Source organism: Gouania willdenowi, chromosome 16 (assembly GCF_900634775.1).
Source record: "Gouania willdenowi chromosome 16, fGouWil2.1, whole genome shotgun sequence".
NCBI lineage: Eukaryota > Metazoa > Chordata > Actinopteri > Blenniiformes > Gobiesocidae > Gouania > Gouania willdenowi.
The window spans coordinates 25,061,658-25,132,750 of record NC_041059.1 but is presented as its reverse complement, the minus strand read 5'-3'; the positions used below and the strand labels follow the sequence as shown (position 1 = coordinate 25,132,750).

The window sequence follows — 71,093 nt, the reverse complement described above, 5'->3', positions numbered from 1 at the left end:
AAAAAGAAGAAGGGAGGCCAGGAAGTCGAACATTTGACAGTGAAGTAAGTCCCCATTGCTGTTTTTAAAGTGCGATTGAAAGTTTAAACAAAGGGAATAATATTCACAATTAAAACACTACAGAAATAAATTTCAAACTTAATCTTTTAACAGAGCCAAATCCGCCTGACTCCGCGGGGTTTATTTGTCTAAGACATATTTTTCCAACGCGGGAAAAAAACATTATTTATTAAGGAGACAATAAGATGCTGCAAATATTATTATTTTGTGCCTAAACATCGTTGGCGGCATTAGATTTTTTTTTTGTTTTGTTTTTTTTCTCAAAAATGTTAGTCGCCAGTTTTATTCGTGTACTGTAAAAAAAAAAAATGTCTGAAGGAATGCAGAGGCAAGAAAAATATTGGATTTTTTTTATGTCAAAATTCAAAATATTTTTAAAGGAAACGAGGAATTAAGTAATGGCACATAAATGTGTCACTGACTCCTTCGCAGACCAACCCATTGCGGTGTACATAATGATAAATAAAGAACAGCTTGTGAAAATTCAAATAACTGTTCTGGTATTTTATTACAACATGGGAAAAGTTAACCTTATATCGAAATTTGGCTCAATATGTCACGAGAACTACTGTAAAAATGTGCTTTATGTTCTGCTGAATTGAAAACCTATTTTTAGTCTTTTTCTGGACTGGTGTTGTTGCTGGAGTCCTGGTCCTGGTCCTGGTCCTGGTCCTGGTCGCTCTGGTCGTCGGTGAAACACACGTCTACGTCGCTTTCATTGTCGCGCTTGTGCTCGGTGTCCTCGAACATTCCGTCCGGTTTGTCGTCCAGCTTCTTCACGCTCTGCCCGGGGTGTCGGGACTTCACGTGCCGCTCCAGATCCCTCCGCCGCACGAGCACCTTCCCGCAGAACTCGCACCTGTAGGGCGTGTTTCCCTCCGCGTGCAGCCGGATGTGCTTGTTCAGGTTGCTGGGGTCCCCGAAGGGCCGGAAACACACTTTGCACTTGAGCGGTTTATAACCTGTGTGAGTTCTCATGTGGATTTTTAGTCCGTATTTCCTGGAGTACAGTTTACCGCAGTACAGACACAAGTGGCCCTTTTTGGGTTTCCCAGGGCCGGGGTTGCTGGTGCTGCCGGTGGGCATGGACTCCAGTCTAGTCCGGTTCTTCTCAGCCGCTATCTCAGACAGCTGCTGTGTGTGCATGGCGATCTCACGGTCAATGTTTGTGATGGAGCCCAGGTCTTGGCTGAGCGAGGGCGCGCCAAAGTACGACATGGATTCTGGGTATTTAAGGAGGTTACTGAAGTGGAATTTAAGCGGATAATAGGGCGAGCTGTATAAGAGCTCCCCGTTATAGACCGTGAAAGGCATCAGTGGGATGTTACAGTCCCCACCGTAGGTCTTGACCCCCTCAAAGTGAGGGAGAGCGAACCTCTCAAAGTGGAGTCCAGGGGGCATCTGGGGGTACCGGGACGGGGATAGACCTGGGTGCATTCTGTTCTCCACGTGCTTGAACGCAGAGGTGGTTTCCTCCATGTGGGGCAGCAGAGGGAAACCTCTGATGTTGTTGGTGCACTGCACCATCGGTGGAGACGCGGAGTCCATGATTGCAGGTGCGCACTTCGGAGGGTGTCCGCCTCCTCCCCCGTTAACGCCCTCTCCCACGTTACGCATGGGTTTCATGTTTCCAATGAGTTTACTGAACCCCAGACCGCTCAGCTCCGCGTGGACCCCCTCTCTAGAGTCTGGCCCCGGGACCTTTGAAAGTCCTGTTGGTTTGAAAGCTGAGCGCACCCCCGGATGGAAACCCATGCTGCTCAGCACTGAGGATGTTGCGCCCAGGCCGAGAAGGTGGGCCTGGTTTCTGGCTGAGGTGACGCTCATGTCCAGGGCCCGGTCCTGGTCCTCTGAGCTGCTCTTCTTTGAAAGAACCGCTTTAGTTAAAAAGGCCGAGGATGAGGACACAACCCGCCTGCTGGACTCTGACACAGAATGGTGACCTATCCTCGGAGACGTGGAGGTGTTGGCGATGTCTCCAGACTTTGGGGATCTGCTGAAGGTCTCGGTGTTCCTGGCCTGCTCGCTGCCCACAAAGCCCCGCCCGTTACTGAGGGCACAGTGAAAGTGGACGTGGGCCTTTAGTGTGTTTGGGTATTTGAATATTCTCCAGCAGTACCAGCAGATGTAGCGCTCCTCACCTGAAGAGAAAGAAAAAAAATATGACAATTAATATTAGAAATATAAATAATGTTCTCATATTGGCCAAATTACAGCAGCGCGACTTGTGAAAACGCGCGGTATTGATGCGTAAAATGCAATATGGTGCGTAATGAATTATATGTATATTTAAATATATCAAATATGTATAAAAATTCAAGCGTTAGGCCTTTAAATAAATGTATTGGAAAAACAGGATCCTGTCTGAATCCAGTGCCAACTGGTAATAGATACAGTTAGCCACAATGACCCCCCCATGTCGCGCACTGGGAGGATAACAGAGATGTAATGATTTTGTAATCCTCATGCGGGTCATTGTTTATGATCCGCATCAAAAGAGCAAACGCCCTTCCCAATCTGGCGCTCCTCTCCTCGTCGGCGGCGCATTGAATGCGGCCCTTTCCTCTCCTCCCTGCGCTCTTTCCCGTGGAAGTGACAGCAGCTGTTGCTTGAAATCGCAAGTCTCCAGAAACAATGACGGCGGCCCATCTGTTGGTGCCTGATAATGGGGAGGGAGCGTATGTCCAGGAGCACGCACGGTGTGTTGGGTCGGTGAATCAGGGCAATATACACCCCACATAAAAGTTAGCATTCATTAGGCCACAATACCTTAACGCACCCACCTAATTCACCGTGAAGCACTTGTTTTTGAATTTATTTGCTTTTGAATACATGAATATCAACGAAGCAATGACATTTGTTAACCTTAAGCCTGTGACTGAATCACCAGCCCCTTCTTCTTCCACCGCCACAAAAACGCATCATTTTCTCCTTTTTTAATTGCTTTTTGTGTTCATTAACGCAAACACTTTAATAGTGTGCCCCAATTAGTGATTTAATCCAGACGCAAATTGACATTAAATTCTGCCTTCAGTTTGAAAAAAAAAAAAAAAAAAAGGCATATGTTGGAAAAAAAGAAAATAAATCAAAACGGATGTTAATCTTTTTAACACATTTATGTCCTGCTAATCTGGTGTTTGATCAAGATTAGACTTTAATCCCCAAGCGCAAACACCTTATCATCACTAGCCCCAACAAAGGATTAACGACTGAACTAAGGTTGAATAAAGAGCTCTGCAGGGAAGTCACTGCGAAATGTGGCCAATGTTATAAATCAGGATTAGTCCTGTTAAGCCTATTTGTAAAATGATCAGTGGTAATTAATAATGAAAATTAATTAATAAATAGAGTAACCTAAATATGGGGTAAACGTGGGTGCGATCTGAAACAACATATGTCCAAATTAAAAAAGAAAAAAAAAAATCCAACGTGAAACTGTAGGAAATAATAAGACTTTTAAAATATAGTTGATTAGATGCTATAGCAATATAGATTGATGAAACTCATTAATGATATTGGAATTCATTTACAGATGTCAATGAGGCCATATAATGCTCTGCTGGTTGTATCGTGAAAAATATTATTATTTATTTTTATTAATAATAATAATTATAATAATAATAATATTTTTTACGATGCAACAAGCATTATTATGAGAGTCTATTATTTTTAAATAATAATAATAATCTATATTTTTCCAAATGTATCTTAACTCTCCTTTACCTTTCTCGTCGTGGGTGGGGGTGGCCGTGGTGGGGATGTCGTACCACTGGGCCAAAGAGTTGGAGTACCACACACTGAGCTCCTCTCCGGCTGGAATTTCTCTCAGCACTCGGTAGAAAATCTACATATCGAAGCAAAAATTAAGGAAATTTGTTATTTTACAAGTTCATATGAACAATGGACATTAAAAAATAATTCTGATTTTTTTTAAAAAAATAGTGCCACATGTGTGGGATATTCACCTGTCCGCCAGGTAACTCTGACGAGGCCTCTAGGTTCTGCTCCTGGCTGTTCCTGGCTGCTCGGATGAGTCCGATCCAGTCCGGCACAGGACAGCCCGACTCGTCCACAAATTCACCCCGATTCAGGCGAATCTGCACAGGGAAAGAATGTTAGAAAGTTTGTTTTTCTTTTTCTTTTTCTTTTGTGCGAGTTTTTTTTTTTTTTTTTTTTTTTTTCGTTTCCAAACCTCATTAATAATTTTGAATTTTAAATGTATTTTGTGTATAACATTGACTGTTTTTACCTGGAGCTGATATGGACATATGACCAAAAACGCGCACAATGCGTCTTTATCCGCTCTGCTGGTGATTGACTAAAGAGAGTGACACTGCGGCCTAATTGAGTTGATATGGGAAACGAATTTGAAGAGTGTCAGAGCGTTTCTAAACTGTTCAAGGACATTAAAGATCTAAGCGTGACATTTGACACAGAGATTGCACCTGATGATCGCGGACGGCCCCGGGGCCACGCATTTAGACGCATCAATCACACGCGCTGACAGCCTCAACAATAACAGGATGCAGTTATAGATGCGCCCCATGCTCTGCACATTTACATTCCTGTGCGTGCAAAAGCGACTGTGCATGGAGAAATTGGGTTTTTAAATTTATTTCCGAAATTTTTTTTATTTTTGCACACCAAATCTATTTTTTTTTTTTTTTCTAATTTTATTATAAAAAAAAAAATTACTGTCGTAAAGATTAAATAGGACAATTAAACGATACAAGGTCTCATTCTGTTGAGCATCTTCTATTTTTTATGATTTGAAGTTGTTTGTTGAAATAAAATCATTATAAATCTTATGTATTTGCCTCAGGCTGAATCTGAGGCATCCATGGCATCTTTCTATGGCCGGGTTAGATTAGAATTAAACGGCTCATGTTGGTAACAGGCCCGCCAGGCAGCGCTGTGCATGTGTGCGGCTGCTGAGGGCATCATGCATGCAGTCCCACAGCGGAGCTAAAGCCGCCCATTAGGCCGGTTAAGGAGAAGCGCAGACTGACAAGTTGGCCCCTAACGGAGCTCAGTTATTCCCAACATGACAGAGCAGAGCAATTACTGTCTTAAGGCCTGATATACTTTGACAGTGCATATTTAAAAATCAAAATATGCAATATTGGTTTTCATCGGTATATTGATCTTTTAAAATTCACTTGGAAAATCTGACCCAAAAAAATAACCTTTGACTGTAAAGAGAAGTTTTAAAAGTGATATTAAACAAACGACTTTTAAATTCGATTTTAAAAAAATCGAGCAAAATAAATAAAGTTTTAAACTATTGCAAACTTTTATTCTTTTTTTAATTATTTCACATCACGCATATTGTCTGCAGCTCCTTTGATATACATTCTCTTACCTTTTTCTTTGGTCCAACTTCCTTACGATCCGACACGTACTTCCCCAGTTTGAAGATGCCCGGCACCGGTCCTATCCGCAGTCCGGCCGGGATGCTGCAGTCTGCAAACACGCTGACTGCGGTGGACGCCCGGGTGGGTTGCATTGCGTGGGGTGAGATCAGAACCATGAAGACTGATGTGGAACTGAGTGGGTGAGTGCATGCGCAGGGGGGAGAGGAGGAGGAGGATGATGAGGAGAAGAAGAGGATGAGGACAGGCCGATATCCGCCCTCAAAGTGACGCGGTGGTGTTTCGCTCTCTGGCTTTTAGATGGAGCGGGGTGATGTCGCCCCCCCCGCCCCCCACACTCCCAACCCAGCCTCTGAGGATGCGAGTGTGAGCTCATATTGGGGGGGGGGGGGGGGTGCGCAGAGGTGATGCTGCGCTTTAAGGTAGTTTAGGGGTGGGTTGGGGTGGGGGTCCTGGGTGAGTTTACAGCAGCAGTGTGTGTGTGTGGGTGAGTGTGAGAGAGTTGGGCTCCCCCAGCAGCTGTGTGGAGAGGGTAAACGGGCCTGCCTGGTCACATGGAGACTTTCCCTCAGCCCGACACATAAAGAATTGCTCCAAAAACGGTCAGGAGACACAAAGGGCCAGGCGACCTTCCCATCCCCGAAATCCAATTTGCCAAGGGCAGAGAAAAGAGGGTTCGGAATCAAAGGTCCAGAGCGACCATTAATCCTCAGCATGTGGCTTTGTCCTGCAGACAGTTCCGATATTTGAACTGACAAATCCACTGTATAATTCATCCATAAATCCTCACCCTTTGCCATTCTTCCTTTTCACCACTGTTTTTTTTTTTTTTTTTTGGAAATCAGCGGCTACTTTAAATCTATTTGGCTGGCATTCTTTGGCTTTTCCATACTTCAAAGAGGCCTTTTCTCCCACCCTTTCTTTGTGTCTTTGGATGAACAAAAGGAGCAGGAAAGTTTAGAGGACTTGTTAACTTCTATTGACTCTCGGCGTGTGCCGGGTTGCGATCGGGCAGGTACTGAACACACACACACACACACACACACACACACACACACACACACACACACACACACACACGCACACACACACACACACACACACACACACAATTTATTGTCTTTAAAACATTTTTTTTTCTTTTCTTTTAAAAGGTAATTTTCTAGGAATATCTTATGTAAAAACTGAAATATAATATTTGCAACTAACTCGTCTTTTTTGGAGCAGTATATTAGGCTATATGATTACATTACTCTTCATATGGGAAGATTAAATGTTATATATATATATATATATATATAAAGACTATTATCTGAATAATAATAATACCTGAATAAAAACCCATTTGCCCAGAAGCTCGGTGGTTTTCAGTGTTGGAAAATAGAGGTAATGCAAATCTGCATATTAAGATTAAAATCAAAATACTAAATAAATAATGAAATAAAATATATATTGTTATTTTGAAATAAATAGGCTATACGGATGGATGCGAGTAACAGTTGATGACTATAATACATAATCTAACCAAAAAACCTCTATCTCAGCAATTCTCAACTGGTGGGTCGGGACCCAAAAGTGGGTCGCATATCTGTACTGGGTGGGTCGTGGACAGCCGGTCAAAATAAATAAATACTTAATGTCTCTCATGTTGGACTCCTCTTTTATTTTAAAAGAAACATTTCTTTTGACATGCTGTAAAATGCATGTTACACATGGAAAATATATAGATTTATGTTTTTAAAATATTATATGCGTATTTTCAACAGCTATTTAAAAAAAGAAAAGTGGGTTGCAATTTATTGACCGTGGTAAAATGTGGGTCCCAGGGTGAGACCACGAGTTGTGAACCCCTGTTCTATGCTATGCAGCTATATGTTCATGCATTTATATGTTGCTGTCAATCAGGGTTCACTGAACATTTACTATCTATAAAACTGCAGCAGGTTGTTGGATGTGTTTAAACTCAGGCTTTTGATTCCGTCATGATGAGTCCGACCAGAGAAGGGGAACAAAAACCAGTGGGCGATCAGTCCAGACTATGAACATGTTGACCTCTGACCTGTCCACCACATAGCCCCTTCACTCCTCAAAGGAGGTGGGGTGACAATTATCACTGAAGAAATGTGTGGACTATAATTAAAATTAAGAAAATAATAAATAACTTTTAGTCATCAAATTCTCTCTCTCTCTCTCTCTCTCTCTCTCTCTCTCTCTCTCTCTCTCTCTCTCTCTCTCTCAATTCAGTTCAATTCAATTCAAAAACTGCTTTATTGGGCGGGAAACAAGTTTACGTTGCCACGGCAAGTGTGACATAGAACAATGTACACTGAAATTATTAAAAAAAAAAAAAAAAAAATAGCTGCAATTGTGATGTGCAAAACAATAAAATAGAATTAAATTATAGATGTAGAACAACATTTACATAATGTTATAAGTGTTTATAAGTTTAAAAGGGGAATAGGTTATGTACAGAGTTTTACACACACACACACATGCATCGGGTTATGATACATATACCTGTACACAAAACACTTACATCTACATGTACATGACTTCTGACCTGAGCACCACAAATCCCTTTCACTCCTAGGGGTGGGGCAACACTTATCACTGAAGAAATGTTCAAGGACTATAATCACAATTAAGAAAATAATAAATAAACATTTAGTCCCCATTCTCTCTCTCTCTCTCTCTCTCTCTCTCTCTCTCTCTCTCTCTCTCTCTCTCTCTCTCTCGTTCTGAACGACACGCGAACAATCTCATCAATGGGCGCAATGTTTGCGCCCGGCTGTGCTGAGAGGTTATTTATTAACGCCTGGCCATTTGCGACTGGTTCCCATCCACCCCTGCCTTGCTTTTAAGTCCATGGGTGAAATGAATAATTCTGCACGGAGGGGAGGAATGGATGAGCTTTCCTTTCTCTGCGCTCTGCGGAGAGGTGGCTGGGGTGAATCCGCTTCACTGTGCGCTCTGAAGCCCACAGGAGCGGTCAAAAGACTCCGTGTCATGAGTGAAGCCAGTGTTGGAAGCAAATGGGATGGAAAATTAAATGAAATTAAATGGTTTGGCCGCCGACATTGTCCCCTCTCTTCTTTTTTGATGAAAAGGACAGAAGGAAAGAAATGGAGAAGAAGACACATTAATTACATGGTCGGATCTTTATTCCCAGACAATATTGGAGAGTCAATCAACAGAATTTTCTTAAAGGACTGCACGGCTCTTTAATGAACTTAAATAACGACTATGGAGAAGAATCGGACCTTAAGAAGGGAGGGAGACGTTTTTATGGGCGGCTCTGCCTGACTTTCGCCAGCCTTTTTTGGATATTAAATGTCCTTTCGGTGGGGCTCAGTGATTTAACTGGTTGGCCATTAACGAGCCATGAATATATATAACAACCTGTCTGCAAAGCAACGCGGTAAACACAGAGAGCAATACCCCACCAGGGATCTCCATTCATGCTCCTTGAATAAACTTCAGGGGTGCCAAGGGTTCACCACCACCTCTCCTGGACTGGTTTCAATGGCCTACCATTTAAGACCTCTCTGAGCTCGGAAGAAAACACATTTTTTATGTCGACCCATAAACTTTGTTCGTTGGCCTATTCAAGGAAAACCCCAATCATTGTCCCACTTAGCAGTATGGCCTAATTCTCACCGATTCCCACGTTTTGGAATTGACTTTGTGTTTGTCTACATTCATTTATTTCGCCACATGCATGCCCACACCTCTTATAACTCTCACATCCATTTGGTCACACTTGTTCGAATAAAACAAATGAATGAAATCTCATTTCTCTGGTTTTCAGACAAGCTGAAACAATGAAGACTTGTTCTTATTCCACCCTCACAGTACAATCAAGAGAAACACCACAGAATCACATTAAATTGTTTAAATGTGTTCCTGCTTTTCTCAACAAATAGTCCAACACACTTTAGTGCAGGTTCCAGACTGATTAGGGTGCTGGTCCAAATATAACTTGACTGTGAAACTTGTTATCAGGCCTTCACCTGCAGCTGCATGATGATTCATTCAGGTGAAGTGGAGCATGGCATCCAAAACATGTTGGGAATGGCTCATGGGATCAGGCTGAACACCTGATTTAGGATTTAGATGTTTTCTAGTTAAGCATAGCTTTTTACACTTATAGATGGTCTGATTCGAGGGCCACGTTATGTCAACATTCATGTCAGCATTTAGAAAAGAACAAAGGGTTTGAGTTTTTGATGTGTCATTACCTCAGCCAAGAAAGTCATATTGTCACGAAAGTTTATTTGTTTTTGTTTTTTTTTGTCTGCGAGCAGAATTAAGTCAAAATAACCTCCTCTCCTCATTGGCAAAATTTCAAAAATTGAATATTTAAATTTTTTAATTGACCGATCTTTATGACATTTTACGCAGTTGGTTGGTTTCTCAATTACCCCACCGAGTTGAATCCGGATCGAATATGGATTGTTCATTTCATCGCAATTTTTGAAAATAGATGCCAATTTCTTATAAGTCTTTAAACTGTAATGATCATGATACCATATTCAGGATCACTAGATAAATATCTGCAAAAGTATATAACATTTTTTTTTTTTTTTTTTTTTGATCTTCTTCATTTTTGTTATCCTTTTGCAATTGTAAGGATTTTTATTTTCATCTTTTTTTTTTTTTTCAATCATTTGCCTGGGTCTTTTTTTTTTCTTTTTTTTTTTGTCGTTTTGGGTTTTTGGAGTCATTTTGGTGTGTTCTTGTTCACCAGTTGTGTATTTTTTGGTCGTTTTGCGTGTTTTTTGACGCATGTGTGTTGTGTTGTGTTGTGTTGTGTTGTGTTGTGTTGTGTTGTGTTGTGTTGTGTTGTGTTGTGTTCTGTTCACATGGGGGCTGCACATGTGGCCCCCGGTCGCCAGTTGCGCATGCTGTAGCATTTGAAAAATACTTTGTATTTTGGTGATAAAGCTCTATTTTAGACAAATACCTCTTCGTATCTAAGTCGGTTTCATTTCTCAAAAATGATCTCTAAACCAAATAACGCGTTTCTAAGTTTGTTTGTATAAGAACTGGAGGAATTAGGTCTGTTATTTCCTAATTATTCTGTGACGTTGGGAAAGTTGCATCTGGACCGAGGCTGACCAGCTGCCTTGATGCGGGTGGGACATTAGAGGCGTTTGAATAGTAATTAAGCTTGTATGGGACTCCCACCAGATGACATGATTGGGATTTTAAACCAGACTGATATTCAAAATCACATTAGAGAGCGGCCGAATAAACGGCACCTGATTCAACGCTGTTCATGCGTGATTTCATTCAAAACTTTCCCCCTCCTTTTAGTGCGTTTGGGATATTCAAAGTCCCCACAAAGTTGTTTTTTTTTTCCTCCCTTAGGGTTTTTCAAGGCACATTTCCTTGACTTAAACTCACTTTGTCTCGCATGAGAAGACGCCAATAAAAGCCTGCGAAGTAGAGTGAATTGATATGTTTCGGTGTACCTTATAAATTCATACCTTTTCTCAAGAGAGCGCCTCAGAAAGAAAGTGTCACTCAGGCTGATTCTCTCTGCTGTCCACCGCGTTTAGCAGCGCATCTATGTGAGCAGTTCATTCCGAGGCAAATGTATGCAGTGTGAATGGAGCAGCGTGTCAGCCGGCCCTAATTGGGATTTAGCCACCCAAAGCATATGCACAAAGTGAAAGAGCATCACAGGTTTCAATGAAAGTCGCAACTTTTACCCTTTGGGTGAATATATGGCGCTCTTTTATCCGGTTGGGACTTGAAACAGATATTTTCTTATAAAATGAAGGTTGTTGACCCGACAACAGGAAAGAGTGTATGACAAGTAGAAAGGCAAAGATCACGTTTATGGACGTTTATGAATCAGAATCAGATATCCTTTTTTAAAAAAAATTATTATTATTATTATTATTATTATTATTATTATTATTATTATTATTATTATTATTATTATTTATTTATTTCACAGATGCTCCGGAAATGTTTCAAATAAAAAAAAGAAAAACTAAAACATAAAAGAAAGAAATTAAATTTAAAAAAAACAAAAACAAAAACTGTTCATTAAATAGGGATTGGATACAAGTATGCACCTCCAGGAAAAAATTATATGTAAAAATATAAATACAATACAGATAAATACAAATAGTGAGCCATCTACCAACTACACTGTAAAATAAAACCATTTAAGGTAAAAATAAATAAATAAATAAATAAATAAATAAATAATATTTTTTTATTTGTTGAGCATGCTTGAAATTTTCATCATGGATGCATAACTTCTGCTATCAGCAGAGTTTTCTCCAAAATGGTTTTATTAATCTATCTATCTATCTATCTATCTATCTATCTATCTATCTATCTATCTATCTATCTATCTATCTATCTATCTATCTATCTGTATTTTACCACATTCCCGACGGAATGTGGTAAAATATAATATAACAAAACCATTTTTAATTCCCATTCAGTCCCAATTGAAATCCAATAACAGGGGAGAAAGGCAGTCCACCGCCCACATGTGTAGGCTTTATGCATTACACGTCCCTCCGGGTTGAGTGGCCGTTGATAATTTGCTGTTACATAGTGTTTTGATGAGAGTCCTTCGGCTCCTCATTATTTTTGCATATTGACAGTATTGGGCTCAAATGAAATGTCTCCTTAGAGCTTGTGTGACATGCCCTCCTGGAAATGATGTTTAAGGAAAAAATTATGATCGTATTAATACGAAAATCCATTTCTTATAATCACGAAGGTTAATAATTACCTGTTATTGTACATAAAAAAAAGCTTCCCATTGGCTGCAGGTCCAGCTCTTTAGAAGCAGGTTTCTTTGTTTTCTCAGTTTTTATTTTTATTTTTAATGTAATATTGATTTATTCATTCATTTTATGTATTCGCTTTTGAGAAGACTTTATTGAAATGAGTTGGAGAATTTTTAACAAGTCTTAGATCCTCTTTAAATTATCGTAAAATTACTTATTTACAGTTGTTTGCACATATAATACTTGTTTTGTGTAAAAAAAAATATATATATGCTGATTTCAATAATGGAAATTTGAAAGTTATGCTCATCTGAAAAATGAAACTCTGTTCACCCCAAATACTCTTGAAAACATACAACATACTGAAAACATTCTCTTATTTCTATTCATATTCAATTGGTTCCGTTCTATTCTTTGTTGTCCTATCAGCCTTGGTATTAGTCTTTTACATTTCTCAAATATCTGCCTTTGAGCAGACACTTAGCATGTTTGGCATCTGCTGGCCAGATTCAATCTCTCCCGATCAGCAGCAGCATCAAAAGGTGTGAATGTCGATGGAATGAGGACAGAAATCGGATATGGACCATCACTCAAATGATAGACTAAATCCGACTGGCAGATCTCCAAGCATTCCAGAACGTGTCATTGAGTCCTCCTCTACCCTCAGGTAACTCCCCTTCCTTGTTTGGCCCTTCCCTTGCTCCAATACCATTTCTCTATCTCGACGAATCAAACGCACAAGCATGCATATCAGCACAGTACTTTCAGGAGAAAGGAAATTCAACTGGAATAGCATGAAAAAAGACATCAAAACAATTTAGCTGAATGCTGATAGCTTTATTTGGAGTAGTAGAAAAAAGGGGGAGTGTGAGGCACACAAAGGCTGTGGGAGAACAGACAACATGTTTAGTGTTCCAGAAGCATATTCAGACCCTATGAGCTGAAGATGTCACTTTGTTGCAAAGGGTCATTTGTGGTCTTCTTGTCCAGGGCAAGGGGCAAAGGTCAACACTCAGACATGGGGTTTGGTCAGTGCAAAGCAGAGAAGGAGGGAAGTGTTTAAGGGGGAGAGGAGGTCAAATTTGCGTAGGTCACTCTTCTTCAGAGTCATCCGCTGCACCGCTGATGATGTAAGTCTGCTCCTGGTGGTCCATTTCCAGCACATTATTCTCATTTTTAACTGTTCTGAACAAAAGACAAGAAAATCAAAGGCATAAGTGATAAAAAGAAGGATGCATTGTTTATTCTAAATTAATCCACTTTTTAGGAGGCAATGACACCAATTTAGCTGATTATTCTGAATTCTTACAAAAACCACTTCTTGATATTTAGAGCATTCTGGCATCTTGACAGCTTCCATACAATGTTGATTTGAGGTATACAACATACTGTATATTAAAGTTGTGTTTGAGGATATATTGTTAAAAAGATTGAAATAATACCTGATGGTACCTTTACCTAATGAGCACCGTCCTTCTCTCTGTCAGCTCCACGGCTTGCTCTGAATAAGTCCCACTGCTATCGTAGCCTTCTGATCCTTCGAGTCCAAGGCCACTCATTGTGTTGTTATCTCCACCCATCTCACGAGGTCCCCCAACACCTGACAGTACAGCGCCGTTACCAACTCCACCCCTAATCGCATCCAATCCATTTTGTCCAGTACCGACTGAATCTCCTCCAAACCCTCCACCAATTTTACCCTCATTCAAACCACCACTTCCTCTGCTAAGCTCAGGGCCATTGGCAGCGATGACATTTGACCTTGTGGTGCCATTGCCAGCACCACCTTCACTGGCTACACCTCTGCTTCCAGCTCCAAATACCATTGTTCCCACACCACCAGGAACTAAAGATCCTGCACCAACAATGACACCACCAATACTGGTGTCAGTATCTGCCATCTTCCCAACACCAATACTGGTGTCAGTACCTGCCATCTTCCCAACACCAATACTGGTGTCAGTACCTGCCATCTTCCCAACACCAATACTGGTGTCAGTACCTGTCATTTTCCCAACACCAATACTGGTGTCAGTACCTGCCATCTTCCCACCACCAATACTGGTGTCAGTACCTGCCTTCCTCCCAACATCTGCGCCCAAACCTCCAACATCTGTACCCTCACTTCCAGCTCTTGTGCTCAAACCCCTAGCACCAGTTCCCAAGTTTCCAGCACCAATTCCATGTATTTCCTTACCGCCCACTCGTCCCCCACCACTGGAAACACCACTAGCAACGTCTCCGATATCTCCACCTATGCCTCCTGTTTTATTTCCATTCCCAGCAGACTTTGCTGACCTGCCAGTCAATCCTGCTTTGTCACTGGGACCATCAGTGGCCATTCTTCCACCTGTTCCTCCTGTGCCTCCAGCAGCCACACCCCCACCTTGTCCTCCCCTACTCCTCTTATCCTCAGCCGCTCCACTAATGTTTCCTCCACCCATTCCACCACCCACACTGCTCAGGCCTCCTCCGCTTCCTCCCATGCCTCCACCGCTTCCACCCATGCCTCCACCACTGAAGCTCATTCCACTACCAATAGCACTGGTGCTACACCCCGTGAAGGACAAAGTTTGCATCATGCCAGTGAGACGTAGGTCCTCGCCTTCAATCAATTTTCTGCAAGCAAACAAGGAATAAAATTATCACTATTATCACAAAATATTGCCAGTATAATTCCATATGGTGATATTGCCATAGTTTTTTTTTTTTCACCTGTAAGTCGTGATCTCAATCTCAAGAGCCATCTTGACATTCAGGAGCTCCTGGTACTCACGCAGGTGTAGTGCAATTTTCTGCTTGGTGGATTTCAGCTCTAGCTGCAAGGCTTCAATTCGAGCCTATCAGATAAACAGTCCCGTGAAGTGATGTTGCTAATGTGGTGGGTTTAAATGTAAGCATGTGTTCATGCTGGTGTAATCAAGCACACGCAAGCCCACATTTACCTGCAGGTCTTCCAGTTCCTTTTTGTGCTTTTCTTGCATTTCGCGGATTTGAGCTTCAAGAGCTTCATTTCTGGTCCTCAGAGAGTCCAAGTCACGTTCTTTGCTTTGAATCTAAGAATAATTCAAAACAAAAATGTAAACCTAGTTTTAAACATAAACCTAATGTTACTATTTTTATTCCACTCACGTCCTTTTTGGCTCCAGCCATTTCTTCTCTGAAGCTTCGAACCCTGTCAACGTGCCCTGATGTCTTTTTGGTAATATCTTCAAACTTGTTTTTATACCAGGAATCCATTTCCTAAAAATGAAGAATACAAACACATACACACACTAAATTTGACATCTTCCTACCCTCAAACAGCATTGTATGAGCTTGTGATTTTATTTCACCTGGAGGTTTTTGGCAGCGATGTCATCATACTGTTGTTGAATTTGTTTCAGTGCAGCAGCCAAGTCTGGCAGAGCAAATGCACTCTGAACAGTGACGTGAGCGGCATAGATCTGTTTCATGAGCTCATCAATTTCCTGGACATAAAGTAATATTGATGGATCACGACACAAAAATGCATATGCCTCAAATGTAATTGATACAAATGAATATTTCCCACCTGCTGATGGATTCGCTTTAGGAACTCAATTTCTGCTTCCAGCTGCTCCAGCCTCTTCTCCAGAGCGATACGGGACGAGGTGGCTTTGTCAACATCCTACAAAAAGGCCACACAAATCAATATCAAATTAATTCTACTGGTAATTGTAAAGGGATAGATTTTAAAAGGGATTGTGGCACTTACTGGACGGAAGGCTTCAATTTCCAATTCAGCTTTCTTCCTCTGTTCCAATGCTTCTTCATATTTAATTTTTATTGCTTCGAGTTGAGCAGCCTGAGAATCCTTAGCTACCAAAGAAATGTCCTGAAAACAAAACAAAAAAAAAAGCCAGAAGAAGAATGTTTTTCATGACGTCTTGTACCATTGCTCAGAAGGAGCTACTAGAGATCAGTGAACATCTGAGATGTGGAAACAAAGCAGAACAGAGAAAGGGTTGCAACTTGGAAAACATGCTTCTCACCCGCTGAATCTTCATCTGCTCTGCAACCTTTTTCAGCTGCCTCAGCTCTTCCTCATACAAGAGGCGCAGCCCTGTTGGCTTCGCAAAGCGGTTCTGGTAGCCCTGAATTTCTGCTTCCAGTAACTTGTTCTGCTGTTCAAGCGATCGCACCTGAGAACAAAAAACACACACACATAAAAAAACATCAGCAACACCATGATCCTAATGTTGAATACAGCAGAACAATAGAAAGACACACGGCTGTACCTTGTCAATGTAAACAGCCAGTCTGTCATTGAGGACGACCATCTCCTGTCTCTCACTGGAACGGGTGTTAAGGAATTCCTGGTTCTCAGCTGAGGCTACATCCAGGTCCATGGGAACTTCTCCCCTTGGCCCAACACACACCATGGCTCCAGCACTTACCCTGAAAACACACAATATCTATTTTTTGTTTGAAAGTTCTATAGAAACAAACAAAGCAAGTCGTTTTCTTTCTTTCAGGAGTCTTACCCTGCTCCAACCACGCGGGACCTGCGTGCAGCCGACGCAGTTCTTCGACCCACCGAGGCCATACGTATGCTTCCATCTCTGCAGGAGAAACCCGTGGAGGCTCGACGGGAATCTCTCCTGGTGGGGGACGGACTGGACACCCTGACCTGGTAGGTAGAGGTGCTGCTGTCCTCAAAGTGACGACGGTAAGATGAGATCCTTTCAGGGCTGCGGCTCATGGCAGCTGTGTCAGTGAAGCTCTTTGGTGCTCAGAAAAAAAATCCACTGACAGGGATTAGTTTAGGGTTTAGTGCACTTCACTGCTGCTCCACTATCTTCGTCTGCACTCTCTGAGCACTGGGGTTTTATATCTCCTATTGCTAGTCATGCTTCTGCTCTGTGCAAAACAGCTCAGTTCCTGAGTCACCTTCTGTGGAATCTCGAACCTCTACATCAAGTCAGGCTTGACCTGCAGCCAGGATATCTATCATCAGGCTGTTAGGAGCAGAACCAAGCCTGGAATCTGAGAGGAAGCATTGCTTTATGTAGTGTTTGCCCTGAGATGTGTACAGTATGTCCCCCATTAATGCTTCAAACAGGTTTGGTTTGAAATTTATTACATCAACAGGAAAACAGAAATAAAGGAAGGGACCACAGCTAGTTAATCCATCCAGTAGGTACATTTCTGATGTGATCTAATGTGATGGGAGGAAAGTTTTTAACTAGTCCGAGCAGAAGCTGGGAAGTGAATGCAGAGGTGAGATTTGACATAAATTAGTATCTAATAGTCTTCTTTTTTGTTTCAACAAAAATAAATGTAGACGAGGCAGGAAAAATTACATTGACTGTAGTTATTCAAAGACGGGACAACGCTCAGCTTTACTGCAAACTGTAAATAGCAGCAACTACCAGCAAAATAACCATATCTGCAGTTTTATGGAAGAGATTTGTAAGCAGAACAGTTGATTTTTTTTTTCTAATGTTATAGCACAATGCAAAAATAATAATAGTGTCATTTTGAAACGCTGTTACCAGATTGAGTGATGTAGTAAAACATCTATTTCTTCCCATTGACCTCACAGTTTGCAGCAGGGTGGGAATTTGAGTAGGAGCTGGAATCTTTCAAGTGCATGCAACCAAACTGCAGCACTAATCACAGTGATACATCCCGTACGTCATCTCATCGAACTTAACAAGGCAAGTCAAAAGTATGAAATGATTAAAAAAATAGTACTTTTTGCAAGTGCAAACATAAGTGGTGTTGGACATGGACAAACAGACAAAAGTTGACATTGTTTAGCTCAGGACTGGCAAGCATGCTGTTTATTTGGACTACTCGCTTGAGTTTACAGACTAAGCAAAATATTTTTAGCTTGGGATTACTTCTAATGTAGCTTTATAATTTACATCCCTGTTTAATGATGATAAAATATATTTATCAGAAAGTTAAAGAAAAACGATTATTCTATAGGCATTTGTTTCTAAAGTGGAGAAAGCAGCTGTTCTGGTTTCTGGATCACCATCAATGAGGCTTGTTCCACAGGTTGAGAGTCTCTGAAGCAACACCTTGGAACCAGTGGTTCCCAACCTTTTTTCAGTTGAAACCGCATTTTGATATTACAAATTTCTGGCGACCTGAGACAATCTTTTCAATAAGTTTTCTAACATGTTTGTTATACTGTGTTACAAATACAAAGTAGCCTGCAAGATTAGTGCAAAAAGTGACAACATTCATCAGTTCAAACAGTTTTATACTGCTTTTTAACTAGATAGTGGGGTAGTGTTTTATATTGGAAAAGAAAAACTATTTTAAAACAATTTAAAATATATCTTGCATCAGTAATTCTTTATGTTAATAGACATTACTGGCAAAACCATTTGAATTCCAGATGACCCCATTGTTGAAAAACCCTTTGACATTAGGTCCCCTGATTTTTATGTATTTTGATAAGTGTAAAACGAGTGGCTAAACTATTTATGTGAGGATTTAAGAGGGTCTGTCCCCTTAGTCTTTCATCCATCACTGAGAGAAGTATAGTGTGTGTGTTTAGGGAGGCTTCTGCAATCAACAGTTTAATCTATAAACAAAATAACACTGTCAGTGTTCATTTATTCATGGGCATTTATTTGATTTTATTTTATTTATTTATTTATTTATTTATTTATTTATTTATTTATTTATTTATTTATTTATTCAGTTCATTTCCGACATGGTTGCAATCACAGAAATTCATTTTGACATCCAGAGCAAAATCACATCATTGTTTTTTTTTTTTTGTTTTTATTTTGTCCTTTTGCATGCCGGAAAGGGCGACGGAAAAAAGCATTATGCTTATCCAGATCCGTCCCCTGATTTGAACACAGATAATTTTACATCAAACCTCGTTTCTTCCCTAGTCAAACATTCTCATCTTCTTCATAATTTCATCAAAGTTTTTTTTTTTGTCCTTTTTTATGTGATGTGTTCTCGTCTGCAGTCATTGTTCCTGTTGTTACTCCTCCTCACTGTCCTTTTTTTTCCGTATCTCCTCGAGCTTTCTTTTCCAGTCGTTGTTTACGTTCCTCCAACTCTTCAAACAAAAAGTTCTTCTTCTTTCGGAGTACCTTCATATCCTCTGAAAGTCGCCTCAGCATACGATGCATCAGGAAGGCACATGCACATACACATACCCCCATCATTAGCAGGCCAAAGATCATGACCCCTAGCAGATAGATGTCCTCCACATCTTCCACTGTCAGCAGGGAGAGACAGAGTATCTGGCTTCTCCCTCGTGCATCCATGACATATCCACTTGGGTATGTGTCCTTTGGACACGCTGGTTCGTGCTGTAGTAATTGCCTCGTCGTGAAGATTTTGTCGATGGCGCTCAATGACCAGTTGATGAGTTCCATGTCGTCGCTGTATAGTTCGATGAAGAGTTGACTTGAGACCTGTATGCGTGTAGAAATATCCTCCGTGTTTTCTCCTTAAATCCTTTCAGATTTACGGATTGTTGTGTCTCTGCGTCAAGGCTATTCCAGAGGTTCATGGCTCTATACACAGTACTATGTTTGGCAACGTTCGATTTGACCCTGTCTGGTCTGAACACATTATTATGTCTGAAGTCGTAGGAATTTTGATTGTATGTGAAACGTTTTTGTATTTGATGTGGTAGTTTTTTAGATGAAGCCCTAAATGCGTGTATTTGTGTGTTGTAGTGTATTATTTCTTGCATTGAGTATGCACATTGACCACTTACTCATACGTGCACAAACTCACTCAGAAGTGAGCGTTAATTCACAGACGATGCAGTCAGCAGACAGTTTTTAACATCTGCAAGGAGTTTTATTTTGAAAAAAAAAAAAAAAACAAGACTTCAACTGAACTCAGTGGCTCATTTTATTATAGTGATTATGTTTGGATCATTGCTTGTTAGTCCTGAGTAGTAAAAGTTAATGGCTATGGGACTAAAGTCCATAGACCTGGTTCATCATTTGTTCCTAAGGAAAACAAGCCTAGTCGTTATCATAAATGATGAAGTTAGGAATGTTCCTTGGAGAGTTGGTGGCAAATTCATGCTGAGACACAGTGGACATTAGAGACAGCCCATCAATGCAATAGATCATCTCAGTCCCACGAGGTGTTGTCACCTTAGAGTTTTATTTATGGCTCCAGACATGCAAACTTTAAAATGTTAGTTTTATGATATAGTTTCTATTTTGAAAACCACAACAGCAACACACACGTGCATGCAACAACACAAAACAGCAACACAATCTTTAAATATTTATTGATAAATGCTGGCAGAAACTGAAAACTCTGTTAGGTTGTTAAATATTTACAGATTACGCAGTCAGAACTATTCACATAGACTGTGATACATCAAGAAAACAGACAATTTGGTTATTTTTGCATAGTTAGTATAGTATAGTATCATATCAGCACAGGAGTGTAGTATTCCCTTACTTTTCATTTTTATAAAAGCGTTGAAAGGTTCAGTGATTCTTTGAACAAACTTCATGTGACATCGGAGCAGTTCTTGAGCAGATGTGGGTTTGTAGCGTTCTCTGACTTCACCAGAAAAACATCTTGCAGCATTAATTACTCAAAAAGTAATTGATTTTTTTTTTTTTTTTTTACAGACTCACGCTTTTAAGTCTGATCTTGGCTCATAGAAATAATCTTAAATATTATTCTTCATCGTTTCAGGATCAGTCACCGCTGTTCATGTTTGACCCAGTCCTTCCAGCCTCCAGGGTAATGCTGAACCCTGAAAATAAAGTGAAACAACAAGAAAACAGCCAATGACACTCAGTACACTGCTGTATCACTGCAGTACAACAATCCCATGTAAACTTAATTTAAAATAATGTGAAATCTGCGCTTTATTCTACACCCAATTAGCTTTAAAACGGCTAATAAAAAAAAGCCATACAATATATTTACAGAATGAAAATAGTTAAATTATTGAAATGTAATTTCCTCTTAATTCAGTTTTCAAGGGTGTGAAAATAAAGTTATTTATGAAAAAAAGGCTTTGTTTCTCATCATTTTTGAGACTCTCTTTGAAAGCCACAGGTCACAAGTTATGATATTGAATTTCCTTGATAAAATGTCATGAATAATTTCTAAACCTTATCATACAAGTTCAATCAACTATTTTGGGGATAGACTCTAAAAGCTAAAATTACTGGTGTCATCTGCAGAGCAAACACATTTGTTTTCTCAGATTCTTTATTTAAAACTGTGGTACATGCAGCAAATATGTTTAAACTCTGACAAAGAGTCCACTGCTTTATTTGTGTAATTTCCCATAATACCTAAAATGCAGGTAAAAAAAAAAACTATGTTGACAGTCACTACACATAAATGAATGATCAAATATTTGTAGTAATAGAGTGTACTGCTCTAACAATCTTTACACAGGCTACTGATAAGGTTAAACATTAACAAGGCAATGAAAGAAAGAAGATAATCTGCTCAGCAAAAGTTACAAACTCCCAGTACTCCGTGTATAAAAGACAAAAGAATAATTAACCAAAGAAACTAAAAAGTATACACACTCTTTGTATCCCAGAGAACTGGCTGTGTCCAGGGCTGCCTTGCTCCTGATTCCTGCCAGACAGGTGAACACTACATTGTCCGTGTGTTGAGGCATTTCACCTCCATACTTTTCTTTGAAGTCTTCTGGAGTCAACTGGAGGGCCGTGTTCACTTGAGCCACTGTTGAATCAAATAGATCAGCAGGTGTAGTTAGAAACACTTGTCTTTGGTGTTGAACCTTTGTGAACGTGCATGCTACTGTGTAACTAAAGGTTCTGATAGAGATCTATCAGTCACAGTAAAAAAAAAAAAAAAGGTTGTTGGTGCAAGCCCCGAGTTTGCATGTTCTCCCGACGCATACATAGATTTTTCCCTAGTTTTGCTTCAATAATCTTACCACCAGAGGTGAATTGATTACAAGTCCTCACGTCACTGAGTTGCTTTAAGGGGTACGAGTACTTTTTTAAGTATGTTTCTTCTAAGGCAGTAATTTTACTTCTACTTAAGTACGTTTTAAAAGAAGTCATTTGTTAGATTTCTACACCCAACCGTTACTGAGTAAATTATTATTTTTTTGTTTTAAAATGATCAACAGACATTGTTAAACTACAAAAAAAGTAAAAGTAAAAAAAAAAAAGTTGATGTAAACCACTTTTGTTTACCAAAATTTGATAAACAAAATGTGTGCCCTGACAACATTTATGAGCGCAGGGGGTGACAGTTCCAACTCTGCTGTTTCGTAGACAGCATGAATAAGAGAAGTGCTCCTGGTTGCCTGTATTTACGTGCACAGAGCTCTTCTTCATGCTGGCGATGAAACAGCAGAGTTGGAACTGTCGCCCCCTGCGCTCACAGATTTTCTTTGGCTCACTGATTTTGTTTATCAAATTTCGGTAAACAAAAGAGGTTTACGTCGACTTTTTTTTTTTTTTTTTTTTACTTTGACTGATTTTTAGAGCAACCCAAAGCAGCACATATTGTAATTTTGACTGGAAAAAGCTGCTAAATGATCCTGAATGCGTCACCTCCTATAGAACTCCATGGACTAAAAGGGGTGATTGGTGTCATCAATGACATCATTTCAACATGGTGGCACACAGGCTCTCAAACAGTAAAGTAATCCCAGTTTTAAAAGTTAATAAAACGAATATGTTGCAAAAAATAATGCATTTTGTTAGGCGTAGATCTTCTAATAAGGACATTGTACATGTCCTTATGTACATGTAAAAACAGTGGAGGATCCCTTTAACGCATTAATGGTTAAGGTGGAGGTAGGGCTCCACTATTATGACCAAAATGATCATCACAAATATTTTGATCAATATTTTAATCATGATTATAATCACAATTATTGATCATGTTAGGGAAAAATCTGTATTAATTTTGCACTACATATATATAAAAAAAAAACTATATTAACAGTTTACAGTGCAAAATGAAGCTTTGGATCATGGATGTGTCCTGTATTTATAGGACTTCCTATGTCAGACAGTTGTATTCAGGCTTAACTGAGATCCGCACTCACGTGGAACGTTGATGGATCCGGGGATGAAGCCGTACTCCCGGAGCTCCCAGGGCTCCCGGACATCAATGACCACAGCCCGGTGTCCAGCCAGGATCTGCTTCAGCTGCTCATAACTCACATCAGAGCTGTGGGACTCCGAGCTGAACCCGCAGAACAGCAGCTCTTTACCTGAAAGCACAAACACACAACATGCAGAGATAGTAAGCAGCACGCCGAACACTCGCACCAGTACAGCCCAACGCACGACTGACTTGTGCAGCCAGGGGGAGCGAAAACGGAGCTGCGGAGAACCGGGCTTTGTCCTCCGGGTAGGACAGTGCTGCTGCACCGGAGCCTCGGGAAGACTAAGGCAAACCTGCAGCACCTTCTCAGAGCCATGTTCGGTCCGGTTTAGCCACAAATGATCCTCTACGCTGGCGCTGTGCACTACAAGCCTCTAAACAACACAGCTACACAACTTCTGTAAGTCACATTCACCGAGACGCAAACAAAGCTTCTGCGCCTGCGCACAAGTGAGCATACGGATCGTCGTTTGGACAAATTAGCCAGTACTTGTCAAACACTCATTTGGAAACGCCTAATGCCAGTGTGCATAAGATGTAGAGAAATGTGTTGATTGTTCTTTGTCAATTTATTAAAAATCAACAAAGCTAAATCAATACATCTTATCACATGTCTCGTTTTTAAAGCTTTTTTAATCACATGTCCCGTTTTTAAAGCTTCCAACATGCCCAACTGGACACCATGAAGCCTGCACAGTTATGAATGCGGCACAGGTAAAGTTGCCAGTTTGGACTACTTGAATCCACCAGCACTGCTTTGCTTCATCAACTATAACTGTAAGATTCGAGATTCAATAATTCAAAGCGTTTATTATCACATGTACAGTAAGAAACACGTTTCCCTGTACAATGAAAAACTCACTTTGCTGTCCACACTAAATGCAAAAAGAAATGAAGATGAAGTATTAATATAAATAAATAAATAAAACTAAATACATTTGCATAAGTAGAAAAATCTTTATTCCACCAAACACTTAAAATCTGCAAACGTATCCAGTGCATTTATGGGGCGAAAAATTCTGATACACTCAAATTTTCATCTACGTTCATAAGTAATAATAATAATAATAATAATAATAATAACTAGAAAAAGACTCCGGGAGTGCAGATCTCCGCCAAGCAGCTCAAGCTCAGCCAATACACTCCGGTCACGGTTACATGGTAAACTCAGGATTACCATGACTACCTGTCAACATTAAGCTGTTGACTCTGAGAGAATGACATTATCACAAGTTCCACAGTGTGGATGGGAAAACGAATGGGGGATATATATATATATATTTCTTTTGGTAGCCAGAACATCACTAAAATTTAATCATCCGTTCCTAGTCCCATTTTTCAATTTTCCTTAAAATTTCATCCAAATCTGTTCATAACTAACCAACTAACCAATGCAAATAGAAACCAAAATTTCAATCTCATTCACAAAACCTATAAACAATATTGTTGGTCTCCTTTCTTTTTTGTTGCAGTTCCTAGCAACATACTTTTTAAAAAAAACGAGAACCTAAAGTTTGGACGATATATTGCGCAACAAGATAGCGCAACATTGAATGTGACAGGATGAATCGTAGAGGGTACAAATGGTAAATCAAGGGTGGGGTCACTTTTAAAACAAAAACTCCACACAATCTACACACCGGATTGTTATGGTTTGTTTTTGTTTTTATAGACCTATTCCTTTCAAAAAATACTGTATCGTATCATAATTGCAAGCCCCTATTTTAATCGTATCAGATCGTGAATCCAGTGTATCATCCCCCCAACAGTGCCCCTCCTTAGAGAGCAAGCTGAATGCCCCTTAAATATAGTTGTCAAGGTATTTAGAATAATAAAACACATGTGTTGAATAATGATTGACAAAAAAATAAATTATTCACAATAATACAATTTCTTTAGACAAGATGATTTAAGTTGTTTGTCCATATCCATTCAACAGCCAGCAGGATAAATGTAGCCTCAGTGTATTTGTGCTCTGATTGTAAGTTTTTACTGCTTAAAAACTGTTTATCCTGGTCAAATACTCTGTTAGTGGTTTTCAATGCGGTAATTCATTTTCTGTATCTGGCAACCCAGAGGACAGAGCCCACCCGAGCTGCCGTATTGCGTCACATGTTGATTACACTAGCTGGTTGGATGCTAACACTGATAGCCTCTCAAATTTCTAAAAAGTCAGCGAGCCAAACCTAAAGTTATAGAAGTAATTAACATGTCAGCAATGTTTTGATACGAATTCCTATTCATGGATAAAAAAAACTTACGTTTACGTTCAGTTTGTATAGTTAGTGTGGCTGGCCTGTTTGATAGAGTTTAATCTCACTGTTGGCTTCAGATCAGCTAACACAGTCAACACAGGGGCTAACTTTAAAAGGTGAGTATGTCATTAACTTTTCCTAACAATCATTATCTTAGAAGGAACATAGTCTCTCATGGTTACCTTATTTGACGTTTTCACTATTATATTCAGCGTTTACAGAGTTAGTTCAGTTCTATCACATGTTTTAGTTGTTTATACTGTCACACACTGTCATTTTGGAACGATTTGACCTAATTACGACAGGTGTTTACTGGGGCATCGTTTCCACAAGTTTCTGCAATGTCACATAATTTATGGTTTGGCCAGAGTTGCAATATTATATATTATATATATTTTTTTTGGCCAAGATTTTGTCTACAAAAACAGAAAGTCATAGTCATCTTTATTGTAAATTTTTCGACATGTGCACTCATCAGTAGAAAGTAAACAGTAAAAAGTAGAACTATTGTTACACAAACATGTATTTTAGTGTATTGACCTTGGATATCGATTTGATATCAGCCAAAAAAAAAAACAAAAAAAAACAAATATCGGATTTTATCGGATCTAAAATCTCTGATAAGTTTTTGTCCCTGCCTTCAATTGTTCCCACCATATATTGACAGTAAAAAATAACTTTAGTGAACTTGAATTGTTTGCACTTTAAAAGTATAAAATAACATCACTTGATCAAGCCCTTTCTAACATTCCACACCACAAAATAAGTAATAAAAGTATGTATGATTCATGCTGATCGGTATTGGCCAATACTCGAGGCAACAATATCGGTATCATATCAGAAGTGAAAAAGTTGTACTGGGACATCTCTAGTGTGGAGTAGTGTGTGGAATGTATTAGAAACATAAATTAAAGAATGTTAAGCATATGCTAGATTTTAAAGAAAAAAATATCACTGTGGTATAAACAAATATTGTATCTGACATTTTGGATAGACACATTTTATTTGCAAATGGGTTTAATTATGTTATTGTTTGTTTCAATCCAACAAAGCTGAGTTGAAGATACATTTTTTTAAGGGTAGATGAAATGAGCGATAAACTATTGATGAGGGGAGATGAGTACCACTCAACAAAGAATCAGAATCAGAAAAAACTTTATTTATCCCAGAGGGGTCGTCTCAAAGACTCCCAATGGGGTTCAGGTCTGGACTCTGTGGTGGTCGGTCTTTCAGCTAAAGCGATGTATCATGCTCCATAAACCATTCTTTCATAACGAGAGCCTAAAAATCCTGATATTTTTTATCTTTGGGAAGAATAAAAATCGTACAAGTGTTCCTCTGAGAGGTCATTGAATGTGCAGTCACAGCTCTTTTTTAGCTCCGTGCGCCCCCATGGAACGCATATGCACACAGCGTGTCCATTGCGCATGTGCGCCCCCCCCCCCCCCCCATGGAAGATGATGCCCGATGCACAGAGCGTGTTTTGCGTGTAGGGAAACCGCAACCCGATAGAACACCTTTGGGATGAATTGGAGTGAAGACCTTCTCGTCCCACATCAGTGTCTGACCTCACAAATGCCCTTCTGGAAGAATGTTAACATTAAAAAAAACATACTCGTAAAATCCTTTAAAATCTTGTGGAAACCATTCATAGCAGAGTTAACACTATTATTGCAGGAAATGAAAGTGGAATGACATCATATTAAACACTATGGTTAGAAATGGGATGAAACTCAAGTTCATATGCGTGCAAAGGCAAGTGAGCTATCACTTTTGGCACTATGGTACCTAGGTTCCCAAAGTGGGGTATGCAAATTGTCATGGGGGTACATGAATAAAAAATAAAAATTGTAAACTAGAATATAAATAGACTAGCAGTCAGAAGCCTCCATGCATTGCCACAAAATACATATAAGCCGATGTAAGACTATCCAGATTCTTCTTCTTTTTTTATTTTTATTTTATATTGTTCCTCAACAGGATAGCTAAAATTCAGAGACACATTTCACTGTAGGGCTACATTTTATGTCACATTACATCAGTGGTTCCCAACTTTTTTGGGGTCGGGACCCCATTTTTAATAATGTTTGTTGTTGCCAGTGACAAGATGTGCCAGCTCAGATATTTTTATACTGCATTTTATTTGAACGAGATTTATATTTGAGAAAGTGAAATTAGAGAATACAGTTGTTTAAGATTGTTTTGTGTGTGCCATTATATTTTGAAAAAGACTAATGATTAAAACATTATTTAAATTATTAGACATTTCAGGGGACCCCATTTGAATTCCAGGTGACCCCACATGGAGTCACGACCCCAAAGGTTGAAACACACTGCATTGCATTATTAGTGTGCAGCGGTAGGGGGTACATGGCTACAGGGTAAATGTCTGAAGGGGTAATGTTTAATTATGTACAAGATCTATTTTTTAATCGAGTACCCATGAAAGGCACAACTAATGCTTGTGCCTGGTCTTCTCAGAGCTCCAGATGCGGCTAAAAGACCCCTTCTCTTTGAAAGCCGCCGATATGACAAAGCGGAGTAATAAGCCCAGGAAACCTCGAGATGAGGACTCATCGGATGAAGTCAGTGGTAAGTCACAACAGCATTAGGACGACACTAGTACTTAACATGTATTGCTGCATTTGGTTTGCAGCCAGTAGTTATCTTAATTACTTATGTAGGGCCTTCTATTCTCTGTTATCATGGAAAACAAACCTCCACCTAAAATAATGTACGGTATTTGTTAATTTTTATTTCAACGAAATCAACCGGAAATAATCTGATATTGAATTACACTTCACATGCATGTTTTGGGACAATATCAGGCATTAACACACTCTTTTTTTTTATTGTAAACTGTTGGTTGAATATTAGATATCAAATCATATCTATAATTCAACCAATGGTTGAGAGATTGTATGGTATCATTTTGAAGTTATTAGTTTTTGTTTGCCTTCAGGTCTAACCTGTCAGCATGTGAGTAAAGCAGTGGACCTGAACTCTGTGAAGAAGTCCATCCTCTCGAGCGTGTGGTTGGTGTGCTCAGATTGTTTAAGAGAAAGGACGATGGTCAATGGGGAGCCTGAAGCTTCTCAGGATGTCCTGGTGTGCCTCAAATGTGGTTTTCAGGTACGTTTATTCTTCCATTGATTTGTTTTATTTTATTTTAATTTTATTATTCTTGATTGTTTTAGTATACAATGTAATTATACGTAGTGGGTTTTTTGGAGGGTGGGTGAGATATGATAGTGTTAGAATGCATAGACAAAATGAGAGTGCGAACAGGACATATGGTCATAGGTTATTGCCTTTGATTACCTCTAATATACTGACATTGATTGACCTCTCTGTTGACGTTTTTTACAAGGAGCACATGAGCTCCTAAAGTAAAATAATTGGGGGCACAAAAAGTATTTATTCATAGACACAAACAAGAAGGCAGTGCATCGTGCATTCGTGATTTACATTTTGAGTTCTCATTTCTTTCCTCTGTGAGTTAAACTGAAAGGATAGCAATTGTCCTGCTGCTTTTGTATGTTAGTAGTTTTTAAACTTTACTAGTTGAAACATATTGGTTGCATACAGGGCTTTAAATGGACATTTATAGGTCACCAGTCCTGTCAGGGTTTTGTTTTAAAAAAACAAACTGTATATCGCAGATGAAAATGATGAATAATTCAGGTTAGTAAATAATCATTAAGTAGTTAAAATGTCTTTTTATTAGTGTTTTTTTTTTTTTTTTGACAGATTGGCTAAATATAAAGAAATTGGATTTGATGAAAGATAACTTGTGTCCAAATAAACATTCTGTAAAAAATAATATAAAAATAGAAAGGTACATAGATGACTAGAAATCACATTCCCTAAAATAATACATGATACATAAACACGTTTCCACTTCTAAAACCAATAAATAACTACTAATTTCAAAGCTAATAACAAATCTATACTAAAAGTTATTTTTAAGTGAAAAATGTGATTATTTTACATACTGGATATATTTCTTCTATGAACAAAAAACTGTAAAAGAAAAAAAACATACTGTGTATATATGAGAGAAAATATCAGTAAACTTATTGATCAAAATCAGTTGAGGGGTTCCCTATCATTGGTCCTGGATCAATACCAGGCTGTAGATAATTTTGTATTAGACCATTTAATTTACTCTTTGAACTGCATGCTGTAGTGACTACAAGAGAGTGGTTGTTTCTACGCTCTAGATCAATATGCTACACAATTCTCCGTCAGTGGAGCGCAGAACTATTTTATGGTTCCGTTGCTGTTGCAAAATTCACTGTTGCTTAAAGTCTCTGTTCACAGGTGCATAGCAAAGTGGGACACGCACGCACACACACACATTCACAGACCTTGTCCTGTCGCTCTGCTCGAGCCGAGCTAAAAATAAGTACATTTTCTTTAGCCGTGCCATTTCTGACAAGTTGGGGTAATGATATTAGGTATTTATCTTTACACACACATTGTGTGACTGAACTATTTGTCGTTCATACGTCGGCTTTCTTTGGGGAAAATGTGAGTAAAGTGCTCGAACTGTAGGGGCCTATGTTACAAATTTAGATAATCATATCCTGGATTAATCTCCGGTAGCGCGCTCCAACTAACCAAACATTTCCTGTCAGAGAGAAGCTGTCCTACAAATCTAGATCACAACATGCTGAGGTAAGCTGTTGATTTCAATCTGGTTAACCAGCGCGCTCTAGTGATGGAGTTGGATATCACAGCGTCAAACCAATCACACGGAGGAACTGTAGAACGTCACATATGAGGAATAATTCTTTGAAAATAGGAAGAATTAAAATACATAATTCAGACCAAAAACAACACTGTTGCTGCAGAAAGTAATTAATGCAGGAATTGATGAGTGTTAATAATATTTAAATTAGTGAGATTATAAACGGAGAATCAGTTTCACTTTCACTTCTCTTTTCTGACCAGAAAGACAATTCTGGGTTAAAATTGCTGATGCAAAATGCTACACAGGGACATGTATTAACAAACTGCTGATCAATATGTGCACTCAGAAATCCATCTCACTGAGCTGTACATGTTGTTCTGAGAAGTAAAAGCAGCGACTCCTAAAACTAGTGTTTCGTTTGAAATATTAGTTTTCTATATCGCCAAAATAGAAAACTCGATACATCTTGAATCTCGATATATCACCCAGCCCTAATTCCTAAATTATAAAACAGCCTAAATAAAAACATAAATGTGAATATGAAGCACGTGTTTATTTAATATACTAGGAGTTTATATACAAGTCAACACGTTGCATACTTCCTGTTAATTTCACATTGCTTGTCTTTAAGTTAGACACTTTCATTACATATTTTCTTTTAATTTCTCATGCTCACTCATGTGGTTCTCTGGTATCCACTAATGACTTATTAGACACATCTTTGCATCATCACAAAATACATGAATTAATTGATTAATTTATCGGTGTGAAAGCACCCGATGCACAGCTGACTTATTTTATTGATTTTACTTTATCAGTCATCAGATATAAATCTCTATGGATTCTAAAGGATATCATGGCTAAATGACAAGATTGCATCAATGTCTAAATATCCTCCCTCTCTTTCGTCAGCTGTCAGATCAGATCCACACAGTGACGTGTTCACACATCACCTTTTATTGGACAGCTTGCTTTCTCAAAGATCTGATTGGTCAGGAGGCGGGACTCTAGCACTCCTTAAGATCCTCGGCAGAGAAAGACCTGCTCGCGAGCAGGCTATTCGTTCAGCATAAGTTTCCTTGGTGATTTAGCTCTGTAAAACGTTAGCAAGCTTCGTAGTCCAGCACACACTCATTTATTCCGGGAAGTTAGTGCGATAAGAAGTAATCTAGATTCGTAACATACCCACTAGAAGCATGCCTTTTAGCAAAATATAAATAGGCTTAGCTGGGTTTGTTTAGCTATAGCTATAGAGAGCTGTTGTCCTCCATGTTTTGGAAATCTCTCTGCTTCAACCTATCCAGAGAGATATTTAAAACAAGCAGGACGATGGCTATTCAGGACCAGGGTTAAGGAACCAGATTCTGTGGAATGTTGATGTGCTGGTTTTTTTGAGATTCATATAATGTATCAGCGTAATTTATTATAACCAAGCAATTTTTAATATGTGTATGAATTTTCTTTAATTTTTTGGTTGTATCACTATTATTTGCACCATCCCACATCATTAGCCTAACAGAGCTCCAAAACACATTTACTTGGGGTTTTGTTCAAAACAAACAAACCACATGATGATGTTTAATATGTGAACTGGGTTTGTGACGCAATATGTCTTTTTTGTTTCCTTTACTTAGAAATACAATGACCATGCTTTGTGCTTTTAGTTCTACAACAACAACCATTTGAAAACAAGTTTTAGTTCCAATATTTTATTATCTATTTCTCTCAGGGCTGTGACCTGTCAGGGACCCAGCACGCTGTGAAGCATCACCAGGCTTTTCACTCAGAGTCACACTGCATCACCATCAGTTTGAGCACATGGAAGGCCTGGTTAGTCGTTACCTTCAGAAACAACTCACTATTGTGTCCTGTTTGCTGATTTTTTTGTGTTGGTGGTTTGATGAGTTCCTCAGTTTACTGTACTTGCAAACTTACAGGGTAATTATAGATCTTTCGCCATTTTTTGCTCTTTCTGATGCAGGTGTTTTGAGTGTAACGAGGAGCTTTCCACTCACTGCAACAAGAAGGCTTTGGCTCAGACTCTGGATTTTTTACAAAAGCATTCTCTCAAGGCAACCTCAGGTAAGGTGCTATATTCAAATGTCTTACCTGTTACCTACATAAAATAATAATAATGATGATAATAATATTCTATGGGATAGCTCTATGGGTAGTGGCTAGAATCTAATAAATGTCATTTGTCAACAACTTTTATTTTAAAGCACATACAAACAAACAAAAAGATTAGAAAAAGTCAAATTAAGAATTAAGTCAAGTCTGTTTGATGTATGAAGAGTTAAATATTTTACACCCTTTCTTATTCTTTACTTCTTTCATATCTCATAGACATATCTGCCTCATATCCCATAGACATATCTGCCTCATATCCGTTGACGGTTCACATTGATCTAGTTTTTCATCTATTTTTAACGACTCAGCTTGATTTCTTTGAACTTGGAAAGCCTGGACACTAATGCATTACATGTACAGTACATGTATTTATTAGCATTACAGGATTATAGCATTCTAAGTTCACTTGTTTAGATGAGTAAACTTTTTATACTTGTCCTGATTCCAATGCCTGATTGCAGTACAGCTGCTCCCCCTGGTGGCTGTGATAACTCTAACCTCTCAATGGTCTGTGTACCCAGCCAACATATGATTTAGAAAAACTCCATGAAAAGATGTGAAGCTTCTCTTTGTGACAGGATGCCATTTCTTATGGATTGAACTGCCTTTGCCACATTATAGTACAATGTATTGGTGGAAAAAGAAGAAGAAAAAGAAGAACCCATATTCGCTTTTATTAAAAATTGGGGAAGTCTTATTTGGAGTGTTTGAGGCAGGTCGCCTCAGGTTATCCTGACACTGACAGCTTGACTTCCTACTTCCAGAGAAGTCCTTTCACCTCCCTCTGACCACCTGAACCCATCCTTATCCACTCAGTCAACCAAAATAATATCAACCCCTACACCCCTCCTCCCATATAAACACACCCACTTCTGTTCCTGGCTCTGACATCTCCACGGCTTTTGTTCCATGGCTTTACATGCTGGGAGATGCCTGATGGTCTGCAGCCAATTATAGTGGTGGCCATTGGTGAGTTTTGGTCTCACTGGCCGTCTAAGCTCAGTCCCTTGCCCGGTGGCCAAAGGCCAGCCTGCACAGTCCCAGTGAATGGATGCTGCAGGAAGCCTCCACCCCCTCACCTAAGCCATGCTTGCATGTCGCATGACTGCTCTCATTAGAGAAATTAAGCGCTCGAGTGATGCTTCGCGGCTGGGTTCCCTAAAGAACAAGAGCAGCTGTGTCAGATTTGGCCAAAGCTGTGTCGTTCTTTGTTTCTGTATCGCGATCTGTTTCCGGTCCATGCTGCCTCAGTGGAGTCCCTGTATGTCTTACCACCTCTGGGCCTGTGTGCTGCACTTGTGGGAGCGACGGTTCTCAACAAGTCACAGCAAAAGGATCCCAACAGCTGCACCTAAAACTCTCTGTGGACTCACACACTCTCAGATATTCCTGTCACAGAATGACAAATCTAACTGTCAAGGCCTGCAAAAATCCCATTATCTGCCTCTTTGTAATTGTTTTTCACCAATGGTTTTTGCTTTGAGGAACATTTGGCGCTGAATTCTCTGGGCACAATGAATTCTCTGATGCGTGAAGCACAAGCTCTTCTTGACATAATTATTCACAGTCACTTTGATTTTCCAAGTACAGCTCATACCTGTGGAGTCTTAGATGGTGAGTAAGAGGTGTTTTCGTAGAGTGTGGGTGTCTTACTGCACCTTCACACAGTCTCAGAGACAAACTGAGCTTCAAAGTAAAGAGAAAGCTTATCATTTAAAGATTTCATGCAGTTTGACTATTTCTCCACACATTTTTTTAACTCACTAATTACAAACGTTTTCCTGTGTTTTATTTAGTACTTTATGTTTAATGTGGAGCTTTGCTGCAGCCAATAGGAAGTTATTTCAAGGCTGACATTGAGAAAAAAGTTATAAACTTGCCAAGAAAAAGTGTGTGTCAACCTGGAATGTTCATCTCTGTATTCAATTAATGATTATTGCAGCGCTTCAAAAAATGTGAGAAACATTAGAAATCGCAGCTGTTAACCTAATTTAAATGTTATTTGTCTATAAAGAGCTGAAATTTTAATCGGTTGTCAACAGATCTGCCAACGTGCACTGTGGCATCTTACAGGTTTCCTTTACCGTGCATTTCTTCTTCAAATTACCTGTCACCTCTCCTAACATTTCATCATGTTAAACTGGTCAGCAAAATGAGTTTACAGGCGGACAGCTATCGTCTAAGTACAAGAGACGATTGTTTCCTGTTGAGGAGCTTGTGGAATTGCATTTTAGCCTGAAGGCCATTTTTTCACAGGCGCTGTTATTCTCAACTTTTTCCTATAGACATACACAGTCCCGGTCAGGGACTTTTTTTTCTTTCTGAAAATCAATAATAATGTTGTGCCACCACAGCTTAGCAAAGAAGTAAGAAATTAAATGCAGCTTTCTCACCATCAAGGTCCCGAGCTCAAGTATCAGAGTCCAAGTAAAAAGCAAGTTGACCTCAGGAAGCCTTTGTGGAGCAAATTGATGTTGCTCCTGAATAGACACCAGAGCGTGTATCTCATTGGACATAACAACTATTCCTTGTTTCCTTTGTACGATTATCAAACAATATGTCCATCATTGTGTAGTGTAGTACGTCTGTTAGTCAGTTCCTCTGAGCTGAAGTACCCAAAATATGATTTACAGCAATTTGTTTGGGAAAATAAAAAAAACATATTTTTAAAAAGCAGATCATTGCATAGAATGCAGAGCTGATTTGGTGGAATTGCTGGGAAGAAGGAACGGGAGAAGCTGTCCACTTGTCCTTTAAATTCCACACATGATCTTCGAATGTTCCTTTTTTAAACTGAGAAATATTTGCCAAAATGAGTTGTAAATGTTCTTGCAAGTTCTTTCTTTTTTATTCTTTTAAATCTTCTTCTTTTCCAGTTTGTAATCTGTTTGTCAGTTTAAAGTCAGGTTTACTTGGATGCTTGTCCCTTGGTGGCTATTTCATGGAGGTAATCAAGAGTGATGTTGTCTTTATTCCCACCACCGCTCTTGAAAGTAGGCCAGATAAGTGGATTGCAAAATCTGTGTATACAAATGTTTGTCTGTAAGTAACATGGCACTGGGTTCTTCTTGGCATCAGATGGCAAGAAAACAGGCTTTTCATGCCCTGCAGTCACAACAAATTAACAAATTAATAAGACATTTGGTGTCGCCTGGCCTTCCCCTTGACTGCTTCCTCTGCATGAAGTGAGCTGGCCTCAGACCTCTAAACGGCTGCACTGTAAATGAGCATAAAATGCGTGGATGAAGCCCAGTGGCCATGCGATTTGACAGCTTTGAAGTAAACTCAGTAGGCTGTGCTGAAGTATATTTTCTTGATTATATTCGGTCACTTTTTTTAATGAATGGATGTCAAACCTAAATATTTAACTGTGGGACATTTTCCTGCATATTAAATATGCATAAAACAGTATTTGGTTTGCGTCATCAAACGGGATGTTTTTGCATGAAGTCAAGAGTTGAATTCCCTCCAGTTTGGCAGAAATATCAAAACTGTATAGCTGTTAGAGATAATTATCTTTAGAAAGTATTCGAAGTACCATGCTCCTTATAAAAACAAAACCAGGCCAAGTGCTTCTTTGTGCAGCGATTGTGTGAAAAAGCAGGCAGTGCAGGAGGTGTTGGTTTACATGCGTGTATGCTGCGTAGCCTGAGCACTGTGACGCTTTCCTCCGCCCTGGGGAGAGGCTCCACAGTGTCACTGCTGCCCATACTCGGTGGCTGAGCAAGGAGGGCCAGGTGGTGGTGCCGAGTACAGCACAGTCAAGCGTGGATGCAGCTCATGCCGACATTTGCCTCTGCTGACTGCTGCAGGGAGAGGAAAAATCTGCTTTTCCATATGCTTGTGCTCGTCGCAACCCTCCCATCCACCCACCGCTCCCCCCTCTCCACACTGGCCTCTCCTGTCCCCTCCTCCTCCTTCCCTCTCTGCAGTCTCAACCAGATGGCTCCCTGAATATTGTCTACCTTGGGTGATGGTCCCAGATGCAGAGTGTATCCATCGGCATCCCCATTCCATCCCTTCACTCTCCTCATTCCTTCCCTCTCTTAGCTGAAATTCCACTGAAGATTCTGCTGGACCGACACACGTTGTTTTGTCTCCTTTTCTTTTACACGTGTCCACACTTGTAGTTTCACATCATATATAAGTACGCAATTGTTTCCCCCTAAATGTGTTTGTAATATTTCAACATTTCTACTTGTTTTCTATGTAATGTGTGAATGTGTTGACATATGAGAGCTCCCTTATGGCTGCATAGTGAAAATAAAAATAGGCCTCCAGATGTTGTCAGTGAGGGACAGATGCTTTATCACCACTGGGTGTAGAGCCTCCACGTGGTGCCTTCCTGACAAGCTGAACCTCACCCTGCCCAAACAGGGTGAGGTTCAGCTAAACATTCATACATTCACTAAACATTTGGGGTAGAAAGTTATCAAATGTTTAATCAGTACATTTACATTTGTGTCTTGTGTATCTTTGGATGTGCATGGTTGACTTTTCTTCTCTTCTACCTGTAAAATCTCCTCCAAAGAAAAGTTTTCCTCTTTGCACACCTTTTAGGCGATCTTGATATTGAATAAAATGCTAACTATCTTCTACTGAATAAAAGAGTCCAAGGTTCACATTCTGGCAACCGTGACCAGGACTCCTTATGATGATGGCCATGGCCTTGAGGAGAAAAAAGCTTGTAGGGTAGCAGCTAGCACTTGGCACCCATCGCTGTAGACTGAATAGAATTTTTAATGAATGCGTTGTGCACAAGCAGTGCTTCTATAAAATGTGGTAAGGCAAGGCCATTTGTGTGTTGTGAAGAAGAAAGTGTGTGAATGAAAGTGCAGGTTTTTGTGAGTTTATGGTAAAAATTTTATTTTGGCAGTGGGGGTTGGTTTGGGCATGAGCAGGTTCATGCTCGTGACCTTCCTGCCATTCTGCTCTCTTGACTGGCTCCTGTGGCTCAAGGGTTCTTTCACTCAGCTTTGCATTTCTCAGAATTCATTTGGTTGCTCTGCAGCCGTTTTTTGTATTACCATCAGTGTGTGCAAGGTTTTGTCATTTTTGTTCTGGATAGTTTTCCATGCAGAAAAATGACTATAACTACTGTAAATAAATAAATACATAATTAAGACTTTATGACACACAAATGTTAGGTGTGGGACGATATAAAGGTTAATGAGACGATACGATATACGACACTGGGCTCGTGATCATATTGGGAATAAAAAATACGAAAAAAAGATTAAAAAATGCAGGTAAAAATGTATTTGACTCTTACTCTGCGTATTACCTTTTCAACTCAAGTGAATATAAAATAAAACCACGCAAAAACAGAGAGTGACCATTCATTCCAGTCTAAAATTAAAACTAAATCATGTCATCATTATTAAATTCTTAAAAAAAAAATTAATATCATTGTATGAACTTTGCATAAACAAGTTTTTTAAAACCGTCTACACAGCCCACATTAACAATATGGACATATTCGTTTTCAACAATATTAGCATTTCTATAAATCAAAGGCACAAGAGTGAACATAAAAAACATTAAGTGTATATTATTGCTGCAGCCATCCAGAATCTATGTATCAAGTTATTTTTAACCTTGTTCACAATTCAAATACCCTTGACCCGTATCCATATTTCTTTAAACGCTTGGTCAATATTATATTGTTTTAAATACCTGAGACCGATGTCATATATTACATAGAGATCACTCGGAAGCGAGTTCACTGGTCTATCAAGCCTCATTAGTTTCTGTGCAGCAGACGTACAAAAATCCTTATTCCATATAGTTTTGTGCTACTTTTCACTCTTGTCATACCAAATTATGTTTTTGCTTTAACAGCAAGTTAGCAAGTCTGCGTCCACTCACACATATTGGTTACACGTTATTATTGACTAGCCAAGGTGGTGTTATCTTTGTCAGAATGCTGACACGCCATCATCTCGCACAGCTCCAGTACCTTCTGTAGTCGGTCCCCAGCAGTGCGTGTGCTTCTGCTTCCCTGTCACCATCTGTGTCTTACTTTCTGTTGAAGGTTTGTTTTCATTGGTGATCAGGAGTAACAGCTGGCTCTGGAGAGCCATCTCTCCCACTCTCCTCTCTCCCTCCACACTCTTCCCCTTCTAACCAGCGGAAAATTCTACAGCTGTCATCTGCTCTCCCAAATGACCCAGCTCTCCTTCCAGCTGTCCCATCACCCTTCTCTCAACCACAGCCTTCTTTAAAGGCTAACCCTTCATTAGTACAGTCCCATTACAATATAATCTCAGTCACTTAACAACCAAAGATGCACTAAATCTGTCCATCCATACATTGAGTTAGACATGCATATAATTCAAAATTCCCACATTTATCTGACATTTTTTTGATCTGTTTCAGTTATTTATCTTTCTGTATTTGAAATTTGTTTCAGCAGCGTCTCCCAAAATCATGAAGCTGCAAGAAGAGCCATCAGATTATGCAGATCCACCCAGAGGCAAGAGTTCAGTCATCAACAGTACATTGGCTCCTGTTAAAGGAATCAACAATCTTGGCAACACCTGCTTCTTCAATGCAGTCATGCAGGTTAGTTTCACAGCAATTGTGGATAAATCTGTTAACAGTTATAATCTGTGGTGTTTTTAGATCATTTACAAATGTCACCCTAGTTGCCTGTTTTTGGTCATCAGCTAACTGATGTTAATGGATGCATGCTTGTGCAGCATGCTAGCTGAATTTGTTTTTGCCAAAAAAAAAATGCAGTGAAAGGCCTACTTCTCTCTCTCTTTTTTACAGTTTAGCTGTGCTTTTGATTTAATTATCTTCCATGTTATTTATTCATATACATTTGAGTGAGACGCTTCTGTCAAATAACTGAGCACATATGGTATGAAGTTGTAAGAGTAGAAAGTAAAGAAAAGTTGGGAATGCATGATAATTTCTTACCTTCCTGTATTAATGTTTTGTATACAAAAGTGTTAAAAGGGATGGTTTTTAGTTCGTCATAATGAATAATTTTTGATCGGCTGATCTATATTCTGTGATTGGCCAGAAAAACCTTCATCAAAAAAATCCAGACCTGATGTGATATTTATAAGATTAAAAAAATTCACTTCTGTATAAACCGTAAAGCAGAGCTGTATGATTAATTTTTTAGTTGGTAGTAATGGTGGTAGCAAGTTAAAAATGTTAGTAGCACAGAAGAAAATTAGATCATTTGCTCTAAAAATAAGATGTAAAAGTTTGAACTTGTCACTAGAAACTTTGTTTTTATATCCATTGTAAACACTCCTCACATTTTTGCACATTGCGTTGCGGGATGTTCTGGGTTTTTCCTTCAAAACACTTCTATACAGTACATCCATCTACGGGACTCCACATCCCACAATGCAGCGCACAAAATCTTTGCGACAATGTCATTGAAACGGTGGAAATCAAGACAAATCTTCGAGTGGCAATTTCAACCTTTTACATCTTTTTTGAGCCATTGATCTTCAATTTATTGATTGATGTGGCCTACACTATACATTTATCTGCAATCTGAGAAATCCAGTTATGTATTCTTGTTGGGTCTTTAATATTCCAGCTTGAAGAATTAAGAGGTTTGAATGTTTTCAAAGTACATCATTCCTTGCTAAAAAAAAAAACATTGCTTTTGTGGTCTGGTCGTACATAAGCCAAAGACCTTCTTCAACCAATGCAGGTTGAATTAGTAGGTTTGACAAGGAAGAGATGAGTGTTAAAGGTTCAGACTTCATCACCTGTCGTCTTCATGGCTGACGACCAAAAAGTACTTTTTCGTTAACCTCGTGAATCTTCGTTAATATTGTTGTTAGCTGACATAGTTTGGGCTGTAAAAATGTGTAGTGCTGTGGTTTCCCGGTATCGTAGTAAAGGTGGTTTTGTTTACCAGGAAACGTAGTTCTTTAGCTGTTGAATGAAGAACTATAATCTTCAAACAGACACAAACATTTCAAGTATAAAACAAGTAAATGTAGTAGTTTTCCTGACTTTCTTAGACCAGCACATCTGCCTTGCCCATGTGTAAGTGGAAGAAGGATTTGTATTTGCAAATGGGGCAAATATTGCCACACTGTACAGCCTTGCTTTGAATTGATGTTAATAAGGTTAACACTGCAGTAACCAGTTACCGCTTTATTTCTATAGAAGCTGAGTTTGATGGAGGAATGAAAAGGTGATGTGAATGCCAAAGTGAATATGTATGCTTCATCAAGTGCTTGTCCTTATGAGTCTGGCCTATGTTACGTCACATTATGGTCTCACAATGACTGCGAGTGTATACAGCTAATTTAGTGCATTATGTTGTTCAGTGCAGCAGCGAAAGCGTTACCGGCTAGAACACATTCACCTGCCCTCACATGAGTGGTACACGGTTGGTGCAAAGCATGCTCCCAACACAACAGCGCCATAGAGTATCCTCGGTCATTCTCTGGTCGTGTCATGGTGACTGCAAACTGACGTGCCTCGTCAACAATAAAGCTGTCTTTTTCCATCATTTTGTTAATCACCCTCAGGGTCTTCCTCGTTGATTGAAATTGGAGTGAGTGTGCTTTACACGTTTCTCCCTCCCTCTCCCTGTCTGTTTGTATTGTCTCCTTGAAAATTGCAATCTTTCTGGTGAAAACACATAATTGTCAGAGGATGAGCTGTGCCTGCATTCACAATGCCAGCTGCATCATTGTGTGTTTTCCATAGCAACAGTCTTTATTGGCTGGATGTGACAAAACAAATATATATATTAAATATAGGATGCCTCTCTAACATGCAGGGACAATGATTGCTTCAAGCGATGTCCTCACCAGAGATCTTTTATACTAATACTTACAGATCACAGATCATTTAAAGTCTGCCAGAATTATGAGCTCACCTTAACCTGGCTATAGTGACATTGGTATTTTAGGCTTTTTAATTGACCATGTTGATTTGATTTGTCACAAGCTGAGGGCAACTGAATTCATTTTAATATTGTAACATTCAATTTTACATTTCTCATCTTTAGACCTGGATTAAAACTTGTATTTGTGCTTTAATCAGTTTAGGTCAACTTACTGATGATGTCCTTAGCTCACATTATGATTAATGTCTTCTCTCTTTAATGGGCTGCAAGCAAGAATCCATCCTGTGAACAAATTTGCTCATAAGACGATTGCATTAGTGATTTTGAATAAAATGGCTTTCACAATTTTATTTTTAAACTTTTTAGAGTTTCAAAAAACTTTTCAATGGCTCTCCATTCTTGTCCTGAGATAAATAAAAAAAAACTCAAAACTCAAATCTACTGTTCTCTACACATTTCTAAATGCTTTCATATGTAATTGTAGTTTTTGTTACTATGAAAGTAGAGCAGCTTCTGTTCAGGTGTTACAGCAGGAATGTTTGAATCACACTTCATTTTAATCACAGCTGTTGTGTTTTTGTGCAAATGTGAATGTATTCATATAATTAGCGGAGGTTGCAGTCCAACCATTGATATTATTTATCTCATTGCTATTATAAATAATTAATTTTATTAAAGTTTTCATGAGCTATATTGTTATCATAGTGTATACACATTAATGTAATAGTAAGTTTGTTTAACTTGTAATTTCTTAATAAGCCTTTTCACACGCTCAGAAATCTCACTCTCGTTCAGTTCTCGCACATGAGGTCAAAGGTCAAGAGGGATAAACCTGCCTTGTTTGACGGTGTAAACAGCGAGTCTGACAGAGATTTAGATTATTTTTCCTGGGAGGCCGAACTCTCAATCACCCCGAGCACTGATTTCTGGACAGAAATTTGTTGTAATACTTTTAAGATGACAAAAAACACAAACCTTCAGCTAATTCAATACAAGGTCCTCCACAGATCCCACACTACCCAACAGAAAATGCATAAAATGGGCTTCTTAGCAACAGACATCTGCTCTCAGTGCACCCAGAATACAGCGGATTCCTATCTACATGCCTTATGGCTTTGCTCCCCAGTTCAACACTTTTGGATTCTAATCACTGAAAAACTGTCCTCCATTTTGGACTGCAGGATTCCTTTATCTCCAAATCTTTGTTTGATTGGAGACCTGACAATGCTTCAACTTCCAGCAAACCAATCACAATCAATCCTTGCGGCACTAGCCATAGCAAAAAAAAACAATATTACTAAATTGGAAAGACAAAAAATCCTTAAACATAAACCAATGGCAAAATCTCCTCACAGAATTTATTTCCATGGAAAAGATGTCTGCTCTCAGAAAACAAAAAAAAATAACGTGCTTTGAGGAGCGTTGGACTCCTTTTTTAATTGCATTAAATCTAAATTTTTAAAACCCTGATGATCTAGCCTGCAAGCGACTGCCAGCACCACTCTTTACTAACGCACTAGCCCAACTGTAAGCTTGGGCCACCTTGGGCCTCTGGGGTGGTCTTGGCCGGGGTGGCTGGGGTGGGTTGCCGGGGTCTCTTGTTGCCTCGACACGGGTGTGCATTCCTTCTGGGTGTTCACGAGGTCCCGGGGCTGTTTGATTTGGCGCTGTTGCCCCTCGCGTGCACATCTGGTTGGTCTCTGGGGCTGGGGCCCTGCGTGCTCCCCTGCCGCTCCTTCCCCTTGCTCCCTGTCCCCCTGTCTCGTCCTCCCCCCCCCTCCTCCTTTGCTCTTGCGCCCGCCATCCTGTTGGGTTGGGTTTGGGGGGCTCCCGTTGGCCTGGGGCGCTGGTGGGGGGGCTGTGGCTCCCGCCTGGGGGACGGGCGGTGCCGTGCCGGGTGGGTTGGCTGGGGGGTGGTCTCGTTGGGGGGCCTGGGGTGGTGGGGTCCTTGGCTCCGGTCCGGGGGGATCCGGGGTGGGGGTGGCTTTGGGGGTGGCTGCTGCCCGGGGTCGGCGATTGCCTCCTGGGTCGCTGGGTGGCGGGGTGTGGCTGTGGGTTGCTCCGTCGGCCCTTGCGGGTCCTAGGCTTGGCTCCCTGGGGCGCGCCTTTGCCAGGGATGTCGCTTGCGCGGCGAGCCAGGCGGGGCCCCCTCCGGGGCTTTTTGTTTGGCCGCAATGGCCGGGGTGTGGCCGTTACGGCTAGAGGGGTGGGGTGGGGGGTGCTATGGGGTCTCCCCGGGGGTCGTATTGGGTGGGTGTGCGGGGGCGCGGCGCGTGGTTCTTGGCCTGTTGGATCCTTGTCGGGATTGGCTGGTCTGCTGGCTGGGTGCACCGGGCGCCGGGGGCGCGATTCCGGGGCGGGGGTGCCCCGGGGGCGGATCCTTGGTCTACGTTTCCGGGGGAGTGCTCTCCTGCCATCTGCCCGGGGACCGGCCGCGGCTCGTGGCGGCGCTGCGCAGCCTTGGGCGGGGCGGGGCTGGTGGCCTCGGGCCCGCTGTCGTCCGGGGTGGGCTGGCGTCGGGGGGGTGTCTCGTGCCGGTGCGTGGGTCGTCGGGGATCGCCTCCGTGGGGGGGGGGGGGCTCCATTGGCGCCGTTGGTGTGGGGGGGCGGTTCCGGGCTGGGGGTGCTTCGGTACTCCGGCTTGCCGGTCCGTGGCTGGCGGGATGGCCCTGCTTGGCGGTGGATGGCGTCCTCTCTAGTCGGGGGGGCCGGGGCCGCCTCCCGGTGGAGAGTGTTGTATCGTGGCGCCGGGTGGGCCTGTGCTGGCCCTGGTGCGGGCGCGGGCCTCCCCCCTGCTCGGCCGCTCCCCTTGGCGGCGGGGTGGCGTTGCTCCGGGCCGGCGTGCGGCGGGGGTCGCCCCCTGGGGCGCCGGGGGATGGGGTTGGTGCCTGGCTGTGCCCGGGGGTGGGGGTTGTCGCCGTGCTCCGCGGGGCCGGCGCGGTCTGGGGGGTGCCGTGGGGGGGGGGTCTCTGGCTGTGCTGCTCCGGGGCCCACAGTGCCACTTGCCCGTCTGCGCCATCTACCCTCTCGCGTGGCCCGCCATGCGGACGGGCCCGGCTCACACCGGACAGGCCTCCTACATGTTCACTTCACCACACTCCCAGCTGGTCTGGCTCACTCACAAAATGCACCACACACCCATACCCAACCCTTGGGGGGCTGGATGGTGGGGCTGGGGGTGGAGGGGGCCGCCACCTGTGTTACTATGTAGTGGCGTGGGGGCGGCACTCCCACCCTAGTTGCCCTACTAATCCCTCCAATTTTAATCACATCTCAACATGCCACCCCCCGGAGGGTGTATTATCACTTACACCCTCCGGCCTATTACACCACATACACATAAATCCACAGAGGCTGGATGGGGAGCACCGCTCCCCTCCATCCCCCTTCTTTTAATCACACCCCATACATTCACCAAACACACACATTCACACAGGGGATCGGGAAGTGCCTCTCCATTGGGGAATGGAGAGGCACCATAACAGGGTGGTGGGTTGGTACACACATTTGGGCCTCTCCGGTGGGGGCCTGGCCCCTCTGTTGGTGGCTGGGCCACTGCATAGAGTAAAAATACATCACGATGGTGCGGTCGGGCGTGGCGGTGGGTCTCGGAGGGGCTTTGCCGGGGTCTCTCCTTGCGGGATCTTTCCGGGCGGTGTCGGCCTGGTGGGGCGCGGGGGTGCCTCTCCCCCTTGGGTGTGGCTTGGTGCTTGTTTCGTCTCCTGGTGGCCTTGGGGGCGGGCCCCGCGGTGTGCGGGCCCGGGGCGGCCTGCCTCGCCGGTTTGGGGGGTGGGTGTGCTGGGGGGGTGCTGGTGTCCTCACCGGGGTTGGGGCGGGGTTGTTTGGCGCCTCGGGATGATGCTGTTTACTGGGGGGGCGGCGCTAGCTGTTCCGGTGGTTGAGGTTGCTTTCGGCCGCCTGGTGGGTACGTCCTGCCATCTGCGGACTGGTGGGTGGGTCCGGGGCATCTTTGGCTGGGGGCTGCTGTCCCTTACTTGATGTGTGCCGTTGGGGTGCCTCCGTCCCCGCGGTGGGGGTCGCCGGTTGCTCGCGGGCCGGCGGGGGGCGCTGCCCCGTGGCTTGCGCCGTCCGGGGGGCGGCGGGCCCTGGGCTGCTGGCCTTGTGCCGTCTGTGGCTGTGCGGTTCTGCTGGGCTGTGGCCGGGTCCTGGGCCGGGGTGGGGGGCGCGTCCCGGGGGGCTTGGCCCGGGGGCTTGCCCTTGGGGGGTCCTGGTCCCGGGGGGTGCTCCTGGGGCCCGGGGTGCTTGGCCTGCTGGCCGGGCCGGTCGTGGCGGGGGTCTTTCGGGGCGGGTGGCGCGTGCCGCGCCCTTGCGTACCTACTGGTACGGCCCCTGCTTGGGCAGTGCCCCGTGAGGCAGGGTGTCGGGGCCCGAACAGGGGGCCACATCCCGGCGGGGCGGTCTGGCTTTGCCCTTGGGGGGGGCCCTGGCTTTAAAAAAAACTGAAGCTCGTGGCGCGGGCGGCATCAGCAGGGGGTGATCTGGGGCGCCATGGGGGGCTAGGTTGGGGTGCCTGGGGGCCGGCGGGGGTACTCCCAGCGGCCCCCTGGTGCCTTATGCGGCTTGGGGTGTGGTCGTCCTCCCTGGGCGGGCTGCTCCTGGTGCTGCATCCATTCCGGGTCCTTCTGGCCTGGGGTCGGGCCCCTGCTGGCTCTGGGCTCGCCGGCGGGTGCCCGCCGGCTGCCCGTTCGGCGCGGCTCTGGTCGTCTGCTGGGCGTGGGCTTCGGTTCCTCCGCTGGGGCCTCGGGCAGGGAGTTCTCTGGGCCCTCCCCTCGGGGGGTTGGGCGCGGGGGTGTGGGCGGGGGGGGGGGGGCGGTGGGGTGGGGGGTCTGGGGGTTGGGGGTGGGATCGGTGGCGTGGTGCGCTGGGTCCTTGGCTCCTTGGGGCTTTCTCGGGTGTGTATGGGGGGGGCGATGGCTGCCTCTCGGCTTGGGACCTTGGGGGCGTGCGGGGGGCTGCTTGGCCGTGGGGTGGTCGCCGGGGGCCCTTAGGCTGCCCGCTCTCGCTGCTGGCCTGACTGCTTCTTCGGGCCCGGGGGCGGCTCGTGGGTTTTGCAGTGGCGGTTCTTGGAAATACATTTGTCATGTATGCACTGGCCTTGGGCTGTGGGATAACACTCATACTGGGCTCAACCTTAGACACCTTGTTCCCAAATACCTGTTTTATGGAATTTCCACTCACCTCTTCCTCTGTTCACAGCCACCACTATTATTCCTAAACCGCACACTGGTCACCAAACTGCACAATATACACAACCACAATTTCACATCGCATCACTTGGAACCTAACAACTATTCCCCACTCATTCAATATCCTATCTTGTATCCCTCTTCCCTGTTAACTTCCCCACCCCCCTCCAACCCCTCACCTTGGTGTAAACACTGCCCTCTCTTTTTTTACATCCTCCCTTTAATAAAGTATTTCTTACCCTTCCCTAGGGAGGGCTGGTGATGGTCACAATTATGCAATGAAATAAATAAATTTATTTAATTGCAATAATAAAATATGCATTGCTGTTAAAAGATTGCACTTCTTGTAGTGTTAACCTTCGACAGCATGTGCAGACAAGGTAAAAAAAAAAAAAAAAAAAAAAAAAAAAAAGATTATTTTTCCTGTTGGAGCATTGATTCCTTCAAATATTTTTTTTTGGAAATGTGATATTGGTCTCCTAGGCAGAAATGCAGAATTAGCTGCTAAAACTAATGCTGCACACAACCTGAAAGTTCAGGTTTTTCTTAGCTTTTCAAACAGTGACCAATCAGCTGATCAGTGCGGTTTCACTTATCAGCCTGTTTAGTGTCCATCTTGTGCACTTCCTTCAAATTTGTAAATTGAATTAAAATAATAGCTCAGTATAAAATAATCGTGGACCTAGTTAGTGAATGGTGGACCTCGTAAATTTACCTTTTCAAAGTGAGAACTCACGCTGTCCTTTTCACACACGGAAATCTCGCTTGTCCCATCAATGATAATGATAATACATTTTATTTATAAGCACTTTTCAAAAACTCAGACACTTTACAGTTGTTAAAACAACTACACAAGTCAAAAAAGAAACGAACAACAACACAGTTAAATACAGAAAGAAATACATAACAATCACAAGTCAAAAGCTTGGGCGAAGGAGTGTGGAAACAGAGAAGATCCGTCGCTTTAATACCACTTCTAACATTGGTTTTACAAAAGTGCTCGGATATGTGCATCATTCCCGGGTAGAGTCCGAACTCCAACCACCGGAGACCCAGGTAGTCGGTGTTTTCGTGCACCAGGTGTCACCTGTGTGGAAACGAGGGGACTGCCTTGCTTCCATACTGCTGCTGAGCTGCTTCCATTGGTTTTTAAAAGTGCTCGGATCGGCCGAAAGTGGTATCAGTGGAAAACTCTGGTCCCTCCTCAAGTCTGAATATGTGTAATATGAATAATATAAACACTATTAAAACACTAAAGATCTCTGGAATAAAATGACAAACACCGTTAGGTTGGAAATATCAATAGAGTGAATGAGCTTGTTTACCTGATAGGAATTTTGACTTAGGGAAATTATAATATTGATGTCTCTAGTGTTAATAGTAAAGTTAATGGCAAGAACACACAAAATATCAAAAAACTCAAAATTACAACGAAAATTTGCAAAATGACAAAAAACTCATATGGCACCAAATACAATATATCATCTCATAGCTCTCATCACAAATTATAGTTATGATGAAAAAACCCAACATTTCCATATGAGCATCTATCAGCGACGGTGGAGAGTAACGACTCCCTTTTTACAGGAAGAAATCTGGAGCAGAACCAAGCTCAGAGGTGGCAGCCATCTGCCGTACTGGTTGGGGTTAGTGGACATAAAGATGAGAACAGAACAGAAGATAGAGAGAAAGAACACCAGAGTATCACAGACTGGTTGAACTGTGAGCCAGAGATCAAGAACCGCCAATTACAGTGACAATTCACCTGAGAGAAAAAAAGAGAGAGAAGAGTGAGGGGAAAGCACAGACAGCAGATAAACAACAGTGTAGGGACTAGAAAGTTGGAGGTGAGACTGTATCTGTCACCACAACAGGAGGAAAGAGAAATAAAATAACTGACCTGGTCTTAGTTACACGCTTTACGTTAAAAGTTGAAAGAGTACCAGCCGTTCGTAATGAGGCTGGGAGCTGGTTCCACAGCAAGGAGCCTGATCGATTTACTCACAGAACAAAAATAAACAGATAAAAAGAAGCTTGCGAAAGGCAAAAAAGATCAAGCGTACTCTCCTTTTCCGTATTTATGCTTAGATTCATTACAGATTGTAAATGAAACATGAAATTGGATCATGTGACCCTCGGCTCAGACAATCACATTTTTGTGGCTTTGATGGAAGTGACCTATCTCTGTTCTCCAGGTATTTCCTTCATAGTGTAATGTGTGAATAAAACTGTATTAATGTTAATATTTGATGCCCACAGAACCTGTCCCAGACCCACATGCTTATCGAACTCATCCAGGAGATGAAAGAGAAAGGCTACAAGCTAAAGATCTGTCCTCCTGTTGAGAGCAATCTGGTACGATATGCTACAGTTATTCTCCTGCCTGATAAACTAACCTTTGACAACTGGATCTACTATTACACTGTTTCTATGTTCAATAATTCATTTGTAAAACACACTCTCAGGTTTTTATTTATTTGTAGGTCTAACCGATTTTCTGTCTTCAAACTTAAGAATGATCATAGGAACTTGATTGGGGAATTAAACACAAGGTTGTTATTGACTGGACTACTGGACTGTTTCTTAGAAGTCACCAATTATTTTTTCTGTTTTTGTTTCCAGAGCTCTTTGACAGTTGGACTGCCCAACCCGGAGCCGCTGACTGCTGCCATGTTTGTTTTCCTCCAGAGTATGAAAGAAAGTGGCAAAGGACCCTTAAATCCCAAAGCCCTTTTTAATCAGCTGTGCCAGAAGTAAGATGCCATCACTCGTGTTGCTCATCGGTTTCCAAAAATCTATTTTGCAATGCTCTATTAACGTAACTATCCAACTATTAATTTTTCTGTTCTCAAAAGGATCCAACATTGCTTATTGCTATTCATCTATAAATTATTTAAAAAACAACACATGCTTATTGGTTTTACTCCAACTTGAAAACATTGAAATTAATCAATGACTGGAACTTGTTTTCAAATAGTAGTTGGAATTCAAAGTCCTCCTTTTAAAGGGGACATATCAAGCTAAATCCAATTTTTTAGCCCTTAAATGCATTTTGTTGTATATTTAGAGTGCTTAGAAGTACAGAAAAAAATCAAATTTGTCTCTTCAGGTGCTCCGTAGATTTTATATTCTGTTTTGGTCATATTTTTTAATCTGTTTCGATTTTTCTATTCTTTTCGGTTGTTGGATGTAGTAACCCACACGCTTCATTACACCGTCTCCCAGCAGAACCTTTTCAAAGTGCCTGGTTGAGTTTTATTTTTTATGGAAATGTACCCACATCTGTGGGTAAGGTCATTTTGGTGTGCGCGAAGCACTTCAAGGATGACTGCTTCTGCAACCTCCACCAGTATAAAGAAGGATTTGCCGAAAGACTTTGTCTGATTGAGGGGTCAATTCCTTCTGTCTTTGGAGACGACGAACAGAGCACTTCAGTAAGCTGAAAATAACGCTAAAAAGTGTGATGATAAGACGTCCCTGTCATTGTTTTGTTAGCATTAGCAATTGCTTAGCAGTTGCACCGTCTTCAGACTTCATATGTTAGCGCTGTGTGCTCGTTTTAGATCCTTGATGATATGGCCTACGTGATTTAATTTAAGTCTAAAGTTTTCATTAGTCATTTCATTTTTCCGTTTTTGTCTCCGAAAAGACTGTATTAAAATGCATTTCGTGACGTTAGCTTGGCGCTAGCGTTAGCTCGGTGCTTGTGTTAGCTCACTTGTTAGGGTTCTGCAGGTTCATCATCTTCATTTTCATCTCGCTCCGCCGGGTCAGACTCTGGCTCGAACATGTAAGGCTGGATGGACAAGTCTTCTGTTGTTGACATTTTATAAATAACCTCTGAATAAAAAGTTTATGTGCCGCTACATAACCGTATCTCTTCTATAAAACTACAAAAATGGCCGAGCAAGGTGGAGTTGAACCGAGTGTCACCTCTGTAACCTGGAGACGGGGCGGGGTATGGAGTGTCTCATTTGCATTTAAAGAGACCGCACCAAAATGAGTTGCTCTCAGAAGCACATCAGAAAAGGGGTAGAAAAGGGGCCTGTGGAGCTATAATAATGAGGAATTCAGACCCAAGCAGTGCAGTTCCACTTTATATAGACCACAACTGTATGATTTATATCTAAAAAGAAAGGATTTAAAACCATGGTATGTCCCCTTTAAAGTCAAATAATAATTATAGAAAATTTCTGGTAATAAGATAAAAATATTCCATGGTCTCATTACAACAACTTGGACACCACTGGTGCTTCAGTGTCCAGTTATTCACCTTTAACCTCTCTTCAGTCTCAAATCTCCTCCCCTTTGATGATGCTAAGTTAGCCTATCTTAGCAAATGCTGATAGAGATTATTGCATTCAGTGTTTATGGCCTGGGATGTATTTAATTAGTTATACTGCATTCTAATTATTATCATCAAATCACTATTGTTGCATAAATGAACATCCCCATGCCTCTAACTGTATATTGTTGTTGTTTTTGTAATTGAATGAGCTCACCGCTCAGATGTGTAGCAGCAGTCATCTAATCGTAGCTCACACTGCTGTGCCACCTGCGTCATGTTTGATCCACAACATGGTTTAATAAGCTGACCCACATCACTGTTTTCTACGGTTTTGAAGTGAGCTGCTGTTTGTTCCCTTTTTTTTGAACAGCATGGTTGTTTGGTTGGTTGACTTCCTGTTTGAGCATGGTACACTGCTGGTTGGGTGCCGCTGTTTGTGTGTATGGTAGTGGAGAGGAGGGGTGGTCTCGCACTGTGTAGTAGTGCAGGTGGGTGACCAGGGCTTTGCTCGTCGGATGACTGGCTACATTTCTGGTGTGGCTTTGACAGTTATTCTGGTGCCTCACTTTCATAAATCAGGCCCCTGTGTGTATAGGAGTGTGTGTCTGTGGCCCACCACCTCACCTGACACCATCTCAGTCTGTAACACACATGCAAACAATTGTGCATTCAGAGAGCGGAGCATTGTGCACACCGTAATTCATTCACACATGTATAGAGCTAATCTATTCCACTGATGCGCATGTGCCATGTTTACAGAGAAAGATTACTTTAGGCCATGAGCACATTTAGCTTATATCTTTGCTATGATATTAAAGAGATCCTCCACTGTTTTTAGAAATGTGGCCTAAAACCTTTGAAATGTCCTTATTAGAAGATCTATGTCTAACAAAACACATTATTTTGCACCATATTTGTTTTATTAACTTTTAAAACTGGGACTACTTTACCTTTTTTGAGCCTGTGTGTTGCCATGTTGACCTGAATCGTCCCTTTAAGTCCATTGAGTTCTACAGCAGTGAAGCTTTCAGGGTCATTTAGCAGCTTTTTCAGTCAAAATGACAACTTGTGCTGCTTTTAGTTGCTCTAAAAATGAGTAAAAGTTAAAAAAGTTGATGTAAACCTCTTTTGTTTACCGATTTTTGATAAACAAAATCCGTGACCCGAAAAAATCTGTGACCATCGGGTGTGACAGTTCCAACTCTGCTGTAGTCCCATTTTAAAAAGTTAATAAAGCAAATATGGTGCAAAATAATGTGTTTAGTTAGGCATAGATCTTCTAGTAGGGACAAGGGTTTTAGGCCACATTTGTAAAAACATGAGAGATGAGATCCCTTTAATATAATGCATGTCAGGCAATTGTAAAGCACGCTCGAACAATATTGAGAAACAGGAACACTTAGAGTGCGCAAGCCTCCACTAAGCGCCAAATAGCTTCTTTGCCAGAAGTTATCTGGTTTAGTGATCCTGGTCATGGTACCATGATTATTCACACTTTAAAGGTTTGGAAGACAATTTTATCCCCATTAATAATGATACAGTAGGTCCAAATGTATAGTCACCGAATTGTTTTCAAAAAATCGCGATTAAATGCTCAATCTGGAATGGGATCCGAACCTGATGAAACTCGGTGAGGTAATTTAACCCAACATAACAAATTAAAGCTAGGGTAGGTGATTTTCTCCCGATACACTTTTTAAGTTTTTGGTTGAAATTGTCTCCATGTCCTGACAGAAATAAAGAACTTATGTGCTCTGAAAATGGAACGGAAAAAATCTGTTAACTGTAGCAGCTGTAAATCTGTAATAACTTCGACCAATGTAAAAAAATTGAACCGTTTCTTTTTTTTTTTAATCAATCACTAACCATTTTTTTTTTTAATCAATCACTTCTCCCTGCTCGTTCTCTATCCCTTGCATGCACGAGCTCACACTGAAAGCACGTCACTGCTGACAGAGTTAAAACAAAGTTTTTGGTCACGTTTTTTAACATATATAATTGTAAAGTTTATTGTTTACTTACTGCTGAATGAAACATGAGACAACAAAGTTTCTACACAATACAAGCGATGAGCTGAGGTCCTCTACTGCAGCAGATGTGCGCATGCATGTGAGTGTGACGGAGCACAGAGGGGAGGGGCGAGGGGCTTAGAGGCGGAGCCTCGAGGCTGCATTCAAAATCATGCTAGCTTTTGAAAATCGCCTACCCTACCTTTAAATTTCATAAATATCAGTCAATGATGAACCGAGGTATGAATTTTAATTTTACCAATGATGAAAGTTAGGGATTTTTTGATTTTTGAAACTGATCCAGAATAAGTGTATTGATCTGGATCCCCTCCAAAATAAAATTTAATAGAATCTTCCATGGCGTAGGTCTATTTTTGGTTAAAATTTTATCCCTTAAATACTTTTATAATGTAATCCTGCAAACAGACAAAAAAAACACAAGGGAAAATGTTCCTTCTTGGTGTAGGTAAATAATAGTTCATTTGCAAAAGCAGATGACTCCATTTTTATAAATTTTGAAATCACAGAATCAAATCACAGTTGAGAGGCTTTGATCAAGGAAAGGATATCACCTCTCAAAAGCCACTCATTTATTAGACTCGTATGACCTGAACTTGATCATGCAAAAACTGAGGTATCTGCTTTTGCAAATTAATTCTATGATCTATGTTACCAAAATATTTCTCATCAAGGAACATTATAGAAAGAAAACTGTGCTAAAATTATTTCTTTTTCCTTGCATCCATTATCAAAATCAGGTGTGGTTGTCAGCTGTGTTGTTTACCTAAAACTATAAAAGTGTTTGCATTATTTCTGCATGATTTATTATTTAATCTCTTAATTAAAAACAACCAGAGGGCAGTGAACCACAACCATGTCAGCTAATCTATACATGAATAGAGTCTATTTCAATGTATCTTTTTTGTTTGTTTTGCATTTCCTTTACCTGAGTCTTAACAATGTTGTTCAAAATTTGTACGCTGTTGGCAAACATCTTGAAAATATGAGCATTTCAAGAAATGTCTCCCATTTCTCTTATCAAGCAATTAAAAGGATAAAAAAATCAAGGTTATTAGACTTACATACTGTACCAAGGTAATTCATATGTATACATCCCTGGAGCTTGTCTTTCTTGTGACCATAGAAACTGTGTATGTGTGAAGGTTTTAATGATTCTTAAATAGTATGAACACGCAAAGTTGTATTCCCCTTTAAAACAATTTGTAAGAAATAACCAGGATTGAACAAAAATGTGCCAACTGTACAGGCGCTTGGCATTGGTTTCTTTGACTGACTCCTCCACACAGTAACTCAACTCGGTGATATCCAGTCACGTCAAAAGCTTTTCAGCTAAGAGGGCAGGGTTGAGAACTGCTCCGTTTTCCCGACTCACTCAGGATGACGTCATTAACAGTCAAATTATGAATGACTGTAAGCCGGCGTGCAACTGACCCTCAGGGACTAACCATGCTCCCACATCCCTCGTCCACTGTCTTTCCCATGATCTTTGTGTTGTGGGACAAGTTGATGCGTCTTTCTGGCTCTCATTGGTGGCTGTTCTTGAGTGTTTCTGTCTATTACTGCGACCCTATTGAACCTGGCTTTGTATACGAGTTTGTATCTCTGCTTCTGCATTTGCTGGGATTTGCCCTCAACCAGCTGAGAACCCCCCACAGCCTGCCTGCTTGTCCTCCAGCCAACAGGCACAGTCTGGTCACATCTTGAACTATTGCCAAGATGTGTGTGTTGGATGGTCAGCACCACACTGTGTATCTGGTGCCAGGGAGGGTCCCAGCTTGTATACAGCATACATCATAAGCTAGTTATTTGCAAGCATGGTGGTAATGAAGTGTTCTTTACTATAAGATGTCTTTTTTTCCATTTACTGATGTTATATTTTTGTCTTCTTCATATACTATTTGTGGACATTTAATACATAAGATGGATGAAAAGGCCAAAGATTAATCTACACCTGCTTCTCGCACAGACTGATTCAATTCTTAACCATAGCCAATGTGCTTTCTTGTATTGCAAAACATGAAAAGTACGCCGGCTCTCTTCTCCATCCTTGCACTGCACATGAATGTCCGCATGTCCACATTGTTCGTAAATATGCTGTGTGAGCAGGCTTTCAATCCCTGATGGGAGCTGTGTACAACAACAATAGACTTCATCTTGTGTCGCCATCCAGGTCACACAAATACACAGGCAGTGCTCACTCATTGAAAAATAATATTCAGAGTTAGAAAAAAAAATAGTCCTGGGATTGAAACATTGGTTGACCTGGGAATAGAAACCTGGAAATGAGTTGACATCTATGGTGTTTTCGAAACAATTTAAAATAAAACCTGCACTATGTAAGACAGGTTATTTAAATGTATACACAGCAACAAGGCCATTTATAAATGTACATTTACAGAGATATTTTGCCAGACTCAGACCTTTTTTTAAAGCCTGGTGAACAAAATTGTTTTCTCTTCATATAGAAGTTAATGCTGATGTTTAATATTCATTCCTCCATCCATCAACTCACCTGTCCCTTTTAACACAGGACGAACACAGAGACGTGACAATCACAGTCAATGTTACACCATGTCTTCTTTTGTTGTGAACCCACGCACATTCACGTAAAACAAGTGAATCTAGATCAGGGGTCCCCAATCCTGGTCCTCAAGGGCCCCTATCCAGCATGTTTTAGATGTTTCCCTCTTCCAACACACCTGATTCAAATGATTAACTCACCATCATGCTCTGCAGAAGCCTGATAACAATCCTGGTCATTTCAATCAGGTGTGTTGGAAGAGGTAAACATCTAAAGCATGCTGGATAAGGGCTCTTGAGGACCAGGATTGGGCACCAGTGCTCTAGATCATATATCTACGCCAGGGAGGACTCTAAACCACAGTTCAAACCTTTTATGTATGAGAAACCCCCCAAAACTTCACCAAACACCTTATTGTGGCCAAGATGCAATATTTTTTTTTCATTTAAATTCCAAATTTTAAAGTTTAGGATTCAATCAAGTTTTGTAAAGTAAAGTAGTACGTCCTATTTTTTTTTTTTTTTAACTATATGAGTGAAAAAAATGCTTTTGAGTTACACCAGTATAGAATACAAAACTAATGAGTGGATTTTCTGTTTTATATTTTTGAAGAAACTTTTTTTGTATAGCACATTTTATACACAAAGCAGTTAAATGTGCTTTACAGAGTTTAAAAATCTACAAAACATCAAACACAGTTTGAATCGAACAATAAAATAATTAAAACTCTCAAACAAACTAAAAATCTATGATTTGTTTGTGTATTAAAATAGCAGCATAATGCTGTCCACTGCAATGGGATAAACTACAGATTGCTTTCATTTACATTTTTTAGAATCTGTAAATATAAACGTATTATTAAAATGTGATTTTTTTTATTTATGGAAAACTTCCATAATTATTGCCCATGCACGTGTGAAAGCTAAATGAGTTTGTAATTTGTCGTGTGTGTGTGTGTGTGAGAGAGAGAGAGAGAGAGAGATAGGGAGAGCTTGTGTGGCCTTGTGTCTGGTACTAACTCATCCGGCTAATAATTGTGTTAGCACCGCAGCTGTTTGCATTGGCCAGATTGAGAGCAGCGCTACAGGGCCCTTCTGCTTCTCTTTAACTGGGATGAGCTTAAAAACCTCCTCATTCCAAATGATCTCTGCCACGCTCCTCGTTATGTCCTTTTTCTCTCTCTCTCTCTGTCTTTCTACCTTTTCTACTCATACTCCCTCTCTCACTCTATTTGTCGCATTTTCTCTTTGTCGATCGATTTGCCACTAACCAGAACAAGGACACGTTCCTTCGCATGCTTGGCAGAAAAGTGACATATGTTCTCCTTACCGTCTCCACCTCTCTGCCCAGTGTTCCCATGTGGCTGCTCATGAAGGTCACATCACACAGAGATCATATTTGTATGTGAGGCTGTGGAGGTGATTTGATGCTTCTCCAGAGCTAAGGCTTGTTGCCTCTGCTGAAAGCAGCTGTTTGACTGATTTCACCATCACTCATGCATGCACAATCATAGTGTACTGTACATGTCTTCATTTTACTATAGTTTATGTTGTCCAGTTTGAGTGAGTTGTGTTGAAGTAACGGTGCGACTTGATTAGATTATTTTACACCATCCAAAAGTATCTTCATTTCTAGAGCTCTACATGAAAAAAGTTGAATCTTCTAAAGGAAAATCAATGGATTTGTCATGATTAAAATCTAACATTTTGCCGCACCTCGTTGATTCCTGTCTTTCTTCGCAAAACAAAACCAATCTCCTTTCGGACCAACCTGTCCTTGGATCATGTAGCTGGCTCGGCCCAACAGGTTGCAAACAGCTCCAGCCGTGTCTGCCCATCTGCCCTCTGCATCTGTCCCCACATCTGTCTCAGTGTGGACAGCCAGGGGTGCAGACCTATGTAGAAAGTCCCCGCCTGTAACTTCTGTGCCATTGATGGGCAAGGTGATGGTTCAGCTGCTCTTACACATTAAAGACTAGCAAAACATAACAATAAGTGGCTAACATTTTTTGTGGAGGGATTCGTGACGCGAGTCATGGGTCAGTTGTTTTCAGACATAAGATCACCTCGCAAATCTATTAAATATGGTCAAAGGGATCAGGACCTGTGGAATATGATATAATGCAGTGGTTCTCAAATGTTTTGGGCTCAAGTACCCCCCCTTTCCCAACTACAACATTTTATTCAGAATACTATAAAAAACAACTATATAGCATAATGATGGAATGAATGAGTGATAGCACACATTTTAAAGAATCTCATTTTGCAAATAGGTAAAATGAAATAGTATTTAGTGCCTCCTGAACAGATTTATTTCTATAGTTTTAATCATTTCCGGTCATCTCCCGCCTGATGTGGAACCAAGACTGACCTTTGTATTTTCACTTCATGTTCTAATCTAAATAATTTCTATCATCATTTTGTGTGTTTTTTGTGTCATTTTGTTGTTTTTTGTCTGTTCTTTTTATTATTTAGTATATTTTTCAATTAATTTTGTATTTTTGTGTATTCTTGGTAATATTTAAATTATTCCCTCTCAGTGTGTGTGTGTTCTTGGTGTCGTTTGGTTGTTTCTTATGTCGTTTTGTATGTTTTTCTGTTATTTTTGTGTATTTCGTAGTGATCTTGTGTATTTTTCTCTCATTTAGTGTGTCTTTGTGGTAGTTTTGTGTGTTACTGGTAATTTTTAGTATGAATATCATTTTTAACTAAAAAATAAACATTATAAAAAAAGTACCAATATTAGAGTACTAAACACAGGATTTAACTGATTTAATCACGTTATTAAAGCTGCCGGAGTCTAAATATTTTGTTATCAGATAAAGAAATCGTGTAAGGCTCATAGATCAATGAATCAAAGATCATTTTCTCGATAAAAAATGTAAAAGGTTTAAATTACCGCTTGACATTGTCTAATAAGTTTCACGCATTGCATTGTGGAATGTGGAGTCCTGTAGAAGGATGCATAGAAGTGTTTTTACTTCATTCTTACGGTGATTTCTTGTTTCCACAAGAATTCTGCTAAAGTGACTTCCCAACATATTTCTGGTGTTTTCATGGACTGAAAGTGGTGGCAAAAAAAGGCGAATGTTTATTAAGGGGGTTTACACGGAAAGATCTGAATCTGGCCGAAATTGAATGTCTTGTAGAGTGAGGTGATATCACGGGGAATACCGGGAACAAACTAGAACAAAGGTGGAATCTAGCAAATCACTGGAGAAACACTGTAAGAATGAAGTAAAAACACTTAAATGTATCCGACTACAGGACTCTACATTCCTTTTTCTCCCACATTTCTATTTCCACTTTGTTGTATGTGTGTATGTTTATCATTCTGATGAAACAATTACATTGTAGATTTACTGTCTTGTTATATGAGCTATGAGCTATGTGACATATTTTCTTATGTTTTTTTCTTGTTTTATTTTACTTCAGAGCTCCTCGCTTTAAGGGCTACCAACAACAAGACAGTCAGGAGCTGCTGCACTACTTACTGGATTCTATACGAATGGAGGAAACTAAAGTGAGTGCACATAGAACTTGTACACACATGCTTGGTTTGTTGTGATAACTGGTTTACTTTGTCATACCATGGCTGAGATTCTTTTCTGTTGTCGTCCAGAAGATGTTCTTTATGTTTTGCTTTTTAGTTAAGAGAAAGGTCAAGGATCAGAGCTTGGAACATGTACAAAGTATTATTTGTCTGGTGTGGGTTTGATGGAGTTATTATTAACTCAAGCCAAGTTTATGGAGAAGGTAGGATTTTCTAAGTAAAAGTTAAAGTGTGAAGAAGTATTGTTCATTTTCAATGTTTGGAACTTGATTCTTTGCTTTTGAGAACGTTCTCTGTGCTTTGTATGCATGTAGTAATTACTGTTTCTATTGATTATAAAATATAGCACAAAATCACTAAATTAGCCTTTTTCTTTTGTTAAAACACGAGGATTATTCAGTGCAGTTTGTTTTTAAGTGGCCCCCTAATGCTTCCGCTTAAAAGAAACATCTAACATTCATTTAAAGACATAAATTTGTTCTCATAAAAAAGTAATTCTACTTATTATGTTGGTATTCCTACAGCGAAAATAAAATAAACTAAATCATAAATTCCTCAAAATGTTATCTGGATTTTATTACGTTGTGACTATGTCTACATCACTTGTATTATTATTGTATTACAGGGTAAAAAAATAACTAATATTATACACTTTGAGAGCATTACATCTACAGCCTCGCCACCTTGTTTTACTCATGTTTGATGGCCTCACTCACACTTTGTATATTATACATTCATCCAATCCACAGCCGGCTGGCAGTGTGTGTTTACTTACATAACCCTCGAGGGCCAGTTTTCTTGGTACCATGTTTCTGGCACACACTTCCCCCAACACACACACACACACACACACTTGCACTGTTGCACTGCCCCTCCTCAGCCTCACAAAAGGCAATTAGGAGACCCCACAGCAGTCCTTTGGAGGCCTGAGCCGCCCCCCATGGCCCCACCAGTGGCAATGTGAGCCCAAGGAAGAGAAGTCAGCGGGTGTGTGTTTAGTGGTCAGCCACGGGCCGGGCGCCGACGCTCCTCATTCTAACTTGTGAACATGCACAGTTGTGCCACTTAGGGGACTTGCAAGTGGCGCGACCGGCATCATTGTGCGATCTTGGGAAACCCACAGCTGCTGAATGAGTGCCAGGGCCGTCCCATTGTATGTGAGGGTCGCCCATGCACCCCCCATGCCCCCCCACCGTTGCACACACACACACACACACACACACACACACACACGCATGTTGTGGCTAAATCCAATCAAGGAGGTGAATTAGTTACACTCAGAAAATAATTTATTCCGCTTTTCCAGACATACAGTAGTATTTTAAACCTCCAGATTTCACATCCGTTTTAAATTATATTAGCTGGGCCGATGCGATGGATCATAATGGACTCACAATAAGGATGTGCTATTTTTGGGAAAAGAAAAAAGGCACATAAAAAAATGCAGTTAAATGAATAACCATGATTTTATTTGACTCTGAACTTACATACTTACCTCTGAGTGTAACTTTTTTAACTCAGTAGGAATATGAAAAATAAAAATAAACCATAACAATGTGGTGTATAGTAGATCGTATAATGTGTGCGATGTTTTAATATTGCAATATCTTGTCGCACTTTATATCATTCCACCTTTAGCTATGACCTGTAATTGGTAAATGGACATGATTTTATATAGCGCTTTATCACCACACTGAAGCAGTCTAAAAGCGCTTTACAATAATTAAAGCCAGCTCACCTCTAACTTTTATTACAGATTACAAAAATCTGAATCTACCATGATTGACACCTGGATTATTTCCGACATGATGAGCCTGCTTCCTGCAGTGTGTCTATCTATGTATGCAAATCAAAGAATGATTGTCATTTTTGGTTTGTGTGTCACCAACCTTTCAGAGGCCCTAAGTGTTTGTGTTGATTGCCCATTAGCATCAAACATGTAAATATGCTAATTTAACCTCTGTCAATTACCAGCAATTAGCTGAGACAGTAAGTGTTACTCTCTCAGGGCATGGACTGTCCTTCTTTGCTGTGTCTTCATTTTAGTTTCCACTCCTGTACCCTCGTACCAGCAGAACTCCTCTCACCCTGACCAACCCCCTCTGGCCTCCTCCCTGTGTGGGACAGTGCATGCTGTTACCTTCCACAGTGAGGGGGGGATGTGGGTGGGGGGTTACTGGTAATTAATTAGTAGGGAAGCTGCAGCCCCGTTACACTGCTGGCTGAGTCGGGGTATAGACTCTCCGGGCTGGGATTAACTGGGTTATTTGACCTAAATAGCCAGTCCAGTGACGTGGGTCCTGGGACAATGGGGGGGTTGTGACTGGTTTCTCGACTCAGACGCTGTCCACGGCCAATTATCTATTGATTGGTGCTTTAGTGTGGCTGTGCCGCTTCACAGCTACCTCACACACACACTCACTGATCACGTCACCTCCAATAAGTGGGCCCCGTGAAACGTGCACAAACACATACACAAATATACGCAGTTAATGAAGATGCGTTAACATTTTTTCGACAAGCACAATAATTATTTTACACTAATGATGCTTGTATTGGGTGTACCTGTCAAACTGAGCTGCAGGCTAGATTGTGATATCTCACTAATGGGCGGACTAAAGCCAACTTGAGGGAGGAAAAAAAAAAGTGCATCCTTGATATGTACTCGCTATAATTAATGTGCATTTTTTTTAATGAAATGAGAATTTTGATTTGTATTGTGTTGTGCGTGCAGAGGGTGAAAGCAGGCATTCTGAAGGCTTTTAACAACCCCACAGAGAAGACGGCAGATGAGGAGATGAAGCGCCAAGTCAAAGGTCATTATAAAGTTAGCATCAGAGCGATGGTCAAGACCAATAGTCCCACCTAGTGGTGAATTATGGAACTGCAGCTCTGTGAAGAAAGCTAAAGAGAAAAATGCTGCTCAAAGAGTGATGTTTAATTTGTGTACCCTTCATTCTTTGGTTATTCCGTTTTCAAACCAACAAATAAACAGTGTGGTTATTTTGTTTTACTGACTTAAAACCAAAACAGAAACACAGAAAAATTAAAAACCAGATAAGCAACGTTTTTCTGTTTGTGTTATATTTCAACATTTCCGGGAAAATGGACGAGAGCTTCGTGTTTAAAGCTCAAAGGAGACCCATAGACGGGGCAGACCTTTACTTTGCTGCATTTTCTGTATTTCTGTTTTGGTTTTAAGTCGGTAAAACAAAATAACCACACTGTTTATTTGTTGATTTGATTTGGTTTTAAAACAGAATAACCAAAGAACGAAGGGTACATGGATTATTTTTGTTTTGAGATTAGTCATTTCATTTTATTTATTAGGACAGTGTAAAAATACATTAAGTTATAAGAACAGAGACTTTATTTTAAATAGCTAATTTCCATCTGTATTTCTTGGGGTCGAGATGCAATAAATACAGTGCAAGTTATGTGCATTTTATACATGAATGTAAGAATAGGCTTTTAAAGGATCTTTTACTCCATTTATTTATTTATTTGTACTATTTCAATGATAAGTGTGTGTGTGTGCGTGCGTTATTTATCTGTACTGAGATTTTTCCACATTTTTCTTTGATAATTATCAAAACCTTTTACAGCATTTACAGCTGTGACCTAACCCATTATTGTAATGAATTGGTCATGGTCGAAGTGAATAATCTCTATTTTAATGTCATGTATGCATATATTGATTTCAACTTCTCTCTTCTGTCATCAGCATACGGCAAGGAAGGTGTGAAATTGAACTTTGTCGACCGCATCTTTGTAGGCGAGCTGACCAACACCATTATGTGTGAAGAGTGTTCACATGTAAGTACGTGGGTGGACAGTACACACACCGTGAAGACACTGCTGAATGCGTTTGTTGTTTTTGTGACATCATGCGCCACTCTCACGAAAAATGTCTGTTATTCTTCTCTGATCTGAGGTCAAGGTCACCATTCATCACGAAACACCACTTCCACAAAGTTTTGAGTGGCCTATCCAGGAAATCTTTAAGGCTTTGTTGTTGGTAATACAAAGTTGCCCGTGTTCAAAAAAAACTCAAAGAAAATAGAGTTCAGTTTTGTGGGAAAAAAAGAAAAATACTAGAAGCAGTTCCACAACCTGAGCTCCCACGTTTGACTTTGTAGTATATTGTGGGAGCTCAGAGTGGCTGACAATGCAAACCGTTCCAAGCAAATGAAAGCATATCCTTGAAGCAAGATTGCACCAGGTGTGCAGCAGGACATGAATAGACAGGCGCAGACAATTCCTCTGTAGGACGTTTTGAAATCATCAGCCAATAAAGTCACGATTGTGACCATTTTCATGTCAGGTGAAGATTTGTATTAGAACTCTGACCTGTGTGTGATTTCTCTTTCAGATCTCCACTGTTAAAGAGGCCTTCATAGATATCTCTTTACCCATCATCGAGGAGAGGGTAAACTGCTGCACATCATTATTATAATGAACTAGAAAGGTCCTCAGAGAGCACAGTGCAAACAATAGATGTAGTATTGATATAAAAAGTATTTGCCACAAAACAAAGCTGATTAATGCTTTTTGTTTTAGTTTTTTTTACTAATAAAGGTAACACAGACTGATGTAAAGTTGACTAAAATTGACTTTTGTTTGTTGCTCTCAGACATCCAAACCCTCCTACCCTGGTAAAGTGTTAAAGAGCAGCCGAGAGCAGGACAGTCTCACAGCTCACACTGATCACAGTGTTCCCACTGTGCACTCTACCAATAGAAACACAAGGAAGCTGAGTAGACAGGTAAGAGGCCACGTGTACATCATCCCTGCTCTGACTTCTAAATTTCTTACAAGTTATTAACTATGCAAGTATTTGTTTGTCCTTAACTGTTTGTGACCAATGCCTGTAGGTCAAGGTTATGGTGGTAAAGCTAATACTTCATGTTTTCCTTATGTTTTTTTAAATCAGTACATTTATTAGCTTGTTATCCTGACATCTGCAGTATTATACTACATTTCACATTCATATGCAGTATATATAGTAGACTTAAGCCAAATAGTAAACTGGGAGTCAACTGAAGTGCATTGAATAATTTTACTCAATGCTGTAAGTCTCAAAAAGCCCTTGTGATTCTTCTTTTCAGTGATCTTTTTTTTGGTTTGTTTGTTCTTGACCCGTTAAGTATGGACTGTACTAGATCTCGAGACATGTGCCATGGTATCTGCTCTTAAAGATTCGGTTAAGTCCTGCAAGGTGGATTACACTGTCTACAAGTAGTGGATGTCTGATTTGACTGAGATTTGCATATTTATTTATTCATTTCAATAAAACACGACATTTTATTTACAACATAAAAACTTCACATTTTTAATGAAAAGAAGCAGAATGAAGATCTTTTAATATCTGCCCTGTTTAAAAAAAAACACCAAAAAAATTTTTTTAACAAATCACAACATGCACTGTAAGAAATCAAAATAATTGATTGGTCAAGACATGTATTTTTATCCTTGCGTCTGTTCCACTGGTGCTCCCTTTTCTAAATGCCCCTAAATCCAGCCTTTTTAATTTTGTGATCGTCGGCCTCACTGGAATCCTTAAAACTGATAATTATTCAGCTTCAAATTGCAATATCTAAATTTTAAAAAATTTACTCGCTTTATAATAAATCCCACTTCCTAACAGCTGCAATGGTTATGAGTTAGTGGTATGTATTATAAAAGACTATTGTGTCTAATGAAATGGCTCTTTGGTATATTTATTAAGATTAACACGTCATCCGTCTGATTATGTCAAAAATATGAGAATACGTGTGAGGAAAATGTAATATACTGTATGTGTGTGTGTGTGTGTCTCTCTTCCATAGAAGCAGCAGAGTGGGAAGTCGTCCTGCTCTGTGGAGGAGAAGGGGGGGGAATGCTGTGGTGTGGAGCAGCCAGAAGAGGAGGAGGTGATGGGATCCACCCAAAGTGTCTCGTCCTGCAAAGGCAAAGTGAGCGCTGCTGGCAGCCAATCAGATGGCAGTGAAAGAGAATCTGGGACTCAGGACAGCAGCAACGATGCTGACAGCGAGGCCTCTGAGAGCGAGTGGGCTCCCCGCGCCTCTCCCTCCACTCATGGACATTCATACACCCACTTAATACCGTCCCCCACAGCTCGCTCTGCATCGTCCTCCACAAGGCAGGGTGGAGCTGTGGAGCAGCTGCTCACTGCTGTGTCCCAGGTCTCTTTGGGCCTCGGGTCCAGCGATGGACCAGAAGAGCAGCTAGAAACCCACAACAGGGATAATCTCCACCACCAGGGGGCATTTCAGGCTCTGTCACACAGCTACACACCCAGCTCCAAGGAATGCTCCATCCAGTCCTGCCTCCACCAGTTTACCTCAGTGGAGCTGCTGATGGGAAACAACAAGCTGCTCTGTGAGAGCTGCACTGAGCGCAGACACAAGCTGCTGCGTAGGAGCGGATCTGCAGGTGAGGACACATGGATGTTTATGTTGGTGGCTTCCAACCTACTCACACAGATTGCAGAGTCCACAGGTGGTAGTTTTTATAGGAGGGGCGTGGCCAACAGTGATGTAAGAAGCCACCAAAATGCCACAAACCACCATTCTCAGCCAATATAGACATCGTCTAGTTTCTTTCAATCCATAGCGGGCAGTCACTGTTATTTTTTTTTTTTACAACAAAGTACGCCGAATTAAAATGTCAAGAGTTGGACAACAGTTAGATAAAAACAATACTTCATACCCAAATAAATGTATTCTCAGCAGAAAAAAATGGTTACTAAATGATAAACAATGTTTTTACTATTAAAACTAACAATCTTGAATGTTTTTGTGCTTTTAAAAGACAAGAAGTTGGAGAAGATTTACACCAGTGCCAGAAAGCAGATGCTGATCTCTTTGCTGCCCCCTGTTATCACACTGCATCTTAAACGCTTCCACCAGGTACGCAGCTGCTGCATTCTGTCCAATTATTCACATCATGATTTAGTTAGACACAAACATAGGTTTGTTTGCTGTATGGGCTCGAATGTAATCTCAGTTTTAAATGGACTGGTCCAATAGCAGTAGCTACTGTACCTGCAATAGCTTCTGTTTTTGATTGTGCATTGAACAAACTTTAGTATGTATTTAAACTCCTGAACCACTAGTTGATTCCTATAAATGATTGCAGTGTTCCCTCTAAGGCTCATTGTGATTTTATCACAGGTAAATGTGTTTGGATTTTATTGTTTGTTCTTTCAGGCTGGGATGAATCTTCGAAAGGTGAACCGCCATGTTGACTTCCCCTTAGTGTTGGATCTGGCCCCATTCTGTTCTGCATCATGCAAGGTATTACAATAATATGTTTATGTTGAATTCACCTAAAATATCTCTAAAGTGAAATATATGTCAGCGAAAGCAGTTTATATAGGCTTCAACTTTAGGCTAAGTGTTATCAACAGGCCCACCAGCACCCCCTAGTGGTGTTTTAGGTATTTTATAACTTGTTAGATTTTTCTCAAACTTAACTGTACTGTTTTCTATTAGAAACAGATTTGAAAAATTTAAAACTATTTATTCCATTAGGATTTTATGAATATATTTGTTTTATGGGTTAAATGAAGTGTTCCCTGTCTTAATCACTGATGTTAAGGGAATCTTACACATGCTGATGTTATTATTTATCTATTTGCTGTTGTTGTTGACTAGAACCTGGCCACAGGTGAGCGCGTCCTCTACAGCCTGTACGGGATAGTGGAACACAGCGGCTCCATGCGCGGTGGACATTACACAGCCTACGTTAAAGTACGCACTCCTCAGAGGAAATCAGAGCTGCACAACAAGAACTTGCCAGGTCAGTGGGAATCCTTTTAATTGGAACATATTCTCACCTTTATTTTATCTCTTCTCTCTATCTCCTGTAATCATAAGAAAAATGTTTTCCAGCCAGGGCCACATTACAGAGAATAAGTGAAAATATATAACATTTCATTTCCAGGGGATAAGATCAAGTTTTTGTGTCATTTTATTGTCAAAAATATAAATGCAACACTTTTGGTTTTGCTCTTATTTTTAATGAGCTGAACTCAAAGATCTAAAACATTTTCTAAAAACACAAAACCTATTTCTCACAAATATTGTTCACAAATGTGTCTAAATCTGTGATTGTGAGCACTTCTCCTTTTCATAGATAATCCATCCCACCTCACAGGTGTGGCATATCAAGATGCTGATTAAACAGCGTGAATATTGCACAGGTGTGCCTCAGGCTGGCCACAATAAAAGGCCACTCTAAAAATGTTCAGTTTAATCACACAGCACAATGCCACTGATCTGAGGGAGCGTGCAATTGTCATGCTGACTGCAGGAATGTCCACCAGGGCTGTTGTTCATGAATTGAATGTTCTTTTCTCTGCCATAAGTTGCCTCTAAAGGTGTTTCAAATAATTTGGCAGTACATGATCCAATCGGCCTCACAACCACAGACTCGCAGTCGTTTCTTCCTTCCTCTCATCATCATTTAACACAGTGGTTTCCAAACCCTGGGTCCAAACACAGCGTGCAGATTGATTCTGAATTTACTGTTGTTTCCATGATGCAATTCTAGTGCATTTCCTCTCATCATTAAAATGCTGCCTGTGTGCGTGTGTGTGCGTGTGTGTGTTTCAGGTGCTAGAGACAGCAGCAGCAGCTCCCAGGGCCAGTGGGTGTACGTCAGCGACACCACGGTTCAGACGGTACCAGAGTCCAGGGTGCTCAATTCTCAGGCTTACCTGCTCTTCTATGAGGAACTATTGTAATGAGAGCATTTACAGCACCCACCAACAGCCCTTTATTTTTTCTTTTCATTTCTCAATACTGTAGATATATATAAAACATAATTTTATTGGTATCTTTATAATCTGAGCTCTCCAAGTTAAAAGTCCCTCCCTTTAAAAAGAATGTAAGGATAAACTGAGTTAAGCATATTGGTTCAATATTCATCTGGAAATAGGAAGACATACTGGTACTGCATGTTTAAACACTTTGAGCCCTGATTGGATGTCCTTTCTGTGCATGTATGAATGAATAAGTGTGTGACAGGCAGACCGTTGAATGTAACGTGTGTAAACATGTTGACGCCACTGGTGACTTTTCCATTTGACATCAGCTCAGGCTACCAAAATGGACCATTTCATCTAAGATTTGCTTTACACTCTATGTATATAAAGGTGGTCCAAATTGTGCAGAATATTCTGTTTAGGAATTTTCAAGAAGCTTTTAGCCTTTAACTCCTCACTCCTCTTCAAAACACATAATGGCTCCACAATTTTAAAGCTGCCTAATGTATAATAAAAAACTCACGACAGTAGATTTTGACAGTTACGTTACAAACAGGGTAGCTCTGAAGGAATCACAAATTTCTTCTCCCAGACTTCATTTAAAGCCATCCTAATTTTTTAAAAACTATTATTAGTGTTATAAGTCTGTGCAAAACCTAAAGCATCATTCAGTTGGCCTGTATTCAATTTAAATGCATAAGCAGATGCTTTTTGGAATACTGTGAATCTTTTCTTGATTGTGTATGTTTTCCATGCTGCTGTGGACCTTGGCCTAACATAGTCATCCAATTCCTGCTGTAAAAAACGTTCCTAAAGGCTTAAAATGAAATGACGAAGGGGATCTATATATCTAAACTTTTGCTATTTTGTTTTAGCAATGCTTGGACTATGCACTTAATCAAATCACCTTCATAAATAAGTGAAATGTACAAGAACGTTTGCACAGTAACCCCTTTGACACATTGTTATCATTCATGTGAAGTATAAAGCAAATCTGAGATGTGTGTAAATATTCAAATATATTTTATTTCTGGTGTGAATACAATCTGTTCTAGTAAAGCTTTTTCAGATGCTCATTATAGGACTGAAAAAACGTGCACCTTATGAAACAACTCATCTTTAGTGAGGTTAGGACTGTTTCTGTCAGTAAAAATACATTTTAAAAAGGACAGTTCAATAGTTTTAACTAATAATAATACATGGTTATCTTGTAAAAACTGTAAACGAGGAGTCCTTGGAGTTGTGCATTGTTTTATTAAGTTTCAGTGTACGACTATCACTCACCTGCATTTGCCATAATTGATTTTTTTCCCACTGCAAAGTTTACATCATCATGAGTTTCTTGGTTACATCTCTGGAGGTCAGCGCTTCATTTTTGAAGTGTCATTATTCGTTATTCATCACACCAATAAGGCACCTTCTCTGCCTTTTTGTATTAGTGCAAGTGCTGTCACAAACCCATTCAGATACTTGACCAAGAGTCAGCAGACGGTATTTATTCATTACCACACAGAAATGATCAAAAAGTTCCTCGAAAGGCTTTTCTCAGCTTGAAAGAAAAGTAGACACAAAGGTATATATATCTGTGCTGAATGTTCCTCTGAATGTACGGCTTTGTCCTTGAGTACACTTCATCTGTCTTTGTGCACGGGGCAACTTTTCACTGTTTTCTGTTTTTCCTCGGCTTGTTGCCAAAACAGGAAAGAGAAAAAGGTTCAAACAGATTCATATCAGTCTAGAGGGCGGTTTTTCTTTTTTTTTTTTGCAACTCAGTGCCTCTGTTTGGTAACCAGTGCATGTGAGAGGAATCTATGCAGAGTGTTTGTATGAGAAATGGCTTATTGGAAGCAAAACGTATTTAGTGTTTATGTATGTGTACATAGCAAACAAATATGAAGCCATGGTGCTACAAGCGTGCAGGGTTTTTGTTTGTTTAACATGGATCTCAGTCTGTAGAAATTGACTTAACAATGATCGGTTATGCACTGATATATATTTGGAATGATTATAAAACCTATTGTATGGAAAAATAAATAAAGCTAATTTATGAACAGTTATTTGGGAACATTCTTCTTGCCCCTTCATGGTGCACAGTTGTGTTTACTGTTCTGGATTCCATGTCACGCTGTTTTGTTCCTCTAAGTGAGATGTTGACGGTTCTTCTCGGCTGTCGCTGCGTGGCCTGTGGTGTCATATTCAAGCCATCTCGGGTCCCTTATCAACCCTGACGGGTGCAAAGCAGCACTGCTTCCCAACATGTCGCGAGCTGGTGAAGAGGAGGTGGGTGTGGAATCAAGAAAAGGGCAACGTCCAAAAACATCTTCTCACACGTCGCCCTGTCCCACACACGCTGTGACATCACAGTCTTGCAGACGCAATGTTTAAAACAGGTTGTCAAGCCGCCACCAACAAAAAAAGCAAATCATTTCTGAAGTGCATTTGTCTTTTTTTAAAGTGGGAACAAGCTTGAAGTTGATGGGGGGAGCTTTTGGCTGCAGGACATGCTGCTGCAGTATTTGATGTGATTTAATCTCATTTAATGAAAGGCTCCTCCCCCCTCCTCCTGCCTGTGTTTGGACTGATCTGAGAAATGATTTCAGTGCTGCTAGGATCCTCATTGACCAGCAGCAGGGTTTTATTCATCCTCACACCAAGCACGCTGCTGTCACTGTCAGCCACACCAACTTCCACATTATTGCTCAACATTGTTCTAATGCAAGTGTCCAAACACCGAAGCTCTACAGAGGTCATCCTATGTTCAACACAAACACAGCACACGACAGCACTGGAAAACACCTGCTTGGAGCCTTTCACAATAACAATTGAATTCAGTAGAAAGGAAGAAAAAGGTTTCCGAGCAAAATCTGATTATTTTTATATAGATAATTTTCTTGTTTCTGTGCACAAATAATGTATTTTTTTATTCATTCTGAGGGAAATTCTACATTTATTCCATGGGAAATACTGTAAAAGTTGGTTTCAAATATACCAAAAATAATCCTGTGACCAATAACTGCTTTCATTTGCCTGATTTATTTATTATTTGTTCCCTTCATGAAAATGCAAACCAACATAGATTCCCCATATACATCAAACAATATCACAGACCAAATTAACAATGTCCATGATCGGAAAGAAACGGTAAGAAGAATTTAATTATTCTGTCTACATAAATGATGTAAACCCACCAACCTTCCTGCATCAATCCACACAATTTCCACTATTCTCTGTTAACCCAAAAATGTATAGGTATACAGGTAAAATAAGTCTACAATAAGTAGGTGGTCTCATTACAGGTTGGTGGTTGTCCATCAGTCTGATGAGGACTGTCCTCATCCTCATAACATTATGACCATCTGCCTTATATCACATGCCATGACTCGAACCAATTAGTAAAAAAAAAACATTCAAATTCTAAGTGCATTTCAAAAAAACAATGACATTTTCGTGTGACTACTTCATTTGTAAGTAAATACGGTCTTCTTTGTAAAATATAGCTTGTGTGAGTAAATTTCCTCAGCACC

At 40.7% G+C, this 71,093-nt stretch overlaps 4 protein-coding genes across 10 annotated transcripts; 1 reads left to right on the top strand and 3 right to left on the bottom strand.

Moving 5' to 3' along the window:
* Positions 1–672: 672 nt before the first annotated feature.
* On the bottom strand, positions 673–5,593 carry prdm13 (PR domain containing 13). Its single transcript, XM_028470545.1, has 4 exons — positions 5,423–5,593; positions 4,026–4,157; positions 3,784–3,904; positions 673–2,201 (listed from the first exon to the last, which is right to left on the bottom strand). The coding sequence occupies exons 1-4, from the start codon at positions 5,588–5,590 to the stop codon at positions 673–675; spliced, it is 1,950 nt and encodes a 649-aa protein (XP_028326346.1). The 5' UTR covers positions 5,591–5,593.
* A 7,419-nt stretch (positions 5,594–13,012) lies between these two features.
* Positions 13,013–17,010, bottom strand: LOC114477945 (desmin). Of its 6 annotated transcripts, none has more exons than XM_028470675.1 (12): positions 16,696–17,010; positions 16,450–16,609; positions 16,204–16,353; positions 15,927–16,046; positions 15,744–15,839; positions 15,526–15,660; positions 15,323–15,433; positions 15,136–15,246; positions 14,906–15,030; positions 14,139–14,809; positions 13,649–14,066; positions 13,013–13,375 (listed from the first exon to the last, which is right to left on the bottom strand). In XM_028470675.1, the coding sequence occupies exons 1-12, from the start codon at positions 16,911–16,913 to the stop codon at positions 13,282–13,284; spliced, it is 2,409 nt and encodes an 802-aa protein (XP_028326476.1). In that variant the 5' UTR covers positions 16,914–17,010; the 3' UTR covers positions 13,013–13,281. The 6 variants fall into 6 exon arrangements, with proteins under 6 accessions (XP_028326476.1, XP_028326475.1, XP_028326478.1 ...); XM_028470674.1 differs by having other exon boundaries at positions 13,649–14,084; positions 14,157–14,809; XM_028470677.1 differs by having other exon boundaries at positions 13,633–14,809.
* Positions 17,011–20,427: 3,417 nt separating this feature from the next.
* On the bottom strand, positions 20,428–23,749 carry tstd3 (thiosulfate sulfurtransferase like domain containing 3). The gene is made up of 4 exons (XM_028470848.1): positions 23,474–23,749; positions 23,223–23,390; positions 21,718–21,877; positions 20,428–20,924 (listed from the first exon to the last, which is right to left on the bottom strand). The coding sequence occupies exons 1-4, from the start codon at positions 23,598–23,600 to the stop codon at positions 20,870–20,872; spliced, it is 510 nt and encodes a 169-aa protein (XP_028326649.1). The 5' UTR covers positions 23,601–23,749; the 3' UTR covers positions 20,428–20,869.
* Positions 23,750–25,404: 1,655 nt separating this feature from the next.
* usp45 (ubiquitin specific peptidase 45) lies at positions 25,405–69,626 on the top strand. Of its 2 annotated transcripts, none has more exons than XM_028471275.1 (18): positions 25,405–25,655; positions 28,021–28,131; positions 28,502–28,671; positions 31,965–32,065; positions 32,217–32,317; positions 38,781–38,929; positions 48,668–48,763; positions 49,031–49,161; positions 58,682–58,769; positions 61,534–61,615; positions 62,524–62,615; positions 63,172–63,228; positions 63,433–63,564; positions 64,628–65,234; positions 65,613–65,710; positions 66,011–66,097; positions 66,458–66,602; positions 67,418–69,626. In XM_028471275.1, the coding sequence occupies exons 2-18, from the start codon at positions 28,029–28,031 to the stop codon at positions 67,546–67,548; spliced, it is 2,370 nt and encodes a 789-aa protein (XP_028327076.1). In that variant the 5' UTR covers positions 25,405–25,655; positions 28,021–28,028; the 3' UTR covers positions 67,549–69,626. The 2 variants fall into 2 exon arrangements, with proteins under 2 accessions (XP_028327076.1, XP_028327075.1); XM_028471274.1 differs by having other exon boundaries at positions 38,778–38,929.
* Positions 69,627–71,093: the final 1,467 nt, after the last annotated feature.

Coding starts and splice junctions, on each gene's coding strand:
- prdm13 (XM_028470545.1), bottom strand. CDS start 5,590: ATGGTTCTGATCTCACCCCACGCAATGCAACCCACCCGGGCGTCCACC. Junction 3,905..4,025: donor CAGAGTTACCTGGCGGACAG/GTGAATATCCCA, acceptor TTCGATATGTAG/ATTTTCTACCGAGTGCTGAG. Junction 2,202..3,783: donor CCCCACCCACGACGAGAAAG/GTAAAGGAGAGT, acceptor CTTTCTCTTCAG/GTGAGGAGCGCTACATCTGC.
- LOC114477945 (XM_028470673.1), bottom strand. CDS start 16,913: ATGAGCCGCAGCCCTGAAAGGATCTCATCTTACCGTCGTCACTTTGAG. Junction 16,354..16,449: donor TGGCTGTTTACATTGACAAG/GTACAGCCGTGT, acceptor TTTTGTTCTCAG/GTGCGATCGCTTGAACAGCA. Junction 13,376..13,648: donor AGAAGGACGGTGCTCATTAG/GTAAAGGTACCA, acceptor TCTTTTGTTCAG/AACAGTTAAAAATGAGAATA.
- tstd3 (XM_028470848.1), bottom strand. CDS start 23,600: ATGGCTCTGAGAAGGTGCTGCAGGTTTGCCTTAGTCTTCCCGAGGCTC. Junction 23,391..23,473: donor CGCTCCCCCTGGCTGCACAA/GTCAGTCGTGCG, acceptor TTGTGCTTTCAG/GTAAAGAGCTGCTGTTCTGC. Junction 21,878..23,222: donor CGGATCCATCAACGTTCCAC/GTGAGTGCGGAT, acceptor TTGATTCAACAG/TGGCTCAAGTGAACACGGCC.
- usp45 (XM_028471274.1), top strand. CDS start 28,029: ATGCGGCTAAAAGACCCCTTCTCTTTGAAAGCCGCCGATATGACAAAG. Junction 58,770..61,533: donor TACGAATGGAGGAAACTAAA/GTGAGTGCACAT, acceptor TTGTGCGTGCAG/AGGGTGAAAGCAGGCATTCT. Junction 65,711..66,010: donor ATCTTAAACGCTTCCACCAG/GTACGCAGCTGC, acceptor TTGTTCTTTCAG/GCTGGGATGAATCTTCGAAA.